The 54,202-nt window shown below is 54.5% G+C and overlaps 1 protein-coding gene across 1 annotated transcript; it reads right to left on the reverse strand.

The window, feature by feature from the left end:
• Positions 1 to 639: 639 nt before the first annotated feature.
• Positions 640 to 30,935, reverse strand: LOC149430702 (E3 ubiquitin-protein ligase SMURF2-like; the record flags this gene model as incomplete). Its single annotated transcript, XM_089666077.1, has 8 exons — positions 640 to 1,169; positions 4,919 to 5,121; positions 14,457 to 14,540; positions 18,750 to 18,834; positions 20,464 to 20,529; positions 21,632 to 21,765; positions 29,262 to 29,370; positions 30,812 to 30,935. Coding segments are annotated over 8 exons (894 nt in total), but the record flags the coding sequence as incomplete, so codon positions are not given.
• Positions 30,936 to 54,202: the final 23,267 nt, after the last annotated feature.

The raw sequence follows: 54,202 nt of genomic DNA on the forward strand, positions 1-54,202 counted from the left end.
CCCACAAGACTGACTGACCACACTCATCACCCACCCACAAGACTGACTGACCACATTGATCACCCACCCACAAGACTGACTGACCACACTGATCACCCACCCACAAGACTGACTGACCACACTGATCACCCACCCACAAGACTGACTGACCACACTGATCACCCACCCACAAGACTGACTGACCACACTGATCACCCACCCACAAGACTGACTGACCACACTCATCACCCACCCACAAGACTGACTGACCGCACTCATCACCCACCCACAAGACTGACTGACCGCACTCATCACCCACTCACAAGACTGACACTAACCGCACTCACAAGACTGACTGACCGCACTCATCACCCACCCACAAGACTGACTGACCGCACTCATCACCCACCCACAAGACTGACTGACCACACTCATCACCCACCCACAAGACTGACTGACCGCACTCATCACCCACCCACAAGACTGACTGACCACACTGATCACCCACCCACAAGACTGACTGACCACACTGATCACCCACCCACAAGACTGACTGACCACACTCATCACCCACCCACAAGACTGACTGACCGCACTCATCACCCACTCACAAGACTGACACTAACCGCACTCACAAGACTGACTGACCGCACTCATCACCCACCCACAAGACTGACTGACCGCACTCATCACCCACCCACAAGACTGACTGACCACACTCATCACCCACCCACAAGACTGACTGACCGCACTCATCACCCACCCACAAGACTGACTGACCGCACTCATCACCCACATTTGGATTTGGAGGATTACTGTATAAAATGAAACACCAACAATTGTAAACAAAAGGAAAGCTGCAGACAGCCACCTGCTGATCCTGAGGTACAGAACACATTGGGGTGGATTTACTAAAACAGGGAAGTGCCCAATGCGGTGCAGCTCTGCAGGGAAACCAATCCGCTTCTGGGGTTTTCTTTGTCAAAGCTTAATTGAACAAGCTGACGTTAGAAGCCGATTGGCTGCAGAGCTGCACCAGATTCTGGGTGCTCTGGTGTCAGTAAATGTCCCCCATTAGGAAGGATTGGCTGGTCAGTGACCTCACCTAGGCACCCGGGGGTCATGCCACGTGCTGACACCGGTCTGTGTGTGTAGGAAGTACACCTGTCCCTGCTGTGTAGTCCTCTGTTCTGTAAGGGGAGGAATGAGAAACGTCTGTAAGTCACACATCATGGAGCAGAGATACGCACAGAGCTAAGACTGGATATTCACATCCCCGCCCACAATACGATGACTGCGTGCAGGAGGCATGGGCAGGCTGATGTACATGTACGTCATAAAGCCTGCTCCGGGTTCCATGTGCGCCCCCTGTTGACTGGACTGTTACTGGCTACAGCAGGTCCCAGACAATGATTAGACCTGCTAAATGGGCTGTAGGCACACGGAGGGCTGTGTATACAAACCGAGCTCTGTACACAGATCAGTAACAGGACAGTTTCTTCACCCTGCAAAGCAGGGAAAAAAAACAGCCAGATCTATGAGTAAAAGCAGCACATATTACACATTGCTATGCACACAATTAACCCCTTCCCAGCCAGTGTCATTATTACAGCGACAGTGTACAGTATTAGCACTGCTTACTGTATTAGTGTCACTACTGATGTCAGTGTCAGTTAGTGTACCTCCCAGTCTGTTAGCACCAGATTGCCCACCACACTATCACAGTCCAACTAAGTGGCTGATCACCACCATTACCAGTATAGCGTCATAACTGTGTAAATTCCAGTATATATCCCATAGTTTGTAGATGCTATACCTTTCACACAAACCAATTGATATACACTGGGTTTTTTTTTTACCAAAAACAGTACATTATGGCCTAAATTTATGAACATTTTTTATTTTAGTAGATATGTTTTATACCAGCAAGTAGAAAATTTTTTTTTTTTTATTTTCTGTGTTTTGTTTATATAATAAAACATTAAAAACCCAACAGTGATCCAATATCACCAAAAGAAAAGCTCTATTTGTGTGAAAAAAAAAAAAATGATATAAACTTTCATCTGGATACAGTAATGCATGACCGTGCAAGTACCAGTTACAGTAGTGCAGTGCCGAATAGCAAGAAAAAATCTCTGGAAGGTTTTTTTTTCATGACAGAGACAAAGTGGTTATCCCAATCATAACAGGTTCTCCAAGGGTTCAGTTCTTCATAACCACTATGTGTCATTTACAGCTCGGCGTATGCAGTCTACAGTGGGAGCTGTACATAGGGGGGGTTCATAAAAAATAAAATAAAAATCCCTGGTGCCCCACCTAGGGCCCAAGGACTGCATGCTGGTACTTTGTGTGTGACCCTTAGAGTCCCTGCAGAGAGCAGTCTGTTTCCCTGTTGCCCTGTAAGAGAAGAGAGTTCAAGCAGTCTCAGCCTCCCTCAACCTTTTTCCCCCAGGGGAACCCCAAAGATAATTTTCACATCTCGAGGAACACATATGATAGCAATTCATCAGGGTCGGGCAATGATAAAAACCTCCTTTACACTGGTGTTCAGAATGCCAATATAAACTAAAACAAATGGATCACCTCATGCTGCTGGCTTTGCCAAGTGGCGTTTGTTCTGGAACTATGTGGACACCATCAAATGGGAGGTCAATCAGCAAAAGTTCAAGGAACACCTGGCAACTCTGAAGAAACCCCTATGGTTCCAGGAGAAGGGTCAGTTTCATTGACCATTGATTCAATGACCCTAGTTGGAGGATCAACTAGCCACAGATCAAGGAACCCATAGCAACCTCTGGAGAACCCCTATGGTTCCAGGAGAAGGGTCAGTTTCATTGACCATTGATTCAATGACCCTAGTTGGAGGATCAACTAGCCACAGATCAAGGAACCCATAGCAACCTCTGGAGAAACCCTATGGTTCCAGGAGAAGGGTCAGTTTCATTGACCATTGATTCAATGACCCTGGTTGGAAGATCAACTAGCCACAGATCAAGGAACCCATAGCAACCTCTGGAGAAACCCTATGGTTCCAGGAGAAGGGTCAGTTTCATTGACCATTGATTCAATGACCCTGGTTGGAAGATCAACTAGCCACAGATCAAGGAACCCATAGCAACCTCTGGAGAAACCCTATGGTCCCAGGAGAAGGGTCAAGTTCATTGACCATTGATTCAATGACCCTGGTTGGAGGATCAACTAGCCACAGATCAAGGAACCCATAGCAACCTCTGGAGAAACCCTATGGTTCCAGGAGAAGGGTCAGTCTCATTGACCATTGATTCAATGACCCTGGTTGGAGGATCAACTAGCCACAGATCAAGAAACCCATAGCAACCTCTGGAGAAACCCTATGGTTCCAGGAGAAGGGTCAAGTTCATTGACCATTGATTCACTGACCCTGGTTGGAAGATCAACTAGCCACAGCTCAAGGAACCCATAGCAAACTCTGGAGAAACCCTATGGTTCCAGGAGAAGGGTCAAGTTCATTGACTCACTGACCCTGGTTGGAAGCTCAAAGAACTCCAGGCAACCTCTGGAGTAGCTCTACGGTTCCAGAAGAGTCAAGCTCATTAACCATTGATTCATTGACCCTAGTTGTAAGGTCAATCAACCACAGCTCAAGGAACCCATGGCAACCTCTGGAGGAAGCCTACGGTTCCACAAAACCTTGGTGGAAAATGGCCAAGTTCATTGACCACTGACTCACCAACCTTTGATAGAAGGTCAATTAGCCACTGCTCAAAGCACCACTGGAAAAATCTGGAGGAACCCTAGGTTTCCATTGAACCCTAGTTGAGAATGGCTCATCTGTCTCTTGAAGCAATTCCCAGTCTTCACCAATTTCAACAGCACGTTTGCCGTCTCTGATCTTCTCCAGCAGTGTATGTACACTGCAGCCTTCGAACATCTCTTGTTACCAGACCAACTCCTGTTGCATGTCCGTTGCTTGTTTGTACCCTCTGACCATCTCTTGTAGAAAACCCAGAGTCTTTGACCGTCTCCTGTTGCATGTCTGCTATTTAACAGCTTTCTGGAGCATTACATTCACTTATTGTGTGTGGCCCCATAATGATTTCAGGGGCCACACCTAAAGCCCCCTATACCAAGGGAGTGGACCACCTTTGGGCCTACAAAGTGCACTTCTGTGATCTGAGCCAATTATGTACAGTAAGCGGCCTCCTCCATACCCGACACACACCCCCCCAGGCCTGTGAATGGCCTGAATTCTTACATCAGATGGAGTGTTAGACTACTGGCAGAGTGTGTTTTTATGTGGGGGGGTGGGGGGTATCAAAAAGGAACAGAGAGATGAACTGGTCCTCAGGTTGACCTGCAGTACAGAACCACTGTTGGCCTGCTTGAGGAAGGTCTTGTTCTTTACTGGGAATCATGCAAAGAGCGGCCCCGTTCTGGTGTTAAAGTGGGAGTGAACTCAGAAGTAAAGATTTATAGGGAACATCCAGAAATGTTAATGTAAAGAACGTACCTTTGTCCTGAATTGCTCCTGAAAAAAGCAGTGTACATCCTGTGCCTAGGCACTCCTCATAGCTGTACATCTGCAGTGTGAGATCATCTAAGGCACTGCTAGTCTTAGTACAGGTCCTCTGTAAGTAATAACATGGCACCCATCTCTATCAGTCTCCTGTAACGTAGCAGTAGTCTCCTATAACACACGCCCCACTAACAGCCCAGTCTTACTGTAGAGCGGTCTCTAGTAATGAAAGCTTGATTGAAAAAAAATTAAAAAGTCTAAAAAACAAAGAAAAAAAAAAACAACCCTTAAGGTGGGTTGATGGGGTGCAAACTCTGCGAAATGATTTGATTAGGGCCATGTCGGGTCAGGTGTGCAGGAACAGACCAGCCCACAGGACTCTATTCCCCACCCATCACATCTGTCACCCCCGTTCCCCCCTCTCCAGACGGTGCTGGGACTCACCATATCCCTCGGGCAGGTCAGGAGGGGTGTGTAGATGCGTTCTGCTCATGTAATTCCTGTGTCGCTGTGACCGCACTCTCCTTTCCACGATGCGGGGGTCCGAGCTCTGGCCGCTGGTGGCTCCGTTGGTCCCTGTGATAGGCGTGTTTTCATCTACAAAACAGCTCAGAGGCCTCCCGGGACTGGAGTACTCCGATGCCGGCCTGGAGGGGGGAGGGGGGGTGACACCATCACAGAGATAAACATTTTGATGAACCGATATGATCACAGTAAAGATTGAGCACCAAAAGGAGAGCAAAACGCAGCAAAACCAACCAGCGCCATTACACTCAACATTCAGGAATTGAGACAATGTGTTTGAGGAAACAAAGGAGATCTATTGTGTGAAATACTCTGAACTATGACATCACCACCAGCCTGTAGAAGGTGCAGACCCTGAATCTGACATCACAATGCTTGACGTGTTACTGAACCCACAACATGCAGTAAAGCACGCGTGTTATATTCATAGAGTGAAACTCCACTTTAAATGGACTCTGGGGAACAAATACCAAATAAATCTGCATTGAGATTCACTGCCTGGAAAATGACAGGACAGGTTAGGCCAGTGTTGGTGAGCGCAGCAAGGGGCCCCTGTGTTCCGAAGTGTGTTACTGGCAGGATAAACACATTAAAAGAAATTCAAATAAATACTGAAAAATTAAAACCAATGCAACCATCACATCTAAAAACTGCAAAACATTCAATTTCTGTTCTTGGGTTTAGATGTTCATTATTAATAAGAACCATAAATGAGGGACCGGCTCTAGGGGACCAGTCAGTCACTAAAACAGGAGGACGGGGGGAGGGGGGATTGCTACTAACAACACTTGGGTGCAGGGGCGCACTGACCATTTGGAAACTTGGGCACTGCCCGAGGGCCCGGGGTCAGTAGGGGGCCCCATGAGATGCCCCTGGTACCTTTTTCCTAGGCTTTTTTGAGTTTGGGCAAGGACACAGGGGCCCCATGATCCCCTATTGTCCGGGGGCCCCATGAGTTGTCAGTCCGCCCCTGCTTGGGTGTTGATTTATAAAGTATTGAAGTTGACTTTCTCCAAACATTCACTGGCGGAGAATCAACCACTGCCATTTATATACCTCATGGACCTGAAAGATCCACTTGCTGTGAATCAACTTAAAGTCAGATTTGCTGCTTTATAAATAGGCCCCTTGGAGTGGAGCGCCACACTCTGCAATTCCAGACCCCATCGAAAACCAAAACACACACATTCTCACGTCATTATTATACATGATTTACCGTATTTTTCGCTCCATAAGATGCACTTTTTCCCCCCCAAAAAAAGGGGGAAAATGTCAGTGTGTCTTATGGAGCGAATATAAAGCGGCCGGTCTGGTATTTCTGCGGCCACCATGTCAGAATACCGGGCCGGCCGCTCAGCTGTTGTCTCCTGCAGGGCCTTACCTGTCCCTCGCTCCAGCGCTGCAGTCTTCCCGGGCCGGCTTCTGTGACAGCCGGGTGCCCACTGCGCATGCGCTTCGCTTTGTGAATGATCCGGTGTCTTCTGGGACACATGACAGGTCCCAGAAGGCGCCGGGCCATTCACAAAGCGCAGCGCTTCTCGCGCATGCGCAGTGGGCACCCGGCTGTCACAGAAGCCGGCCCGGGAAGAAGGAAGGAAGGACAACTCCGCGGAAGTGGGAGCGGGTACCTGTCAAATTCAGGTACCCGCTCCCCCTCCCTCCCCAAAGGTCTGCAGTCTCTGGTCATTCCCTGCACTGTCTACAGTCTCTGGTCATTCCCTGCAGTGTCTGCAGTCTCTGGTCATCCCCTGTACTGTGTCTGCAGTCTCCGGTCATCTCCTGTACTGTGTCCGCAGTCTCTGGTCATCCCCTGTACTGTGTCTGCAGTCTCTGGTCATCCCCTGTACTGTGTCCGCAGTCTCTGGTCATCTCCTGTACTGTGTCCGCAGTCTCTGGTCATCTCCTGTACTGTGTCCGCAGTCTCTGACCGTCCCCTGTACTGTGTCCGCAGTCTCTGGTCATCTCCTGTACTGTGTCCGCAGTCTCTGGTCATCTCCTGTACTGTGTCCGCAGTCTCTGGTCATCCCCTGTACTGTGTCCGCAGTCTCTGGTCATCTCCTGTACTGTGTCCGCAGTCTCTGGTCATCTCCTGTACTGTGTCCGCAGTCTCTGGTCATCTCCTGTACTGTGTCTGCAGTCTCTGGTCATCCCCTGTACTGTGTCTGCAGTCCATTGGTTCAGAATATTTTTTTTTCTTGTTTTTCCCCTCTAAAACCTAGGTGCGTCTTATGGAGCGAAAAATACGGTATATAGCGCCAGCAGTTTGTACAGAATTTATAACATAAATTAAAGCAGAAAATGCTATCCTGCGTGTCCGTGCACACATGGGCCTTTATCAGTGTTTTTTGGCAGGGGTGTTTTCAGGCTGAAAAAAAAAACAAAAAAAACACAAAACAAAACCCAAAAAAAAAAAAAAAAAAAAAACAAAACAAAACCAAAAACAAAAAAAACAAAAACACCAAACAAAAACAGAACTACAGAGGAGTTTTTCAGATGTAAAAAATCTCTAACACCGTTAAATGCCGCTAGGCGCGTTTTTGAGCCTCAAGCATTATTTTCCGCAATGGACACGCCGTGTGGCTCCACGCAGAAGATTTTCTCATCTTCACGTAGCTCACGTTTAGCTTGGCCAAGAGCATGTTTGTGCTCCACGCAGATGAAACATCAAATGGCGACTAAACTGCACAATGACTGTTCAGGGGTGCATTGTGGGAAAGTGGGAGTTAAAAATAGAGAGTTTTTGTTTTGCTGCAAAAACGTGGCCAAACTTGTGTTTTTATGCGGCTTTCTACATCTACCGCTAATGGCGTTTTTATAACATCCTTTGTGTGCGAGGGCTAAAAACGCCGTTACCTACCAACCTAACCCCACCCAGGACCCCAATTCACAACAGTAACTCCTAGTCCCCCGTGATAGCTTTACGGTTCTGGCAATACACACTGCAGGAACAACTAATAATAAAAACACGCCAATACATGCTGGTAGGGTAAGCAGCCCTCGTATGTGTACACACGTGAGCCAGGGACCTCAGATTGTATGATCCATGAGGACTGGGACTGAGGTGTATGTACATGCTGGTAGGGTAAGCAGCCCTCGTATGTGTACACACGTGAGCCAGGGACCTCAGATTGTATGATCCATGAGGACTGGGACTGAGGTGTATGTACATGCTGGTAGGGTAAGCAGCCCTCGTATGTGTACACACGTGAGCCAGGGACCTCAGATTGTATGATCCATGAGGACTGGGACTGAGGTGTATGTACATGCTGGTAGGGTAAGCAGCCCTCGTATGTGTACACACGTGAGCCAGGGACCTCAGATTGTATGATCCATGAGGACTGGGACTGAGGTGTATGTACATGCTGGTAGGGTAAGCAGCCCTCGTTTGTGTACACACGTGAGCCAGGGACCTCAGATTGTAAGCTCCATGAGGACTGGGACTGAGGTGTATGTACATGCTGGTAGGGTAAGCAGCCCTCGTATGTGTACACACGTGAGCCAGGGACCTCAGATTGTATGATCCATGAGGACTGGGACTGAGGTGTATGTACATGCTGGTAGGGTAAGCAGCCCTCGTATGTGTACACACGTGAGCCAGGGACCTCAGATTGTATGATCCATGAGGACTGGGACTGAGGTGTATGTACATGCTGGTAGGGTAAGCAGCCCTCGTATGTGTACACACGTGAGCCAGGGACCTCAGATTGTATGATCCATGAGGACTGGGACTGAGGTGTATGTACATGCTGGTAGGGTAAGCAGCCCTCGTATGTGTACACACGTGAGCCAGGGACCTCAGATTGTATGATCCATGAGGACTGGGACTGAGGTGTATGTACATGCTGGTAGGGTAAGCAGCCCTCGTATGTGTACACACGTGAGCCAGGGACCTCAGATTGTATGATCCATGAGGACTGGGACTGAGGTGTATGTACATGCTGGTAGGGTAAGCAGCCCTCGTTTGTGTACACACGTGAGCCAGGGACCTCAGATTGTAAGCTCCATGAGGACTGGGACTGAGGTGTATGTACATGCTGGTAGGGTAAGCAGCCCTCGTATGTGTACACACGTGAGCCAGGGACCTCAGATTGTATGATCCATGAGGACTGGGACTGAGGTGTATGTACATGCTGGTAGGGTAAGCAGCCCTCGTATGTGTACACACGTGAGCCAGGGACCTCAGATTGTATGATCCATGAGGACTGGGACTGAGGTGTATGTACATGCTGGTAGGGTAAGCAGCCCTCGTATGTGTACACACGTGAGCCAGGGACCTCAGATTGTATGATCCATGAGGACTGGGACTGAGGTGTATGTACATGCTGGTAGGGTAAGCAGCCCTCGTATGTGTACACACGTGAGCCAGGGACCTCAGATTGTATGATCCATGAGGACTGGGACTGAGGTGTATGTACATGCTGGTAGGGTAAGCAGCCCTCGTATGTGTACACACGTGAGCCAGGGACCTCAGATTGTATGATCCATGAGGACTGGGACTGAGGTGTATGTACATGCTGGTAGGGTAAGCAGCCCTCGTATGTGTACACACGTGAGCCAGGGACCTCAGATTGTATGATCCATGAGGACTGGGACTGAGGTGTATGTACATGCTGGTAGGGTAAGCAGCCCTCGTTTGTGTACACACGTGAGCCAGGGACCTCAGATTGTAAGCTCCATGAGGACTGGGACTGAGGTGTATGTACATGCTGGTAGGGTAAGCAGCCCTCGTATGTGTACACACGTGAGCCAGGGACCTCAGATTGTAAGCTCCATGAGGACTGGGACTGAGGTGTATGTACATGCTGGTAGGGTAAGCAGCCCTCGTATGTGTACACACGTGAGCCAGGGACCTCAGATTGTATGATCCATGAGGACTGGGACTGAGGTGTATGTACATGCTGGTAGGGTAAGCAGCCCTCGTATGTGTACACACGTGAGCCAGGGACCTCAGATTGTATGATCCATGAGGACTGGGACTGAGGTGTATGTACATGCTGGTAGGGTAAGCAGCCCTCGTATGTGTACACACGTGAGCCAGGGACCTCAGATTGTATGATCCATGAGGACTGGGACTGAGGTGTATGTACATGCTGGTAGGGTAAGCAGCCCTCGTTTGTGTACACACGTGAGCCAGGGACCTCAGATTGTAAGCTCCATGAGGACTGGGACTGAGGTGTATGTACATGCTGGTAGGGTAAGCAGCCCTCGTATGTGTACACACGTGAGCCAGGGACCTCAGATTGTATGATCCATGAGGACTGGGACTGAGGTGTATGTACATGCTGGTAGGGTAAGCAGCCCTCGTATGTGTACACACGTGAGCCAGGGACCTCAGATTGTATGATCCATGAGGACTGGGACTGAGGTGTATGTACATGCTGGTAGGGTAAGCAGCCCTCGTATGTGTACACACGTGAGCCAGGGACCTCAGATTGTATGATCCATGAGGACTGGGACTGAGGTGTATGTACATGCTGGTAGGGTAAGCAGCCCTCGTATGTGTACACACGTGAGCCAGGGACCTCAGATTGTATGATCCATGAGGACTGGGACTGAGGTGTATGTACATGCTGGTAGGGTAAGCAGCCCTCGTATGTGTACACACGTGAGCCAGGGACCTCAGATTGTATGATCCATGAGGACTGGGACTGAGGTGTATGTACATGCTGGTAGGGTAAGCAGCCCTCGTATGTGTACACACGTGAGCCAGGGACCTCAGATTGTATGATCCATGAGGACTGGGACTGAGGTGTATGTACATGCTGGTAGGGTAAGCAGCCCTCGTATGTGTACACACGTGAGCCAGGGACCTCAGATTGTATGATCCATGAGGACTGGGACTGAGGTGTATGTACATGCTGGTAGGGTAAGCAGCCCTCGTTTGTGTACACACGTGAGCCAGGGACCTCAGATTGTAAGCTCCATGAGGACTGGGACTGAGGTGTATGTACATGCTGGTAGGGTAAGCAGCCCTCGTATGTGTACACACGTGAGCCAGGGACCTCAGATTGTATGATCCATGAGGACTGGGACTGAGGTGTATGTACATGCTGGTAGGGTAAGCAGCCCTCGTATGTGTACACACGTGAGCCAGGGACCTCAGATTGTATGATCCATGAGGACTGGGACTGAGGTGTATGTACATGCTGGTAGGGTAAGCAGCCCTCGTATGTGTACACACGTGAGCCAGGGACCTCAGATTGTATGATCCATGAGGACTGGGACTGAGGTGTATGTACATGCTGGTAGGGTAAGCAGCCCTCGTATGTGTACACACGTGAGCCAGGGACCTCAGATTGTATGATCCATGAGGACTGGGACTGAGGTGTATGTACATGCTGGTAGGGTAAGCAGCCCTCGTATGTGTACACACGTGAGCCAGGGACCTCAGATTGTATGATCCATGAGGACTGGGACTGAGGTGTATGTACATGCTGGTAGGGTAAGCAGCCCTCGTTTGTGTACACACGTGAGCCAGGGACCTCAGATTGTAAGCTCCATGAGGACTGGGACTGAGGTGTATGTACATGCTGGTAGGGTAAGCAGCCCTCGTATGTGTACACACGTGAGCCAGGGACCTCAGATTGTAAGCTCCATGAGGACTGGGACTGAGGTGTATGTACATGCTGGTAGGGTAAGCAGCCCTCGTATGTGTACACACGTGAGCCAGGGACCTCAGATTGTATGATCCATGAGGACTGGGACTGAGGTGTATGTACATGCTGGTAGGGTAAGCAGCCCTCGTATGTGTACACACGTGAGCCAGGGACCTCAGATTGTAAGCTCCATGAGGACTGGGACTGAGGTGTATGTACATGCTGGTAGGGTAAGCAGCCCTCGTATGTGTACACACGTGAGCCAGGGACCTCAGATTGTATGATCCATGAGGACTGGGACTGAGGTGTATGTACATGCTGGTAGGGTAAGCAGCCCTCGTATGTGTACACACGTGAGCCAGGGACCTCAGATTGTATGATCCATGAGGACTGGGACTGAGGTGTATGTACATGCTGGTAGGGTAAGCAGCCCTCGTATGTGTACACACGTGAGCCAGGGACCTCAGATTGTATGATCCATGAGGACTGGGACTGAGGTGTATGTACATGCTGGTAGGGTAAGCAGCCCTCGTATGTGTACACACGTGAGCCAGGGACCTCAGATTGTATGATCCATGAGGACTGGGACTGAGGTGTATGTACATGCTGGTAGGGTAAGCAGCCCTCGTATGTGTACACACGTGAGCCAGGGACCTCAGATTGTATGATCCATGAGGACTGGGACTGAGGTGTATGTACATGCTGGTAGGGTAAGCAGCCCTCGTATGTGTACACACGTGAGCCAGGGACCTCAGATTGTATGATCCATGAGGACTGGGACTGAGGTGTATGTACATGCTGGTAGGGTAAGCAGCCCTCGTATGTGTACACACGTGAGCCAGGGACCTCAGATTGTATGATCCATGAGGACTGGGACTGAGGTGTATGTACATGCTGGTAGGGTAAGCAGCCCTCGTTTGTGTACACACGTGAGCCAGGGACCTCAGATTGTAAGCTCCATGAGGACTGGGACTGAGGTGTATGTACATGCTGGTAGGGTAAGCAGCCCTCGTATGTGTACACACGTGAGCCAGGGACCTCAGATTGTAAGCTCCATGAGGACTGGGACTGAGGTGTATGTACATGCTGGTAGGGTAAGCAGCCCTCGTATGTGTACACACGTGAGCCAGGGACCTCAGATTGTATGATCCATGAGGACTGGGACTGAGGTGTATGTACATGCTGGTAGGGTAAGCAGCCCTCGTATGTGTACACACGTGAGCCAGGGACCTCAGATTGTATGATCCATGAGGACTGGGACTGAGGTGTATGTACATGCTGGTAGGGTAAGCAGCCCTCGTATGTGTACACACGTGAGCCAGGGACCTCAGATTGTATGATCCATGAGGACTGGGACTGAGGTGTATGTACATGCTGGTAGGGTAAGCAGCCCTCGTTTGTGTACACACGTGAGCCAGGGACCTCAGATTGTATGATCCATGAGGACTGGGACTGAGGTGTATGTACATGCTGGTAGGGTAAGCAGCCCTCGTATGTGTACACACGTGAGCCAGGGACCTCAGATTGTATGATCCATGAGGACTGGGACTGAGGTGTATGTACATGCTGGTAGGGTAAGCAGCCCTCGTATGTGTACACACGTGAGCCAGGGACCTCAGATTGTAAGCTCCATGAGGACTGGGACTGAGGTGTATGTACATGCTGGTAGGGTAAGCAGCCCTCGTATGTGTACACACGTGAGCCAGGGACCTCAGATTGTATGATCCATGAGGACTGGGACTGAGGTGTATGTACATGCTGGTAGGGTAAGCAGCCCTCGTATGTGTACACACGTGAGCCAGGGACCTCAGATTGTATGATCCATGAGGACTGGGACTGAGGTGTATGTACATGCTGGTAGGGTAAGCAGCCCTCGTATGTGTACACACGTGAGCCAGGGACCTCAGATTGTATGATCCATGAGGACTGGGACTGAGGTGTATGTACATGCTGGTAGGGTAAGCAGCCCTCGTTTGTGTACACACGTGAGCCAGGGACCTCAGATTGTAAGCTCCATGAGGACTGGGACTGAGGTGTATGTACATGCTGGTAGGGTAAGCAGCCCTCGTATGTGTACACACGTGAGCCAGGGACCTCAGATTGTAAGCTCCATGAGGACTGGGACTGAGGTGTATGTACATGCTGGTAGGGTAAGCAGCCCTCGTATGTGTACACACGTGAGCCAGGGACCTCAGATTGTATGATCCATGAGGACTGGGACTGAGGTGTATGTACATGCTGGTAGGGTAAGCAGCCCTCGTTTGTGTACACACGTGAGCCAGGGACCTCAGATTGTAAGCTCCATGAGGACTGGGACTGAGGTGTATGTACATGCTGGTAGGGTAAGCAGCCCTCGTATGTGTACACACGTGAGCCAGGGACCTCAGATTGTATGATCCATGAGGACTGGGACTGAGGTGTATGTACATGCTGGTAGGGTAAGCAGCCCTCGTATGTGTACACACGTGAGCCAGGGACCTCAGATTGTATGATCCATGAGGACTGGGACTGAGGTGTATGTACATGCTGGTAGGGTAAGCAGCCCTCGTATGTGTACACACGTGAGCCAGGGACCTCAGATTGTATGATCCATGAGGACTGGGACTGAGGTGTATGTACAGCGCTGTGTACAATTAATGAGCAATATCAATATCTGTAATAAATATTTAAAAAACTAAAAGAAAATAAAACAAAAATTGGTAATAATGAATTTATTCACAAAAATTGACCACGCCCCCAAAAAAGGAATAGTCCCGTACCTACCACCCTAACCCCGCCCAGGACCCCAGGTCATCTAACCTCGGGTGGCCCTTACACAGTCCCAGCAATACATAGAGCGGAGTGATGGTGGTCACACTTACCGGGTTGGGCGCTCCCACTGGGTGGTCCGGGTGATGTGGTTTAAGTACTGGATGCGCCCCGAGGCGGTCCGTCTTTCCTCCCAGCTACGATCCAGACACGGGAGAGATAAAGCAGTGAGTGCTATTTCCAGGAAACCCAGGCCGGGCCTTATAGTGTGGCCGCCAAGACAAGGGAGAAAATAAGCAGGTGTGATATGAATTATGAGGCTAGCAACGGGTGGTGGGCTTTGCTGAAAGGTCGGAGGTCAGAGTGGGCGACAGGGCTTCTTCCATCCAGGTTTACTGGACACAGATCAAATCTGATTGGACGGGAAATGGTGGGCTCACCCCTCACAGCCAATCAAATCCCAGATGTTATCTAACAGCAGCAAGAAAATAAAACCTTATTGGTTGCCAGATGCACAGCCTCGGACCTCTATATAACCTGGGAAACTGGGGGGTTAAAGGGTTACTCCATCCAAAACTGAGATTTCTGCTCCTGTAGTGTGGTGACATCGCCAGTTCCTGTCCCAGTTCCTTGGGGTGTTCCCAATCAACCTGCTACCATCTTCCTATTGTAAGAAGTTACACACCCATCAGGGAGCCCCTCATAATGGGCACAGGGATGGTGGGAACCCCTCAATGGGCACAGGGATGGTGGGAACCCCTCATAATGGGTACAGCGGGTGTACAGACCCGGGAACTCGGCACAGAGATGGTGGGAACCCCTCATAATGGGCACAGGGATGGTGGGAACCCCTCATAATGGGCACAGGGATGGTGGAAACCCCTCATAATGGGCACAGGGATGGTGGAAACCCCTCATAATGGGCACAGGGATGGTGGAAACCCCTCATAATGGGCACAGGGATGGTGGAAACCCCTCATAATGGGCACGGGGATGGTGGGAACACCTCATAATGGGCACAGCGGGTGTACAGACCCAGGAACTCGGCACAGAGATGGTGGGAACCCTTCATAATGGGCACAGGGATGGTGGGAACCCCTCATAATGGGCCCAGCGGGTGTAAAGACCCGGGAACTCAACGCAGGGATGGCGGGAACCCCTCATAATGGGCACAGGGATGGTGGAAACCCCTCATAATGGGCACAGCGGGTGTACAGACCCGGGAACTCGGCACAGGGATGGTGGGAACCCCTCATAATGGGCACAGTGGGGGTACAGACCCGGGAACTCGGCACAGAGATGGTGGGAACCCCTCAATGGGCACAGTGGGGGTACAGACCTGGGACATAGAACAGGGATGGTGGGAACCTCTCATAATGGGCACAGTGGGGGTACAGACCCGGGAACTCGGCACAGGGATGGTGGGAACCCCTTATAATGGGCACAGTGGGGGTACAGACCCGGGAACTCAGCACAGAGATGGTGGGAACCCTTCATAATGGACACAGGGATGGTGGGAACCCCTCATAATGGGCACAGCGGGTGTACAGACCCAGGAACTCGGCACAGGGATGGTGGGAACCCCTTATAATGGGCACAGTGGGGGTACAGACCCGGGAACTCAGCACAGAGATGGTGGGAACCCTTCATAATGGGCACAGGGATGGTGGGAACCCCTCATAATGGGCACAGCGGGTGTACAGACCCAGGAACTCGGCACAGAGATGGTGGGAACCCTTCATAATGGGCACAGGGATGGTGGGAACCCCTCATAATGGGCACAGGGATGGTGGGAACCCCTCATAATGAGCACAGTGTGTACAGACCCGGGAGATCACACTAACAGCGTCCCAGAGAGACAGAAGAGACTACCATGGGGTTTACCTCTCCAGCATCTCCCAAACACTGAAATATCAGTCCTGGCTGTAATGTGGGACAATTTGAACCCGTGATTAGGTGAACGCACTCTGACTCCGCCTTTCAGCAAGACTAAGCTCAGAACAGCACAAATCATGTGACAGATTCCACAGACAATAGGCACACACAGCGAGTCTCACCACCCCGGGTCACATCTATTAGACAGGTTAATACAGCAAGAAAGGAGAAATTCTTCATTTATTTCATGTCAGGAGAAGAGTCCATCCCCCCCCCCCCCCCGCCGATCGATCTATCGCTCCGCCCACTTGTGCCACAGAACAGCCCACTTGTAGCCCCTGTGTAGCCGACACAGAACATCACGCAGATAAACCGCCGATCTGTCTGTGCCGGGACACTTCAAATGGGAGATTTCAAACCTCGTCACTTCCGTTTTGACAGATTCCTCCAAAGCAGCCCATAGATCGATTATTTTCATTCAACCAGCAGGATGAACCAAAAAAAAAAAAAAAAAAAAAAAAAAAGACAGACCCGATTCGCCCATCCACACAATGAAGGTGGACGGGGGAACCACTGCCACTGAGCTAACAGACGCTTTCCCCACCATCAGAACACAATGATCAGCGCTGGTGGCTATAGCTGGTGGTGCTGATCAAGCATCAATTACCCAACAGACTGGATGTACAGAAGTCGATCGGTAGAACAATGTCTGTACAACTAAGTTGCCCATACATGGACTTAAATTCAACCGGTCCCTGCTGAACTGGCCGAAATGTGAGCCATGTATGGCCGACGTAAAGTGGACCTGTAGTCCAGAATCTTACAATGGGAGAACAGGCAGGATTTTACAGGCAGGATTTTACAGGCAGGATTTTACAGGCAGGATTTTACAGGCAGGATTTTACAGGCAGGATTTTACAGGCAGGAGAGAGATGCTTTGTCTCTTCTGCATTGCATGTCCGCCCTGTACACTGATCCACGCACGCGCAGCTCACTATACAAATCCAGCAATGCCATATCTACCCGAGCTCCTGCGAGTGACGTCATCCCCCCTGCAGCCAATGAAGAGATCAGCAGCTGGGTGGGGAACTCGGGGACGTCCCATCGCTGGATCCGAGGGGAGTATTGCTCCACTTTAAGGGCTCATTCAGACGTTGACACCCATCCTCTGTGCTGAGCCGCTGTTTATTCTGCGTCTGCATTCACCTATCAGATGTGTTCATCCTGGAAGGTGAAAAGCCGTCCCACAATGAGGAATATCACCTGCCAATCGCACACTGGAGCTGCAGTGCTATTGATAACATATATATACACGCGATTCTGCATTTCGGCCACCTACCTGTGATGTCAATGGCTCCTTTACATGCCGATCAGCAGGTCCCGGCCAATGATTTACAGCCAGGACCCGACACTCGTTGGATCAAGTGACAGGAGACAGATCTGTGTTGGTACATAACATAGATCTCTCTGACAGCGGGGATGTGCCAGTATTTGTCTGCCTGCAGAGAGTACACAGCCATACAGCTAACCTGTGATTGCCCCGGATGTTAACCCCTTCCTGCCCGGGGTCATTAGTACAGTGTCACTGCATTTTATAAGTACTGATCACCGTATTAGTGTCACTGGTGATGCCAGCGTCAGATTGCCCGCCGTACTCACGGTCCTACTATAAGTCGCTGATCGCCGCCATTACTAGTAAATAAACAAATTCCTATATAGCGCCCCTAGTGACATAAATGCGTATTTCTCTTGTTTGAGAACAGCATTGAGAAGTACAGTGTTACTTGAATTGTATTCCACAATTTGCTGGTCTTCAGCTGACAGAAAGCGCAATCATTTAAAACTTTACGTAGTCTCAGAAATCTTTCATTAAGGTCTTCATGTTCTATAGTTTGAATACAATGACGTATATTATCACTGCATAAAAACATATTCCACACTTTTTTTTCCAATTCTTCCGGGAAAAATAAAAAAGGTTGATGTGTGGACATGGCTCATCTATCAGGAAACTCACAACCCTCGATCTACAGTCACTGTTGTGGGACGGCTCTTCACCTTCGACGATGAACACTGACTTTGGTTCCCATAGAGACAGAGAAGCCACATCAAGGTACCCCATTGTACCCACAATCACCTCATCTCAGGTAGTTACAAGCTCTGCCAGGTTTTCACTGCTGGTTGAAATATCACCAATTACACTGACAGGAAGGAAGCAGAAATCTTCTCAGACAAAAAAAAAAAACAGACTACCCCCAACCCCCCCACACCCCAATAAGCCCACAGAGAAAAGTCAGTCAGTGAGGTCACCCCAAGCACAGGCAGCTGAAAAGACACCAGCAAGGCACACTAAAAATCCTTCTTAAAATATTGCACACGCAGCACTGATGGTGCGACGAATTGGAGTAAATTCTTATTGGTCTGAAGGTGAACGGAGATTTTCTATTGGCTGCCTGTGCTCTGACCGGTGACCTTCCTGTCCGATGTTACGTGTTAGAAAAACATAGAAGGAAAACAAAGCAGGCTTCTCTCACCCATCAGGTAAGTCGTTGTCAAAGAGACGGCTACAGTCCACCACCTGCCCGCCGGTGCCGATCCGGTCCCGGGACTGGAGGCTAACTGCAAGAGAACAAAGAAACTGACCATTACACCACAGGAGCCAATCAATTCCGTCTCCAGACTGCCAAATATTGGACATTCCACATGGACTCCAATCTGTCTGTCCATAGCTTGTGACATCCAACCTGCGGCTCCGTACAGCCCCTCCTCCCCCAATGACTGAACATAACCTTGTAGTCTGTAAACTGGGAACACCACCAAGCTCCTAGTATTGAGTATTCCCAACCCTGCCCTCCAAGAAGACTATCCACACTAGAAGGGCGATGATATTTTATGTCACGTAACCCTCTGCTCTGCTTTCCCCTCTAACCAGACAACCCCAAAACAGTCTCTGCGACACCCCTTCCCATATCACGGTGGCCTATAAACTGGGACCACCACCAAGCTCCTAGTATTGAGTATTCCCAACCCTGCCCTCCAAGAAGACTATCCACACTAGAAGGGCGATGATATTTTATGTCACGTAACCCTCTGCTTTCCCCTCTAACCAGACAACCCCAAAACAGTCTCTGTGACACCCCTTCCCATATCACGGTGGCCTATAAACTGGGAACACCACCAAGCTCCTAGTATCAAGTGATCCCGACCCCGCCCACCATGATGACTATATTCACTGGAAGGAGGATGATATCTTAGGTCTTATAACCCTCTGCTCTTCTTCACCTCTTCCCCCCACAATCCCCTCTAAGTCTCTGTGACACCCCTTCCCATATCACGATGGCCCATAAACTGGGACCACCACCAAGCTCCTAGTATCAAGTGATCCCGACCCCGCCCACCATGATGACTATATTCACTGGAAGGAGGATGATATCTTATAACCCTCTGCTTTTCTTCACCTCTTCCCCCAACAATCCCCATTAAGTCTCTGTGACACCCCTTCCCATATCACGATGGCCCATAAACTAGGACCACCACCAAGCTCCTAGTATCAAGTGATCCCGACCCCGCCCACCATGATGACTATATTCACTGGAAGGGAGGATGATATCTTAGGTCTTATAACCCTCTGCTCTTCTTCACCTCTTCCCCCCACAATCCCCTCTAAGTCTCTGTGACACCCCTTCCCATATCACGATGGCCCATAAACTGGGACCACCACCAGGCTCCTAGTATCAAGTATTCCCAACACCGCCTACCAAGAGGACTATCCTTACCTGGAAGGAAGCAATGTATTATGTCCCGTGCTTTTCTTTTATCTCCGCCTCCGAAACCCTCCCCCGTCAATTCTGTGACTCCACCCTACCAGGTCATCGCAGCCAACCATGAAGACACAGAGATTGGCCCCTAGGGGATGGGAGGGACCCTAGGAGGGGTATGGAGGATGAATTCTGCATCTAGCCACCAACAGTCATCCAAAGTATAATATTTCTTGTTGACTGAAGCCTTTAGAATTTAAAAGGAACCCATAATGGTAGAATGGAGCCAACCCCTCCATGAAAAGGTCAGCTGCCTGGTTGCTATGTTGCTCCTCTGCCTTCAGGGCGTTCGAGTCATTGACCTGAACAAGCATGTGGGAAGTGAAGTCAGAGCTCCTGATAGACATCTTTGTTCTGGATCAGAGACAACATAGGTTCCACAATGGACAATGACTGCCTATAGGTATGGTCATGACTTGTGTGCACTTACCTACTATCTGGCCCCGAACGGTGTCATTGTCATTGGGGCCAAGCTTGCATAAATCCAGCCGCTGATCTATAGGAGAGAAGAGAGTCAGACAGATCCTGCCAGGAGCCAATCACTGGGTGTTAATAATGAAGATGGACTTCAGCCAAGACAAGGCTTTGTGGAAGAGGATATCCCACAGCCCCGCCCCCGAAGGACCATGGTTGTTGCACAGCTGAAGTCACATGATCACCACACAGCACTCAGTCTACTCACAGCCCCACCCCCAAAGGACAACAAATCCTGACATCACAATTTTGGTGCATGGCTGAAGTCACATGATCACTGTACAGTCCTCCGGGAGCAGGGCTGTGAGTAGACAAAGTCCTGACATCACATGATTGGTGCACAGCTGAAGCCACATGATCACTACACAGCAATCAGTCTACTCACAGCCCCACCTCTGAAGGACTACAAGTCCTGACATCACGATTGGTGCATAGCTGAACCCACATGATCACTACACAGCAATCAGTCTACTCACAGCCCCACCTCTGAAGGACTACAAGTCCTGACATCACGATTGGTGCATAGCTGAACCCACATGATCACTACACAGCAGTCTACTCCCAGCCTCAGCCCTGAAGGACTACAAGTCCTGACATCACGATTGGTGCATAGCTGAACCCACATGATCACGGCACAACACTCCGTCTACTCACAGCCCCACCCCCCAAAGGACTACAAGTCCTGACATCACATGATTGGTGCACAGCTGAAGCCACATGATCACTACACTACACAGCAATCAGTCTACTCACAGCCCCACCTCTGAAGGACTACAAGTCCTGACATCACAATTGGTGCATAGCTGAACCCACATGATCACGGCACAACACTCCGTCTACTCACAGCCCCACCCCTGAAGGACTACAAGTACTGAAATGACATTATCGGTGCACAGTTGAAGTCACATGATCACGGCACAACACTCCGTCTACTCACAGCCCTACCCCCCAAAGGACTACAAGTCCTGACATCACATGATCAGTGCACAGTTGAAGTCACATGATCGCGGCACAACACTCCATCTACTCCCAGCCTCAGCCCTGAAGGACTACAAGTCCTGACATCACATGATCGGTGCACAATTGAAGTCACATGATCACGGCACAACACTCCGTCTACTCACAGCCGGTATCTTTGAGGCGGTTGATGGCGTTGGAGAGGAGCCGCACGCAGCCCAGGAACCCGGCGCCCTGCTTCTTGTGGATCTTTTTATGGTTCCATACACTGATGGTAATGGAGTCAGACTTCCCGATGTACCTGAGGAGGGAATGGGAACAGAAGATGAGATGATGGCCACCACTGAACGGTTACTGCTTGCCTTCTCATTCAGGGACACCAGGAGAAGGAAACACACAAAGCCCAATACTGCAGATCTGCATCAGTTCAAGGACTTCGCCACACCTGCCACCCTGACTATACCTGCCTGTCCCTCTACTACCACCCCTACCAAGGACGACTCGTAACCACGCACCTGAACACCCCATCCATGGGCCTGCAGGGGAGATCATGTGATATCTCCATCCATACTATAGGCAGCATGGATGGATGAATCTGCCGTGGTGGCTACTGTATCAAGGCAGCCACAGCACCAGTATCTGCCTGAATGCCCACAGAGTGGCTGGATCTGATTGGATGAAGACACTGTACGGATGGCAATTGTCTACTTGGCTCCTTATATTTTTGCAAATTGAAACGCGTTGAGCCGGGTGGCTCCGACAGGGCCAGCAAACACTTAAATTGTCAACCATGTGGCGGGAATTAGCCAAAATTTGTCTGTGCGCTATCAGCCTGAGAGTGCAGTACTATGGCACCGCCGTGTTAGAGAGGGGCCCGCCCACCAGCCACATTACAGCGCCCACCGCGTTACAGGAGGGCCCCCAATTGTCTCATAACGTTACGGGGGGCCCGCCCGCCAGCCACATTACAGCGCCCACCGCGTTACAGGAGGGCCCCCAATTGTCTCATAACGTTACGGGGGGCCCGCCCGCCAGCCACATTCCGCTACAGGGAGGGGGGGCCGCCCGCCAGCCGCGGTACGCTACAGGGAGGGGGGCCCGCCCGCCAGCCGCGGTACGCTACAGGGAGGGGGGGCCGCCCGCCAGCCGCGGTACGCTACAGGGAGGGGGGGGCCGCCCGCCAGCCGCGGTACGCTACAGGGAGGGGGGGCCGCCCGCCAGCCGCGGTACGCTACAGGGAGGGGGGGCCGCCCGCCAGCCGCGGTACGCTACAGGGAGGGGGGGCCGCCCGCCAGCCGCGGTACGCTACAGGGAGGGGGGGCCGCCCGCCAGCCGCGGTACGCTACAGGGAGGGGGGGCCGCCCGCCAGCCGCGGTACGCTACAGGGAGGGGGGGCCGCCCGCCAGCCGCGGTACGCTACAGGGAGGGGGGGCCGCCCGCCAGCCGCGGTACGCTACAGGGAGGGGGGGCCGCCCGCCAGCCGCGGTACGCTACAGGGAGGGGGGGCCGCCCGCCAGCCGCGGTACGCTACAGGGAGGGGGGGCCGCCCGCCAGCCGCGGTACGCTACAGGGAGGGGGGGCCGCCCGCCAGCCGCGGTACGCTACAGGGAGGGGGGGCCGCCCGCCAGCCGCGGTACGTTACAGGGAGGGGGGGCCCGCCCGCCAGTCGCGGTACGTTACAGGGAGGGGGGCCGCCCGCCAGCCGCGGTACCTTACAGGGAGGGGCCCGCCCGCCAGCCGCGGTACCTTACAGGGAGGGGCCCGCCCGCCAGCCACGGTACCTTACAGGGAGGGGCCCGCCCGCCAGCGAAGGTACATTACAGGGAGGGGCCCGCCGGCCAGCCGCGGTACGTTACAGGGAGGGGCCCGCCGGCCAGCCGCGGTACGTTACAGGGAGGGGCCCGCCGGCCAGCCGCGGTACGTTACAGGGAGGGGCCCGCCGGCCAGCCGCGGTACGTTACAGGGAGGGGCCCGCCGGCCAGCCGCGGTACGTTACAGGGAGGGGCCCGCCCGCCAGCCGCGGTACGTTACAGGGAGGGGCCCGCCCGCCAGCCGCGGTACGTTACAGGGAGGGGCCCGCCCGCCAGCCGCGGTACGTTACAGGGAGGGGCCCGCCCGCCAGCCGCGGTACGTTACAGGGAGGGGCCCGCCCGCCAGCCGCGGTACGTTACAGGGAGGGGCCCGCCCGCCCGCCAGCCACGGTACATTACAGGGAGGGGCCCGCCCGCCAGCCACGGTACATTACAGGGAGGGGCCCGCCCGCCAGCCGCGGTACATTACAGGGAGGGGCCCGCCCGCCAGCCGCGGTACATTACAGGGAGGGGCCCGCCCGCCAGCCGCGGTACATTACAGGGAGGGGCCCGCCCGCCAGCCGCGGTACATTACAGGGAGGGGCCCGCCCGCCAGCCGCGGTACATTACAGGGAGGGGCCCGCCCGCCAGCCGCGGTACGTTACAGGGAGGGGCCCGCCCGCCAGCCGCGGTACGTTACAGGGAGGGGCCCGCCCGCCAGCCGCGGTACGTTACAGGGAGGGGCCCGCCCGCCAGCCGCGGTACGTTACAGGGAGGGGCCCGCCCGCCAGCCGCGGTACGTTACAGGGAGGGGCCCGCCCGCCAGCCGCGGTACATTACAGGGAGGGGCCCGCCCGCCAGCCGCGGTACATTACAGGGAGGGGCCCGCCCGCCAGCCGCGGTACGTTACAGGGAGGGGCCCGCCCGCCAGCCGCGGTACGTTACAGGGAGGGGCCCGCCCGCCAGCCGCGGTACATTACAGGGAGGGGCCCGCCAGCCATGGTACATTACACTACAGGGGGGCGTCTGACAGGTTATAACGTGCTGAACATTAATACACCGCGCTCAGAGTTGAGCTCCAGGCCAAAGGCTACTCCACGGTTCTAATACAAAAGGTGTTTATCCTGGAAGAGGATTAGCGCTCAGCCACTTTTGGGATCCAGACATGCCTGCCAGACACCAACACGTGTTCCATGACCTGCCCAGCCTGTGATTGGACAACAAAGGAGCAGAAGCTTACATACGGCTCCTTTTTCTTGTAAGCATGAGCACAGGATGATTGTCGGACAGATCTGGGCACACACACTAGTCGTGTTAAACATTTACGGCTTTTTAATGCATAAAATGGGTATAACAGGCTGGAGTGCAGGATTAACAAGCGGCAACCAATCACTAATCCTGAAGCAGGAGGGGGGATTTCTGTACCCTTGCTTTGACCTCAAATCATATAACCTGCCACCCCGTATGACGGGAATCCAGCAGCTGAACAAACAGCACTGGCAGGCACCCCCCTGACCCGTGGTGGCTTTGTTGGGGACTCCGGGCGTGTATGGGGTCACCGCAGGAGCAGAGCCCAGGCGGAGGGATCAGGGAACAGAGTTCAGTTCAGGATACAGGAGATCTGAGACGTGCCACCGTTGGTTCATGCCGTCTTGTGTTAATTCTCCGGCACACGAAGTTCGCCCAGTCGGGAACACAAAACACAAGCCTGCGAACAGGTCCAGCGCCAAGATAAACGCTCTTTTTTTAGCAAGTAAATCCCCTGTAATCTCCCGGTAAACATTCCTGTAGACTCTCCGGCTCGAGCAGGTCTGACCAGGGCAGCAAATAAAACTCAGCTAAATATGTCCGTGCTGAGCCAGCCACACAGTCTGTGCTGGACCCACTTCCAGGGACCCCCGCTGACCCGGAAACTACACACGGACCCCCCAGGATTCCCAGGGGAAAGGCAGCCGTATGGTTTTAATACAAATCCACATAATGGCCACACACTGGAAAGAATCACTATTCTGGGGGTCAGCGTGACAAACAGGAGACTATTAAATGATGTAGTTCAATGATTCACAATGGATTCTGGGTATTACTATGCATCCAATCACAGCCTCCTGTAGGGTGACAACACTAAAGAGCCTGCCATTAATTCACTGCAGTGTTGTCACCCCAAGAAGTTGTTTGGTCTACAGGGCTGTGTCGCTATGCACACTGAGGTGGAGGGGTCATCAGTGTTGTCACCAACAAGAACTCTCCCCCTCACGGACAATCGGCACAAGACATGCATTTAATGAGCTGCTAAACACAGGGCGCCCCCTAGGTTCCCTCCTCCCAGATCAGGTGGAGGAAAGACCCCTGCCAACCCCGTGATGTGACAGAGCAATGGCCACCCGCCTATGAAAGCACTAAGCATCGGACTTCTCCACCCTGAACAGGACTCAGACTTCTCCACCCTGAACAGGACTCAGACTTCTCCACCCTGAACAGGACTCAGACTTCTCCACCCTGAACAGGACTCAGACTTCTCCACCCTGAACAGGACTCAGACTTCTCCACCCTGAACAGGACTCAGACTTCTCCACCCTGAACAGGACTCAGACTTCTCCACCCTGAACAGGACTCAGACTTCTCCACCCTGAACAGGACTCAGACTTCTCCACCCTGAACAGGACTCAGACTTCTCCACCCTGAACAGGACTCAGACTTCTCCACCCTGAACAGGACTCAGACTTCTCCACCCTGAACAGGACTCAGACTTCTCCACCCTGAACAGGACTCAGACTTCTCCACCCTGAACAGGACTCAGACTTCTCCACCCTGAACAGGACTCAGACTTCTCCACCCTGAACAGGACTCAGACTTCTCCACCCTGAACAGGACTCAGACTTCTCCACCCTGAACAGGACTCAGACTTCTCCACCCTGAACAGGACTCAGACTTCTCCACCCTGAACAGGACTCAGACTTCTCCACCCTGAACAGGACTCAGACTTCTCCACCCTGAACAGGACTCAGAATTCTCCACCCTGAACAGGACTCAGAATTCTCCACCCTGAACAGGACTCAGAATTCTCCACCCTGAACAGGACTCAGAATTCTCCACCCTGAACAGGACTCAGACTTCTCCACCCTGAACAGGACTCAGACTTCTCCACCCTGAACAGGACTCAGACTTCTCCACCCTGAACAGGACTCAGACTTCTCCACCCTGAACAGGACTCAGACTTCTCCACCCTGAACAGGACTCAGACTTCTCCACCCTGAACAGGACTCATACATGCCATCCAACTGCTACCACCTATGGAAGTGCCCAGCATCAGACTTCACCTTGAGAAGTTCCACCATCTAAGCAAAAACTCTGCTTACTGATTTCACAAATAATGCGATACAAATACACGGACAACAGGACATTGAAACTATAGAAATGCATTCGTTTCCAGAGCTATGTATTAGAAAAGTAATGACAAAGCAAGCCAACATTCAAGGGGGTCACCCTTTACCAAGCCAACATTCAAGGGGGTCACCCTTTACCAAGCCAACATTCAAGGGGGTCACCCTTTACCAAGCCAACATTCAAGGGGGTCACCCTTTACCAAGCCAACATTCAAGGGGGTCACCCTTTACCAAGCCAACATTCAAGGGGGTCACCCTTTACCAAGCCAACATTCAAGGGGGTCACCCTTTACCAAGCCAACATGCTGGGGTCACCATTCACCAATGTTCTAGGGTCACTCATTACCAAGCCAACATTCTGGGGTCACCCTTCACCGATGTTCTAGGGTCACTCATTACCAAGCCAACATTCTGGGGTCACCCTTCACCGATGTTCTAGGGTCACTCATTACCAAGCCAACATTCTGGGGTCACCCTTCACCGATGTTCTAGGGTCACTCATTACCAAGCCAACATTCTGGGGTCACCCTTCACCGATGTTCTAGGGTCACTCATTACCAAGCCAACATTCTGGGGTCACCCTTCACCGATGTTCTAGGGTCACTCATTACCAAGCCAACATTCTGGGGTCACCCTTCACCGATGTTCTAGGGTCACTCATTACCAAGCCAACATTCTGGGGTCACCCTTCACCAATGCTGTAGGGTCACCCTTTACCAAGCCAACATTCTGGGGTCACCCTTTACCAAGCCAACATTCAAGGGGGTCACCCTTTACCAAGCCAACATTCAAGGGGGTCACCCTTTACCAAGCCAACATTCAAGGGGGTCACCCTTTACCAAGCCAACATTCAAGGGGGTCACCCTTCACCAAGCCAACATTCAAGGGGGTCACCCTTCACCAAGCCAACATTCCGGGGGTCACCCTTTACCAAGCCAACATTCAAGGGGGTCACCCTTCACCAAGCCAACATTCAAAGGGGTCACCCTTTACCAAGCCAACATTCTGGGGTCACCCTTTGCCAATGCTGTAGGGTCACCTTTTACCAAGCCAACATTCTGGGGTCACCCTTCACCAAGCCAACATTCTGGGGTCACATTCAGACAATACACATACAGATTGCGGGAACAGAAGCAGCCAATGAAGGGAGGGTATCCTGTGTCCATATCCCACCCCCCTTACCAGTAATATTCTCACTTGAGCATTGACTGATGGGAAGCAAAGAGGTACCCTGACCTCCAGCACATTAGGGGGCAGAATCGCGGAGCCCCAAGTATCGGGGGTGTCTCTTATTCTGCTTTCCTCATTATACAGACACGACTCCATAGTTCTAGTGCCCCCATAACTGTCCATTCACAGCGGCGTGTCATCCCTCGTGTATCTGCGGGAGGATCACACACAACACGGGTAATACACGGGAACTGGAGGAACCAGTCTGCTCTGTCTGGCGGGTCGGAGAACAATACCTCCACTGTCCTCTTCCCGGCACCATGCGGGAGGTCACATCTGTGTACAGTTTCAGATGGTTTGTCTGATCTCCTCCGTGACCCAATCATGGCCATGAACACGCCGTGTACCAGACACCCCACAACTGACCTTTCAGTGGTTTGGCAGGAATGCCCCCCGTGTTTCTCCCACCCATGGGGATTTTGGTGTGCAGTTTTCTGCCATTCCCAGAGTTCCTGGCTCTGAACAGCCACTTCTGAGTTCCCAAAATTCCTCTCGGGGGTTTTTATCAATTCAGGCCAGAAAGTATGGAACATCCAGACTCCACCTATAACTGAAAGTCACTTGTGGGAGGGCAAGCCCTTCAGAGCAGAATACTCCCCCAATAAATCAGCAATGAGATGGACTTGAAGTGCACATGGAGCCCAACAGTCAACTTCTGGTTTACTTCCCTTTTGGTCAGTTAAATACAATTAAATCATCCTGCTACATCTGTTTAGTGGAAAAAACTGTTGATCCTGCCAGAAATCCTGCCAGCTGATGATGGTGCTCAATGTTTTTAGTTGCCCTTGCCCTGTTCCGAGCTATCCTTCCAGGACTACAGAACACCTCCTCCTATGTGATGCAGAAGAGAAGGGGGGGGGGGTTGTATTCCTGTCTTGATGACAATGCTGCCCATCCAGAGATACAGCACGGTGAATGTTGTCACCTTAAGAGACAGTGTGTTACTGACAGGATGACCAGGTGAAAAAGGGAAAAAATCCTGAAATAGAAAAACTAATGCAGCCACCATCAAAGGACTGGCATATGAAGTTTTTGGTTTTGGGCTTAGATACACTTTAACTGCAAACCACCCATCTTAACCCCTTGGAGCCGGCGCCTCCTGGCCCTTTAAGGGTTTCAGAAGCCGGGAGGCGGGGCTATAGGGTCATGTGACCGCCGTGATTCACCGTCACATGATCGGGAAAGGTCCTGATCGAAAGAGGAGATCAGGACCTCTCCGTGAGTACCGGACACGTGCGCTGGGAGGTCCAGCTTTCTGCTTCTGATGACACCCCACATCCCAAGCAGAGGAACAGTAGGTGTGGCCGCCTGCTTCTCACCCCCCCCCCCCCCCCCCTGCTCACTTCCCCACCAATAAAACGATTAGGCTGAGTGAGGCTTCCTGGAGGACTTACAGGTCATAATGCTGGTTCCACTTGGGGTCCAGGGTGTTCTTCACCGTGTCTGTAGAGTGACATTGCCCAGACCCGTCCACTACCACCTTGGCAAAGGGATCCGGGAGCCCTGCAGTTGGGGGAAAGAGAGAAAGCAGATAACGCAGCCGGCCTTCGAGCTGAACACAAAAGTCACATGTAAAGAGATGTCACACGTCTTATCCCAGGCTGGCCACATCGAGGCCCAGCAACCCATCTCAGTGGTAATGAAGGAGGTGAAGCCAAACGTTTACATAGGAAGAAGCTGGTGTGACCTCATCCTTGAGGAGTGACAACGTACCGAGTGTTCTGCCACTTCCTGTCCAATACATGTCAGTGGAGACAGGAAGTGACCTCAATCCCCGCCCCCCTGGAAGTCTTCCTGAGATGAGAGACAATTGCTGGAATAATTAAGTGTTCTCACGTGGCGACCTCTTCCTGTTATTACGTCTTGTTGCCTGGCGACCACTTCCTGTTATTACGTCTTGTTGCCTGGCGACCACTTCCTGTTATTACGTCTTGTTGCCTGGCGACCACTTCCTGTTATTACGTCTTGTTGCCTGGCGACCATTTCTGTTATCTCACATATATATTCCTATTATAGCCAAATTTACCCCCCTAACTCCTCCCACATTTACCCCCTAACTCCTCCCACAGTGTTTACACGACATAGACAGTAATATACGGAAACGTGCGGATTGTTCCTGATTGGTGTTCTATTACTTTGTGGAACGTTTCGCCGAACGGTTCACAAAATATCGCCGTTTTTGTGGTGAAATTGGTCCCATAGGAATGAATGGCGGAATGTTCAACACTACAGTGGGAGCTGACAAATCAGGACATGATTCCTGAACTGCCGTCACTCCCTCATTGTCCCGCCCACCTACACAAATCTTATGTCACAACGTTCAGCTATCCCGGCTGCCACTAAAAATGTCCACGGCTAAGCCATAGTCCTGATAGTCACAATATGACCATTTGTTTGCAACTCATCCACCCATTGACATTCATTGAAACTCCACTCTAGCCACCTCAAATGTGAAGGGCAATTTCTAAACTGCGACTGTGCCTTCATTTGTAAGCTTTCAGAGACATACTATGTATCAAAATGTAGGTCTGGGTCTTGTGATTCTCACAATATAAAGCTCTTCGGTGTAGGATGTATAATTTGTAAACTACAACCGTTTGAAGATGGCAACTGCCAGTGAAGTGAGCAAGTTGGAGCAGTTTGTTTTCTCTGCCCTTGCTGTAGAGTTGCCATAGGAACCCAGGTGTGTGAGTTGCCATAGGAACCCAGGTGTGTGAGCCGGCAGCAGAGTGACCAAACCTAGAGTGTGAGTTGTAGACTGCTGGAGGAGGAAAGAACACGTCACACAATTCCCCAGAAATTGGAGCTTTTCTTCTAAGAATTATATCAAAAGAATATTTCAGGCTCCCCCCCCCCACCAGAGATCTGCCTGTTGCCCCCCAGAGTCCCCCACACACGGGGCCCACCAAGTCACAACACAAAGGAGAACTACGGTGATACTCACTGAAAAAATCCTTCTTCACCAGATTCTTCGCACACAGCACTGCAAGAGAGCAAAAACATGAAACGATTAATGAGTGCAACAATGTAACAGTGTTCAGGGTATCAACACTTCCAATGAGTGCAACAATGGAACAGTGTTCAGGATATCAACACTTCTGAGTGCAACAATGTAACAGTGTCCAGGATATCAACACTTCTAATGAGTGCAACAATGTAACAGTGTTCAGGGTATCAACACTTCCAATGAGTGCAACAATGTAACAGTGTTCAGGGTATCAACACTTCCAATGAGTGCAACAATGTAACAGTGTCCAGGATATCAACACTTCCAATGAGTGCAACAATGTAACAGTGTTCAGGGTATCAACACTTCCAATGAGTGCAACAATGTAACAGTGTTCAGGGTATCAACACTTCCAATGAGTGCAACAATGTAACAGTGTCCAGGATATCAACACCTCTGAGTGCAACAATGTAACAGTGTCCAGGATATCAACACCTCTGAGTGCAACAATGTAACAGTGTTCAGGAGATCAACAATGTTATCAAACTAAGGGAAGCACACAGGGTGAGGGGAGGGGGGGGGGTTAAAGTAGACCTCCACTGATACAGGAAAATAAAGGGGAACCAATCAGGACAGAAAAGACAAATAGCTGAAAGGCTGATGCACATTTCCTGGGGAAAGGGCTGCTCTCTGCAGAGCTGCTCACATAGGAGAAGACCTGGACACCTGATCAGATCTCCTCACATGTCACATGACCAGCACTGGAGGGAGACCAGAGCAGCATTTACACCAGGAGAGACATTTCATCTGACGACTCGTTACGCCTCCATCCAAGAAAGCCTGTAATTACAGCTTCAGGCCAGGAGAGGTCCCTCTCCCCGATCCACAGATCACTGTTGTCTGAATGATCCCAGAGATCTCTATGGAGGACAAACAAATCAAAGAAAACTTCCTGCAGAGTGTTTAGTATGTTTACTACAAATACATAATATCCATTAATCAGCAAAAGTCTGAGCCAAGGAATGAGAATCCCACCAGAGCAGCAGATCCCACGTCCCTCATACAGGACTAGGCAATCTTCAGATCCCGGCACAGGATCCCTCATCATCCCACGTCCCCTGTCACTCATACAGGACTAGGCACTCTTCAGATCCCGGCACCGGATCCCTCATCGGATCCCGGCACCGGATCCCTCATCGGATCCCGGCACCGGATCCCTCATCGGATCCCAGCACAGGATCCCTCATCAGATCCCAGCACAGGATCCCTCATCAGATCCCAGCACAGGATCCCTCATCAGATCCCAGCACAGGATCCCTCATCAGATCCCAGCACAGGATCCCTCATCAGATCCCAGCACAGGATCCCTCATCAGATCCCAGCACAGGATCCCTCATCAGATCCCAGCACAGGATCCCTCATCAGATCCCAGCACAGGATCCCTCATCAGATCCCAGCACAGGATCCCTCATCAGATCCCAGCACAGGATTCCTCATCAGATACCAGCACAGGATCCCTCATCAGATCCCAGCACAGGATCCCTCATCATCCCACGTCCCCTGTCACTCATACAGGGCTGGACAAGCTTCAGATCCCAGCACAGGATCCCTCATCAGATCACAGCACAGGATCCCTCATCATCCCACGTCCCCTGTCACTCATACAAAGCTGGACAATCTTCAGATCCCAGCACAGGTTCCCTCATCAGATCCCAGCACAGGGTTCCTCATCAGATCCCAGCACAGGGTTCCTCATCAGATCCCAGCACAGGGTCCCTCATCAGATCCCAGCACAGGATCCCTCATCAGATCCCAGCACAGGATCCCTCATCAGATCCCAGCACAGGATCCCTCATCATCCCACGTCCCCTGTCACTCATACAGGGCTGGACAATCTTCAGATCCCAGCACAGGATCCCTCATCAGATCCCAGCACAGGGTTCCTCATCAGATCCCAGCACAGGATCCCTCATCAGATCCCAGCACAGGATCCCTCATCATCCCACGTCCCGTCACTCATACAGGGCTGGACAATCTTCAGATCCCAGCACAGGATCCCTCATCAGATCCCAGCACAGGGTTCCTCATCAGATCCCAGCACAGGATCCCTCATCAGATCCCAGCACAGGGTTCCTCATCAGATCCCAGCACAGGATCCCTCATCAGATCCCAGCACAGGATCCCTCATCAGATCCCAGCACAGGATCTCCCCCCCCCCCAGCCAATGCAGTAATAATCCTCCCACCCTGTCCTAAAACATGTCTATCAGTCCACAGTGAACTGAGAAGAAATCTCCACCAGAAGCTGCAGAGAGGTCCTGGGGGGCTCCGGCCTTCTCCTCGGGATGGACATTTTTGCCATACCAGACTGCTGATTACAGACTAAAAAACCAAAAGGAAAAGTAAGAGAGACGCTGAGAGAGAGCGAGCCGTGTGTACATGTCATTCCTAGAATTCCCTGGACTGGGCCAGAGGGAACGCTGCGCAACATGACCGCCGCTGTGCGCACCAACCGACCGCCGACACCGATCCCACCCCTCACCAGAGTACACTCTATATACAACATGACCGCCGCTGCGCGCACCGACCGACCGCCGACACCCATCCCATCCCACCCCTCACCAGAGTACACTCTATATACAACATGACCGCCACTGCGCGCACCAACCGACCGCCGACACCCATCCCACCCCTCACCAGAGTACACTCTATATACAACATGACCGCCGCTGCGCGCACCAACCGACCGCCGACACCCATCCCACCCCACCCCTCACCAGAGTACACTCTATATACAACATGACCGCCACTGCGCGCACCGACCGACCGCCGACACCCATCCCACCCCTCACCAGAGTACACTCTATATACAACATGACCGCCGCTGCGCGCACCAACCGACCGCCGACACCCATCCCACCCCTCACCAGAGTACACTCTATATACAACATGACCGCCACTGTGCGCACCGACCGAACGCCAACACCGATCCCATCCCACCCCTCACCAGAGTACACTGTATATACAACATGACCACCGCTGTGCGCACTGACCGAACGCCAACACCGATCCCATCCCACCCCTCACCAGAGTACACTCTATATACAACATGACCGCCACTGCGCGCACCGACCGACCGCCGACACCCATCCCACCCCTCACCAGAGTACACTCTATATACAACATGACCGCCGCTGCGCGCACCGACCGACCGCCGACACCCATCCCACCCCTCACCAGAGTACACTCTATATACAACATGACCGCCACTGTGCGCACCGACCGACCGCCGACACCGATCCCACCCCTCACCAGAGTACACTCTATATACAACATGACCGCCGCTGCGAGCACCAACCGACCGCCAACACCCATCCCACCCCTCACCAGAGTACACTCTATATACAACATGACCGCCGCTGTGCGCACCAACCGACCGCCGACACCCATCCCACCCCTCACCAGAGTACACTCTATATACAACATGACCGCCGCTGCGCGCACCAACCGACCGCCGACACCCATCCCACCCCTCACCAGAGTACACTCTATATACAACATGACCGCCACTGCGCGCACCGACCGACCGCCGACACCCATCCCACCCCTCACCAGAGTACACTCTATATACAACATGACCGCCGCTGTGCGCACCGACCGAACGCCAACACCGATCCCATCCCACCCCTCACCAGAGTACACTGTATATACAACATGACCACCGCTGTGCGCACTGACCGAACGCCAACACCGATCCCATCCCACCCCTCACCAGAGTACACTCTATTTACAACATGACCGCTGCTGTGCGCACCAACCGACCGCCGACACCCATCCCACCCCTCACCAGAGTACACTCTATATACAACATGACCGCCGCTGTGCGCACCAACTGACCGCCGACACCGATCCCATCCCACCCCTCACCAGAGTACACTCTATATACAACATGACCGCCGCTGCGCGCACCAACCGACCGCCGACACCCATCCCACCCCTCACCAGAGTACACTCTATATACAACATGACCGCCGCTGTGCGCACCAACCGACCGCCGACACCGATCCCATCCCACCCCTCACCAGAGTACACTCTATATACAACATGACCACCGCTGTGCGCACCAACCGACCGCCGACACCCATCCCACCCCTCACCAGAGTACACTCTATATACAACATGACCGCCGCTGTGCGCACCAACCGACCGCCGACACCCATCCCATCCCACCCCTCACCAGAGTACACTCTATATACAACATGACCGCCGCTGCGCGCACCAACTGACCGCCGACACCCATCCCATCCCTCACCAGAGTACACTCTATTTACAACATGACCGCCGCTGTGCAAACCACAGATCACCCCCCACACCCCCACCAAAATACAGCCTATATTCAAGACTTCATCATTACGGATTTCTATACGATATGTATTACTTCTATTTTATATAAATGATTGCACATATTATACATGTAATAATGGGCCCCGCGGGTGTAGAGACCCGGACATAGAACAGGGATGGTGGGAACCCCTCATAATGGGCACAGCGGGTGTACAGACCCAGGAACTCAGCACAGGGATGGTGGGAACCCCTCATAATGGGCACAGCGGGTGTACAGACCCGGGAACTCAGCACAGGGATGGTGGGAACCCCTCATAATAGGCACAGCGGGTGTACAGACCTGGGACATAGAACAGGGATGGTGGGAACCCCTCATAATGGGCACAGCGGGTGTAGAGACCCGGACATAGAACAGGGATGGTGGGAACCCCTCATAATGGGCACAGCGGGTGTACAGACCCGGGAACTCAGCACAGGGATGGTGGGAACCCCTCATAATAGGCACAGCGGGTGTACAGACCTGGGACATAGAACAGGGATGGTGGGAACCCCTCATAATGGGCACAGCGGGTGTACAGACCCGGGAACTCAGCACAGGGATGGGGGGAACCCCTCATAATGGGCACAGCGGGTGTACAGACCCAGGAACTCAGCACAGGGATGGTGGGAACCCCTCATAATGGGCACAGCGGGTGTACAGACCTGGGAACTCAGCACAGGGATGGGGGGAACCCCTCATAATGGGCACAGCGGGTGTACAGACCTGGGAACTCAGCACAGGGATGGGGGGAACCCCTCATAATGGGCACAGCGGGTGTACAGACCAAGGAACTCAGCACAGGGATGGTGGGAACCCCTCATAATGGGCACAGCGGGTGTACAGACCCGGGAACTCAGCACAGGGATGGGGGGAACCCCTCATAATGGGCACAGCGGGTGTACAGACCCGGGAACTCAGCACAGGGATGGGGGGAACCCCTCATAATGGGCACAGCGGGTGTACAGACCCGGGAACTCAGCGCAGGGATTTCACCAGTCGAGTGTCTGGCACACAGAAGTGACAGTTGGGAGGTGTAATTCTCCCACATTTGTAATAAGTTTCGGGTAGAGAATGTCTGTAAGAAGAAAGGCTGATCATCATGGGGCCCCGCATTGGCCTGCAGCGAGTTGAAGGAGACTCTCCACCTGAGTCATATATAATGGAGGAGGTAACAGACCACGGCTGAATTCTATTACAATGTTGGTGATCTGGTTACAGCATCCAGTGGAGGTGGGGGGGGGGCACTGTGCATGAAAGAGGAGGGTGGGGACATTGGAAGGGACAAGACCAAAGTATTGGGGGGGTACACATGTATGGGGGTCATTCTGTGTGCAGTGCGACTCTCATGGGATCTCCCATCTTCTATGAGTAGCTGGAGCGCCGTACCCTCCAGTAGAGGGGACAGTAGAGGACGCCCCTCGGAGCGCCGTACCCTCCAGTAGAGGGGACAGTAGAGGACGCCCCGCGGAGCGCCGTACCCTCCAGTAGAGGGTACAGTAGAGGACGCCCCGCGGAGCGCCGTACCCTCCAGTAGCGGTGACAGCAGAGGACGCCCCGCGGAGCGCCGTACCCTCCAGTAGAGGGGACAGTAGAGGACGCCCCGCGGAGCGCCCTACCGTCCAGTAGCAGTGACAGCAGAGGACGCCCCGCGGAGCGCCGTACCCTAAAGTAGCGGTGACAGCAGAGGACGCCCCGTGGAGCGCCCTACCGTCTAGTAGAGGGGACAGTAGAGGACGCCCCGCGGAGCGCCGTACCCTCCAGTAGAGGGAACAGTAGAGGACGCCCCGCGGAGCGCCGTACCCTCCAGTAGCGGTGACAGCAGAGGACGCCCCGCGGAGCGCCGTACCCTCCAGTAGCGGTGACAGCAGAGGACGCCCCGCGGAGCGCCGTACCCTCCAGTAGCGGTGACAGCAGAGGACGCCCCGCGGAGCGCCGTACCCTCCAGTAGCGGTGACAGCAGAGGACGCCCCGCGGAGCGCCGTACCCTCCAGTAGCGGTGACAGTAGAGGACGCCCCGCGGAACGCCGTACCCTCCAGTAGCGGTGACAGCAGAGGACGCCCCGCGGAGCGCCGTACCCTCCAGTAGCAGTGACAGCAGAGGACGCCCCGCGGAGCGCCGTACCCTCCAGTAGCAGTGACAGCAGAGGACGCCCCGCGGAGCGCCGTACCCTCCAGTAGCAGTGACAGTAGAGGACGCCCCGCGGAGCGCCGTACCCTCCAGTAGCAGTGACAGTAGAGGACGCCCCGCGGAGCGCCGTACCCTCCAGTAGAGGGGACAGCAGAGGACGCCCCGCGGAGCGCCGTACCCTCCAGTAGCAGTGACAGCAGAGGACGCCCCGCGGAGCGCCGTACCCTCCAGTAGCAGTGACAGGAGAGGACGCCCCGCGGAGCGCCGTACCCTCCAGTAGCAGTGACAGTAGAGGACGCCCCGCGGAGCGCCGTACCCTCCAGTAGCAGTGACAGTAGAGGACGCCCCGCGGAACGCCGTACCCTCCAGTAGCGGTGACAGCAGAGGACGCCCCGCGGAGCGCCGTACCCTCCAGTAGCAGTGACAGCAGAGGACGCCCCGCGGAGCACCGTACCCTCCAGTAGCAGTGACAGCAGAGGACGCCCCGCGGAGCGCCGTACCCTCCAGTAGCAGTGACAGGAGAGGACGCCCCGCGGTGCCGCGGTACCCTCCAGTAGCGGTGACAGTAGAGGACGCCCCGCGGAGCGCCGTACCCTCCAGTAGCGGTGACAGCAGAGGAAGCCCTGCGGAGCGCCGTACCCTCCAGTAGCAGTGACAGTAGAGGACGCCCCGCGGAGCGCCGTACCCTCCAGTAGCAGTGACAGTAGAGGACGCCCCGCGGAGCGCCGTACCCTCCAGTAGAGGGGACAGCAGAGGACGCCCCGCGGAGCGCCGTACCCTCCAGTAGCAGTGACAGCAGAGGACGCCCCGCGGAGCGCCGTACCCTCCAGTAGCAGTGACAGGAGAGGACGCCCCGCGGAGCGCCGTACCCTCCAGTAGCGGTGACAGTAGAGGACGCCCCGCGGAGCGCCGTACCCTCCAGTAGCGGTGACAGCAGAGGACGCCCCGCGGAGCGCCGTACCCTCCAGTAGCAGTGACAGTAGAGGACGCCCCGCGGAGCGCCGTACCCTCCAGTAGCGGTGACAGCAGAGGACGCCCCGCGGAGCGCCGTACCCTCCAGTAGCGGTGACAGCAGAGGACGCCCCGCGGAGCGCCGTACCCTCCAGTAACAGTGACAGCAGAGGACGCCCCGCGGAGCGCCGTACCCTTCAGTAGCAGTGACAGGAGAGGACGCGCCGCGCTCTTCCAGACACCAGACGCTGCAATTGTTTAGACTCCGTCCTCAGCTTCACAGCATTGTTAGAGAGACAAAGACTTCCTTCAGCGGGGGAGGGGGGGGGGGGGGGACAGGCACAGGGAAGGTCACAAGAGTCCTATTTATATTTCCCCATTTCTACCACATTACCCCCCCCCCCCCTCTGCAACAAGGGGGGCCACCATGTCCTATATTATGGAGGACTCCGCTCACAACAGACCCTTCAGTCATTGGTCAATGCAAAACCCCGACAGTGACTTCTGTCCTGACATTATATTCGTGGGAACCTTACACTGAGGTAAGAGGGGTTCCCACCATCCCTGTGCTGAGTTCCTGGGTCTGTACACCCGCTGTGCCCATTATGAGGGATTCCCACCATCCCTGTGCTGAGTTCTTGGGTCTGTACACCCGCTGTGCCCATTATGAGGGGTTCCCACCACCCCTGTGCTGAGTTCCTAGGTCTGTACCCCCGCTGTGCCCATTATGAGGGGTTCCCACCATCCCTGTGCTGAGTTCCTGGGTCTGTACCCCTGCTGTGCCCATTATGAGGGGTTCCCACCATCCCTGTGCTGAGTTCCCGGGTCTGTACACCCGCTGTGCCCATTATGAGGGGTTCCCACCATCCCTGTGCTGAGTTCCTGGGTCTGTACACCCGTTGGCTGATCCTGTGCAGAGTAGAAGTGTGCGGGTCCAGGATGGCGGTTGTGGGTGGAGCGGGGGGTGATCCTCTGCAGAGTAGAAGTGTGCGGGTCCAGGGTGGCGGTTGTGGGTGGAGCGGGGGGCGCTCGCTGTGCAGAGTAGAAGTGTGTGGGTCCAGGGTGGCGGTTGTGGGTGGAGCGGGGGGTGATCCTGTGCAGAGAAGTGTGCGGGTCCAGGGTGGCGGTTGTGGGTGGAGCGGGGGGCGCTCGCTGTGCAGAGTAGAAGTGTGTGGGTCCAGGATGGCGGTTGTGGGTGGAGCGGGGGGCGCTCGCTGTGCAGAGTAGAAGTGTGTGGGTCCAGGATGGCGGTTGTGGGTGGAGCGGGGGGTGATCCTGTGTAGGGTAGAAGTGTGTGGGTCCAGGGTGGCGGTTGTGGGTGGAGCGGGGGGCGCTCGCTGTGCAGAGAAGTGTGTGGGTCCAGGATGGCGGTTGTGGGTGGAGCGGGGGGTGATCCTGTGTAGAGTAGAAGTGTGCGGGTCCAGGGTGGCGGTTGTGGGTGGAGCAGGGGGTGATCCTGTGCAGAGAAGTGTGCGGGTCCAGGGTGGCGGTTGTGGGTGGAGCGGGGGGTGATCCTGTGCAGAGTAGAAGTGTGCGGGTCCAGGGTGGCGGTTGTGGGTGGAGCGGGGGGTGATCCTGTGCAGAGAAGTGTGCGGGTCCAGGGTGGCGGTTGTGGGTGGAGCGGGGGGTGATCCTGTGTAGAGTAGAAGTGTGCGGGTCCAGGGTGGCGGTTGTGGGTGGAGCGGGGGGTGATCCTGTGCAGAGTAGAAGTGTGCGGGTCCAGGGTGGCGGTTGTGGGTGGAGCGGGGGGTGATCCTGTGTAGAGTAGAAGTGTGCGGGTCCAGGGTGGCGGTTGTGGGTGGAGCGGGGGGTGATCCTGTGCAGAGTAGAAGTGTGCGGGTCCAGGGTGGCGGTTGTGGGTGGAGCGGGGGGTGATCCTGTGTAGGGTAGAAGTGTGCGGGTCCAGGGTGGTGGTTGTGGGTGGAGCGGGGGGTGATCCTGTGCAGAGAAGTGTGCGGGTCCAGGGTGGCGGTTGTGGGTGGAGCGGGGGGTGATCCTGTGCAGAGTAGAAGTGTGTGGGTCCAGGGTGGCGGTTGTGGGTGGAGCGGGGGGTGATCCTGTGCAGAGTAGAAGTGTGTGGGTCCAGGGTGGCGGTTGTGGGTGGAGCGGGGGGTGATCCTGTGCAGAGTAGAAGTGTGCGGGTCCAGGGTGGCGGTTGTGGGTGGAGCGGGGGGTGATCCTGTGCAGAGAAGTGTGCGGGTCCAGGGTGGCGGTTGTGGGTGGAGCGGGGGGTGATCCTGTGCAGAGAAGTGTGCGGGTCCAGGGTGGCGGTTGTGGGTGGAGCGGGGGGTGATCCTGTGTAGAGTAGAAGTGTAGGGGTCCAGGGTGGCGGTTGTGGGTGGAGCGGGGGGTGATCCTGTGTAGAGTAGAAGTGTGCGGGTCCAGGGTGGCGGTTGTGGGTGGAGCGGGGGGTGATCCTGTGTAGGGTAGAAGTGTGCGGGTCCAGGGTGGTGGTTGTGGGTGGAGCGGGGGGTGATCCTGTGCAGAGAAGTGTGCGGGTCCAGGGTGGCGGTTGTGGGTGGAGCGGGGGGTGATCCTGTGCAGAGTAGAAGTGTGCGGGTCCAGGGTGGCGGTTGTGGGTGGAGCGGGGGGTGATCCTGTGCAGAGAAGTGTGCGGGTCCAGGGTGGCGGTTGGGGGTGGAGCGGGGGGTGATCCTGTGCAGAGTAGAAGTGTGCGGGTCCAGGGTGGCGGTTGTGGGTGGAGCGGGGGGTGATCCTGTGCAGAGAAGTGTGCGGGTCCAGGGTGGCGGTTGTGGGTGGAGCGGGGGGTGATCCTGTGCAGAGAAGTGTGCGGGTCCAGGGTGGCGGTTGTGGGTGGAGCGGGGGGTGATCCTGTGCAGAGAAGTGTGCGGGTCCAGGGTGGCGGTTGTGGGTGGAGCGGGGGGTGATCCTGTGCAGAGTAGAAGTGTGCGGGTCCAGGGTGGCGGTTGTGGGTGGAGCGGGGGGTGATCCTGTGCAGAGAAGTGTGCGGGTCCAGGGTGGCGGTTGGGGGTGGAGCGGGGGGTGATCCTGTGCAGAGAAGTGTGCGGGTCCAGGGTGGCGGTTGTGGGTGGAGCGGGGGGTGATCCTGTGCAGAGAAGTGTGCGGGTCCAGGGTGGCGGTTGTGGGTGGAGCGGGGGGTGATCCTGTGCAGAGAAGTGTGCGGGTCCAGGGTGGCGGTTGTGGGTGGAGCGGGGGGTGATCCTGTGCAGAGTAGAAGTGTGCGGGTCCAGGGTGGCGGTTGTGGGTGGAGCGGGGGGTGATCCTGTGCAGAGAAGTGTGCGGGTCCAGGGTGGCGGTTGTGGGTGGAGCGGGGGGTGATCCTGTGCAGAGAAGTGTGCGGGTCCAGGGTGGCGGTTGTGGGTGGAGCGGGGGGTGATCCTGTGCAGAGAAGTGTGCGGGTCCAGGGTGGCGGTTGTGGGTGGAGCGGGGGGTGATCCTGTGCAGAGAAGTGTGCGGGTCCAGGGTGGCGGTTGTGGGTGGAGCGGGGGGTGATCCTGTGCAGAGAAGTGTGCGGGTCCAGGGTGGCGGTTGTGGGTGGAGCGGGGGGTGATCCTGTGCCTGTGCAGAGAAGTGTGCGGGTCCAGGGTGGCGGTTGTGGGTGGAGCGGGGGGCGCTCGCTGTGTGTGGAGTCGGATGCTGACAGTCAGGGTGAGGAATGTGCAGGAAGCCGGCCCTTCATTCAGAGACAGTGAATCATTTCCCATCTGGCCGAGTTCCTGCCTACGGGGGCTGCGCTCTCTCCAGCACCGTCTTGTGAGGGGCCTGGTGTGTCTCCACCTGAGCGAGCGGATGGATGGATGGATGGGAGACCCGCACTCATCCCTCTTCCTGTCTGCACACTTCTCCTAGGTGTCCCTGTACTGGAACTACAAGGGGGGGGCTTCTATCCTGCAGGACGCAGCCCACCCTCAGCAGCAGATTCCAACAAAGTGCGCCGGAACCCAGCCGGATCATGAACAGAATTCTGCAGTTCTGGTCTCAGGGAACCCAGCCGGATCATGAACAGAATTCTGCAGTTCTGGTCTCAGGGAACCCAGCCGGATCATGGAACAGAATTCTGCAGTTCTGGTCTCAGGGAACCCAGCCGGATCATGGAACAGAATTCTGCAGTTCTGGTCTCAGGGAACCCAGCCGGATCATGGAACAGAATTCTGCAGTTCTGGTCTCAGGGAACCCAGCCGGATCATGGAACAGAATTCTGCAGTTCTGGTCTCAGGGAACCCAGCCGGATCATGGAACAGAATTCTGCAGTTCTGGTCTCAGGGAACCCAGCCGGATCATGGAACAGAATTCTGCAGTTCTGGTCTCAGGGAACCCAGCCGGAGAAAATTCCACCCAATCACAGCGCCAGTCTGAGGCATTTCTCCATCACTTTCATCATATTTACAACAAAGCTGCGTTCACACTCCATGTGTCCCGGGACCGCATGTATAACTGCGCACTCTCCTGTCATGCACAGAGACCCCCTGGCCTTCCACAGACGCAGAGCAGCCGCTAATTCTTAATCCCGCGTTCACACTGATGTGATGTGGAATCACATGTGATCTTCAGGGAATGCGGTGCGGTTCCTGTGCGAATCACATGTGATCTGCAGGGAATGCAGTGCGGTTCCTGTGCGAATCACATGTGATCTGCAGGGAATGTGGTGCGGTTCCTGTGTGAATCACATGTAATCTTCAGGGAATGCGGTGCGGTTCCTGTGTGAATCACATGTGATCTTCAGGGAATGTGGTGCGGTTCCTGTGTGAATCACATGTGATCTGCAGGGAATGCAGTGCGGTTCCTGTGTGAATCACATGTGATCTGCAGGGAATGCGATGCGGTTCCTGTGTGAATCACATGTGATCTGCAGGGAATGCGGCGCGGTTCCTGTGTGAATCACATGTGATCTGCAGGGAATGCGGCGCGGTTCCTGTGTGAATCACATGTGATCTGCAGGGAATGCGGTGCGGTTCCTGTGTGAATCACATGTGATCTGCAGGGAATGCGGTGCGGTTCCTGTGCGAATCACACGCGATATACCGCATGTATGTGAACCCGGGCTAATGGCACTCCCATGCATTTGCGAACGCGTGCACCAAAACGCATAGCACTGCAGCAACATGCGGTTGGGTGTGGCACAATTTTGCAGGTTAAGTTCACACTCTGTGCGTGTCAGGAACACGCAAAACCACGCATAGAAAACGCACTGCCCTTCCGCAGACATTGGTTCTTACAGGCACCCCCATACATTTGCTGATGCGCATGTTTTCACGCTCTTCACATCTAGTTCACACTCCGCACGAGTCAGGAAAGCGCAGAAAGACGTGGCCCTTTAGCAGGACGCATGCACAGCGGTGCAACTAATTCTTAGTGGCCACATCAAGCATCTGCGAATGCGTGCACCAAATGCATTGAACTGCAGCAGGCCGGAGGCTCGGGGCAGCAGGCCGGAGGCTCGGGGCAGCAGGCCGGAGGCTCGGGGCAGCAGGCCGGAGGCTCGGGGCAGCAGGCCGGAGGCTCGGGGCAGCAGGCCGGAGGCTCGGGGCAGCAGGCCGGAGGCTCGGGGCAGCAGGCCGGAGGCTCGGGGCAGCAGGCCGGAGGCTCGGGGCAGCAGGCCGGAGGCTCGGGGCAGCAGGCCGGAGGCTCGGGGCAGCGGCCGGAGGGTCCGGGCAGCGGCCGGAGGGTCCGGGCAGCGGCCGGAGGGTCGGGGCAGCGGCGGGAGGGTCGGGGCAGCGGCGGGAGGGTCGGGGCAGCGGCGGGTGGGTCGGGGCAGCGGCGGGTGGGTCGGGGCAGCGGCGGGAGGGTCGGGGCAGCGGCGGGAGGGTCAGTGCAGCATGATTTTGCAGAGGGCTCAGTCACTGCTTTGGTGCGTTTGTTGGGCAGCCTACTGACATGAACAGGCTGCCCTACATGCGACGCATGGAATCACACGCGTGCTCCGTCGCACCTTCATGGTGGAAGCCGAGCCTTTGCAGGATCCAGATCTTTGCTGCACATATTTCAAAAGGACTCCCCCAAATTGATAGCATTCCCAGTGACCAATGACAAGGCAGGAATGATGGGGGGGCTGAGTGAGGAGAGACCACAGGCAGTCTCTGCTAACCTGAACCCACATTGATATGCCAATGACCGCTGCTGAGCGCTGGATGTGGCCCACGGGCCGGAGATCTGAGCTATGCATTGTATCAGGGATAAGTACATCTGAGAACAGCTGATTGGTTGATGGACCTCACTGGGTATTAAGTCGTTTCCCCCAGAGTGCCCCTTTATCTTTTGGACTGGCCATCGTGCCCAAAAATCGCACAAGCCGCCTTGTTAGTAACTAGAAATCCGAATGACAACGACCGCTTCTCCAGCCGCCGACATTCCGAGACAAAACAGACGTCGGAGAACGAACCTCCCGATCCTCCGGGCTCAGCCATGCTTTGGATGTCATTGACCACGGCCACAGAAAGAGATATCTGTGCGCGGGACACCGATCTCTCTCAGGAAACGGGAGAATCGATTTACCGACAGACGTGTCCCCTGACACCGATCTCTCTCAGGAAGCGGGAGAATCGATTTACCGACAGACGTGTCCTGACACCGATCTCTCTCAGGAAGCGGGAGAATCGATTTACCGACAGACGTGTCCTGACACCGATCTCTCTCAGGAAACGGGAGAATCGATTTACCGACAGACGTGTCTCCTGACACCGATCTCTCTGAGGAAACGGGAGAATCGATTTACCGACAGACGTGTCCCCTGACACCGATCTCTCTGAGGAAGCGGGAGAATCGATTTACCGACAGACGTGTCTCCTGACACCGATCGCTCTCAGGAAACGGGAGAATCGATTTACCGACAGACGTGTCCTGACACCAATCTCTCTCAGGAAGCGGGAGAATCGATTTACCGACAGACGTGTCCCCTGACACCGATCTCTCTCAGGAAGCGGGAGAATCGATTTACCGACAGACGTCTGCCAGGATCCACATTCTTCGATCTGGTAATCACACAACTCAGTGCAGCCAACGGGCGAGTCCTCCAAGCAGAGGTGCATTGGTCTGTTCTGTGGGAGAAAGCCTCAGCAGCCTGCACATGGGGTGTGACTGTACCAGCCATGTGACTCTCCACAATGACAACATGAACCCCAATTATTCTTCACCCGCCATGCTGGACACATCCCAACACACCAACTACCCTCTGGACGTGGAACCCCCCGCTATGCCCCCCACTGCAGGATATGGCTTCAGGATCCTAGGCATATGGTCATGTGACACCTTACTGACTGCTCATGTCAGGCCGTTCACCGACTGTTTTGTAACTGGAGCTCCAAAATCCCATGTCTCTCAATGGTGGCTGTTCACATGAAGGCAGATTTGGTTGGTTTTAGCCCATAGACTTCAATGGGAACGCACTGAAGTCAACGGGAGGCATTTTTGCACGGACGTCAACGGGAGGCATTTTTGCACGGACGTCAACGGGAGGCATTTTTGCACGGACGTCAACGGGAGGCATTTTTGCACGGACGTCAACGGGAGGCATTTTTGCACGGACGTCAACGGGAGGCATTTTTGCACGGACGTCAACGGGAGGCATTTTTGCACGGACGTCAACGGGAGGCATTTTTGCACGGACGACAACGGGAGGCATTTTTGCACAGTAACCAGCTTTCCGGTTTTAGCCCCATGCACACCGAACACGACTCCAAAATCGCACGACTTCAAAATCGCATGACGGTGCAACTGGTAAGACATCTGTGCGACTTCATGCACAGATGTCTAAGTCCCACCTGAAATCGCAAAAAATACCGCAGGGACCTTTATTCCCCAAATCGACATGACAGCGCAAAGATGGGAGTCGTTATCGATATTACCGGTTCCAATTGCCGACAATAGGGTACAATTTTTATTAAATCTCCCCCATATAGTCATGTGAACGACCACCCAAGATCTCGGGGTAAGAGGGGGGACCTTACGTTGTCCACAAATAACCATTCAACAAATTTCCTGTCTAATGCAGATGGCCTATGGCAGACGGGTCGAAAATCGGCCGGAAAAAAAATAAATAAATAAATAAAATCGACCGATTTTCGCACTGTTAGTGGGTTAATTGGTCGGCCATTTTTCGGGGTTTTGGCACATTTTTTCTTAATCAGTAAAGTTGGAAAATTTGCTGCCGATTTTGACGATTGGCCGATTTTCCCGGCAATGATGGGCAAATCGGCCGATCATTTTACCGATAAAAAAATCTGCGCGTGAGCCATGACCTGCAAGAAGAAAAAGAAGAAAAAGAGAAAGAAGAAAAAGAGAAAGAAGAAGAAAAAGACGAAAAAGAGAAAGAAGAAAAAGAGAAAGAAAGAGTAAAATGAAAAAGAAGAAAAAGAAAAAGAAGAAAAGAAGAATTCCAGTCCGATATTATATTTTATTCCGGTTGCAACAATGTATCCATTTATATCCAAATAAAACCACCTGTATCTGAATAAAACCATCTGTATCTGAAATGGATACATTGTTGCAATCGGAAGACTTTTCATATAAAATATAAAGCAAAGCTCTCTGCAGGGACAGACGTAATTATGGGGTTAAATGCTGGCCGTAGACGGGACAAAAATTGACCGTTTTTTTTACAGTTAGTGGTAATGTCGGCCAATCAAACAACCGATTTTTTGTTTTCTTATAAAAAAAACGGCTGGTTTTCGACCCGTCTATGGCCGGCGTTAGTAACCAAACTGTAACAGTCTCAAAGCAAAGGATAAACATGGGAACCTGTCGCAGGAGGACAAGGGGAGTATATTCTGCAACACACTGCTGACTTCCTGTCTAGTCATCCTGCAATGACAGCAAAGGCATGCAATCATGGTCTGTGAAGGGTGTCAGTCATTTTCAGGACTTAGTTCAGTAGTGACTCCACCCAAAATGGAAGCCAAGCCACATGGTAAGGAGGACGCGCAGCTTCCTCCAGGGATACCCAACGCCGGCGTGTAGTAGAAACCTGCTATTGTTCACCTATCGGGAAGTGCTGGTCCCAGGCCAGGAACAAACCATTTTCGGAGGTAGTGAGCAGTGACACCCTTGTAACTGCCTCATGATATACTACTGGGACCACCCCTGTAACAAGGACGCCATGATTGGTTGTGACAAGCAAGGCGGCTGGTGTCACCTGTAGATTTGTGAGCTCTCCAAGCGGTCTGCCTGAGCTGGAACCAGCTCTATGTACTTCTAGATGTCCTCAGAGAGGCGGCCATGATAAACAGCGCCAGAAAACACGAGCTCGCCGCTAAATATTATACTTGGCCGGACAGGCTGCAGCCCCAGCCGGGTTCAAGCGAACCTACCTCAGCCTGGCCACTCTTCAAACGAGGACCTGTCATCATTCCCCGCCGTCAAAACAATGTTTACCTTCCAAACGTTCCATGTTTATGTCCTGAGAAAACACGAATTGGATCCAGCTGAGGTGTCGGCGTCTGCCTGGCCGAGTCGGGTCACACGTGTGACGCTGGTCATGGCTGCGAACATTCAATGTTTCCGTTTTCCAGGGTTACGGCGGGATACAAGCGATGACGTGACGCAGAGGGTACAGGTGATGTATATTGGGGGGCAGAATACATCCGGCCTTCGGCAGCCAAACGTACCAACCACATACCCCACCATTGGAGTTCAACAGCTTGGGGGTCTCAGCTCAACAGACCCCCATATACAGTGCTGTGCAGGTGTGAGGATGACGCCGTATATGAGGAACGCTCAGACATCGAGGGGTCAGAGATATCAATTATCAGAATGGCGAGTAAATGAAGAGCAATCCAAATCCCATCAATATTTGGGGTGACCCCCCCCTGTAATCAGTATTGGGGTGACACCCCTCAACGTCACCCGACCCCGGCGTCTGCGCCCCTCAGCGTCACCCGACCCCGGCGTCTGCGCCCCTCAACGTCACCCGACCCCGGCGTCTGCGCCCCTCAACGTCACCCGACCCCGGCGTCTGCGCCCCTCAACGTCACCCGACCCCGGCGTCTGCGCCCCTCAACGTCACCCGACCCCGGCGTCTGCGCCCCTCAACGTCACCCGACCCCGGCGTCTGCGCCCCTCAACGTCACCCGACCCCGGCGTCTGCGCCCCTCAACGTCACCCGACCCCGGCGTCTGCGCCCCTCAACGTCACCCGACCCCGGCGTCTGCGCCCCTCAACGTCACCCGACCCCGGCGTCTGCGCCCCTCAACGTCACCCGACCCCGGCGTCTGCGCCCCTCAACGTCACCCGACCCCGGCGTCTGCGCCCCTCAACGTCACCCGACCCCGGCGTCTGCGCTCCTCAACGTCACCCGACCCCCGCGTCTACGCTCCTCAACGTCACCCGACCCCCGCGTCTACGCTCCTCAACGTCACCCGACCCCGGCGTCTACATACCTTAATGTTACCCGACCCCCGCGTCTACGCCCCTCAACGTCACCCGACCCCCGCGTCTACGCCCCTCAACGTCACCCGACCCCCGCGTCTACGCCCCTCAACGTCACCCGACCCCCGCGTCTACGCCCCTCAACGTCACCCGACCCCCGCGTCTACGCCCCTCAACGTCACCCGACCCCGGCGTCTACGCTCCTCAACGTCACCCGACCCCCGCGTCTACGCTCCTCAACGTCACCCGACCCCCGCGTCTACGCTCCTCAACGTCACCCGACCCCCGCGTCTACGCTCCTCAACGTCACCCGACCCCCGCGTCTACGCTCCTCAACGTCACCCGACCCCCGCGTCTACGCTCCTCAACGTCACCCGACCCCCGCGTCTACGCTCCTCAACGTCACCCGACCCCCGCGTCTACGCTCCTCAACGTCACCCGACCCCCGCGTCTACGCTCCTCAACGTCACCCGACCCCCGCGTCTACGCTCAACGTCACCCGACCCCGGCGTCTACATACCTTAATGTTACCCGACCCCCGCGTCTACGCCCCTCAACGTCACCCGACCCCCGCGTCTACGCCCCTCAACGTCACCCGACCCCCGCGTCTACGCCCCTCAACGTCACCCGACCCCCGCGTCTACGCCCCTCAACGTCACCCGACCCCCGCGTCTACGCCCCTCAACGTCACCCGACCCCCGCGTCTACGCCCCTCAACGTCACCCGACCCCCGCGTCTACGCTCCTCAACGTCACCCGACCCCGGCGTCTACGCTCAACGTCACCCGACCCCGGCGTCTACGCTCCTCAACGTCACCCGACCCCCGCTTCTACGCTCCTCAACGTCACCCGACCCCCGCGTCTACGCTCCTCAACGTCACCCGACCCCCGCGTCTACGCTCCTCAACGTCACCCGACCCCTGGCGTCTACGCTCCTCGTCACCCGACCCCCGCGTCTACATACCTTAATGTTACCCGACCCCGGCGTCTACGCTCCTCAACGTCACCCGACCCCGGCGTCTACGCTCCTCAACGTCACCCGACCCCGGCGTCTACGCTCCTCAACGTCACCCGACCCCGGCGTCTACGCTCCTCAACGTCACCCGACCCCGGCGTCTACGCTCCTCAACGTCACCCGACCCCCGCGTCTACGCTCCTCAACGTCACCCGACCCCGGCGTCTACATACCTTAATGTTACCCGACCCCCGCGTCTACGCTCCTCAACGTCACCCGACCCCGGCGTCTACGCTCCTCAACGTCACCCGACCCCGGCGTCTACGCTCCTCAACGTCACCCGACCCCGGCGTCTACGCTCCTCAACGTCACCCGACCCCGGCGTCTACGCTCCTCAACGTCACCCGACCCCGGCGTCTACGCTCCTCAACGTCACCCGACCCCGGCGTCTACATACCTTAATGTTACCCGACCCCTGACATTGTGCAAGTGTGAGAACTGATGCTGGTTTGAAGCCAAAGGCTGGTCACAGCAAAACTGATTCGATTTAGAATTTTCTTTTGTTCTCTCACTTTATTTTTTTAATAAATTGATAAAAAGAAACAATTAGAATATACATTTCTGAACACTTCCTTGTTGTACAGCATTGCTTGACACCGGCCTAAATCTATTGCACAGTGCTTTAAATATTAAAAATGAATGAAATAGTGCTTTTGGTTTGTGGTGCTGAGATGCAGCAAAGTTCCACTCGAGATCTAAAAAAACAATATGTCTTCCTGTCTGTGAACCCCGGAATTCCTCACCATGTATATTTCAGAAACATCGATGGCGCACACACAAGGCTTCCACAATCCTGCCAGCCAGGGCCTCGCACAGACTACATCCTCCTACCCACAATCCTCCAGCCAGGGCCTCGCACAGACTACATCCTCCTACCCACAATCCTCCTGCCAGGGCCTCGCACAGACTACATCCTCCTACCCACAATCCTCCTGCCAGGGCCTCGCACAGACTACATCCTCCTACCCACAATCCTCCTGCCAGGGCCTCGCACAGACTACATCCCCCTACCCACAATCCTCCAGCCAGGGCCTCGCACAGACTACATCCTCCTACCCACAATCCTCCTGCCAGCCAGGGCCTCGCACAGACTACATCCTCCTACCCACAATCCTCCTGCCAGCCAGGGCCTCGCACAGACTACATCCTCCTACCCACAATCCTCCTGCCAGGGCCTCGCACAGACTACATCCTCCTACCCACAATCCTCCTGCCAGGGCCTCGCACAGACTACATCCTCCTACCCACAATCCTCCTGCAAGGGCCTCGCACAGACTACATCCCCCTACCCACAATCCTCCTGCCAGCCAGGGCCTCGCACAGACTACATCCTCCTACCCACAATCCTCCTGCCAGCCAGGGCCTCGCACAGACTACATCCTCCTACCCACAATCCTCCTGCCAGGGCCTCGCACAGACTACATCCTCCTACCCACAATCCTCCTGCCAGCCAGGGCCTCGCACAGACTACATCCTCCTACCCACAATCCTCCTTCCAACAGGCCCATCGCCCTACTGAAGGATGGATGGTTTGGTCACCACCCCAGAGAGCGCCTCCACCAGGCCGGGGAGCCACATTAACCCGTTCAGAGCAGCCCTGCCATCCTCCCCACAGTATCCTGTCCCCTGGCACCGGACGAATTATGTCTCTTCAACTAAAAAGGAGGAAAAAAAGTGATTATAAAAAAAGATTTTAATACAGTAAAACATCTGGGAGACAGACAGTCTGTGAAATCCATCTGCAACCAAACAGGCAGACAGCGAGGGGGGGGGGGGGGGGGGGGGGGGGGGGAGGGTACGGCCGCTGCTGCTGGGAAGACACAAATAAAACCATCCACAGCTAATCATTGTGGCCCTGTGATCCCCCAAACCTCCATCCCATGTACTCAGGACACATACCTGCGAGTGCTGAACAGTGACTGCACTTTACTGATTCTCCACCCTTCCCTCTGATGTTTTATCCCAGCGACTTCTCTGCAGGAGATAATACCTGGGGGGGGGACACATACGGAACACCCCATCTGCAGGAGAGAACACCTGAGGGGGGGGGGGGCACACATACAGAACACCCCATCTGCAGGAGAGAACACCTGAGGGGGGGGGGGGCACACATACAGAACACCCCATCTGCAGGAGAGAACACCTGAGGGGGGGGGGGGGCACACATACAGAACACCCCATCTGCAGGAGAGAACACCTGAGGGGGGGGGGGGGGGGACACATACAGAACACCCCATCTGCAGGAGAGAACACCTGAGGGGGGGGCACACATACAAAACACCCCATCTGCAGGAGAGAACACCTGAGGGGGGGACGGGGGACACATACAGAACACCCATCTGCAGGAGATAATACCCCACCGCAAATAGAACACCCCATCTGCAGGAGATAACACCTGGGGGGGGACATACAGAGCACACCATCTGCAGGAGAGACCACCTGAGAAAGGGGGGGGACACACACATATAGAACACCCCATCTGCAGGAGAGACCACCTGAGGGGGGGGACGGACACACATACAGAGCACCCCATCTGCAGGAGAGACCACCTGAGGGGGGGGACACACATATAGAACACCCCATCTGCAGGAGAGAACACCTGGGGGGGGGGGGGGACACACATATAGAACACCCCATCTGCAGGAGAGACCACCTGAGGGGGGGGGGGGGGGAGACACATACAGAACACCCCATCTGCAGGAGAGAACACCTGAGGGGGGGGGACATATAGAAACACCCCATCTGCAGGAGAGAGCACCCCCCCATAGAACACCCCATATCACAATGTCCTTCCTACTCACAGGGGGAGCAGACAGACAGGTACACTTCAATATAACAGCAGCAGCTGATCCGTCTGATTGTCAGGCTGAGCCACAGAGAGGTGCGAGACGGTCCAGCTGTCTGCCAGCCACGTGACAGAGAGAGAGAGGCGGCATGGAGGAGGCAGGAGATCAACAACAGGAGACGAGATGGGGAGACGGAGCCGAGCCGAGCATGACCTCATCAGCCGAGGGAACCCAACCTATGTAATAGAGTGACGTCACCCCGCACTGCAGACTATCCATTCACTGTGCTAAGAGGACTCTGCAGAAACCTCTCATAACTTGGATCCTCCACCCCAAGTGTTGGCTTTCCAGGGACATCACTGAGAACGCAGCCTATCCATTCACTAGAGAGCGGTGACATCACAGAGAACGCAGCCTATCCATTCACTAGAGAGCGGTGACATCACAGAGAACGCAGCCTATCCATTCACTAGAGAGCGATGACATCACTGAGAATGCAGCCTATCCATTCACTAGAGAGCGATGACATCACTGAGAACGCAGCCTATCCGTTCACTAGAGAGCGATGACATCACTGAGAACGCAGCCTATCCGTTCACTAGAGAGCGATGACATCACTGAGAACGCAGCCTATCCGTTCACTAGAGAGCGGTGACATCACTGAGAACGCAGCCTATCCATTCACTAGAGAGCGATGACATCACTGAGAACACAGCCTATCCATTCACTAGAGAGCGATGACATCACAGAGAACGCAGCCTATCCATTCACTAGAGAGCGGTGACATCACTGAGAACGCAGCCTATCCATTCACTAGAGAGCGATGACATCACTGAGAACGCAGCCTATCCATTCACTAGAGAGCGATGACATCACTGAGAATGCAGCCTATCCATTCACTAGAGAGCGATGACATCACTGACCGGACAGCCAATCACAAATGATAACTGCTGGAATGACTCTGAGCTCCAATCCCAAGAACACACATACAAGTATTACGGGTCATTCAGACAAGTAACGCCCACTGAAGAGCGATCTGTAGTGGATCACTGCCGGTGATGAAATGGGAGTTTGTCACCCCTGCTCTAGAGGGAGAAGCTGGGGGGTAAAACTGCAGTTCAACCGCTGAGTTCTGCAGATCCCCAGCCGCTGTGCAAAACTCAAGCAGTGTGTTGCTTTCTGAGGGCAGTGCTGCCGCCACATGTGACCAATGCCGTTCTATGGGGGCCACACTGCACGCGACTGGTGTTCCAGTACATCATATGGAATCGCTTTTCAGAGGAGTGGTAGTCCCTGCTGAACATGGAAATGAACCCCAACTGATCTGACATCAAAACTGTGGGACCCCCGGCACTGAGAAGAACCCCCCAGGGGGCTGTGAGCGGGGGGAGACCACCCCGGGAGAGGACAGGTCCTCTTTTACTCATCATTATGATGGAGGGGAAGGCGGATGGAGAACTGAAAGGCGGCAAAAAGATCCCATCAGTGACCAGCGCCAGAAGAGGAAGCGGTCCAGGACAGGCGGCACCACGCCGGCTCCACCGGTACACCCCCAGCAGGGTGAACCCTTCACTGCCGGCCCCCCGGCAGGGTGACCCCTTCACTGCCGGCCCCCCCGCAGGGTGACCCCCTCACTGCCGGCCCCCCCGCAGGGTGACCCCCTCACTGCCGGCCCCCCGGCAGGGTGACCCCCTCACTGTCGGCCCCCCGGCAGGGTGACCCCCTCACTGCCGGCCCCCCGGCAGGGTGACCCCCTCACTGCCGGCCCCCCGGCAGGGTGACCCC

Source organism: Staurois parvus, unplaced genomic scaffold (genome assembly GCF_062004578.1).
Source record: "Staurois parvus isolate SC_StPar_1 unplaced genomic scaffold, SC_StPar_1.0 ptg002515l, whole genome shotgun sequence".
NCBI lineage: Eukaryota > Metazoa > Chordata > Amphibia > Anura > Ranidae > Staurois > Staurois parvus.